Genomic DNA, 71,301 nt, shown 5'->3' with positions numbered 1-71,301 from the left:
ACGTGTACACCACGCAGTTATCAAGCCGCTATAACGCCGCTGAGTCGCCAACGCACGCCGCTGACGACGTAGTTTGAATGCGTTAAAGATATAAGGCGCGTTACTAACACTGATATCAGCGTCGCGTCCGTGGGTACCGCCAAAAGTCCCAGACGAGCTGCTCATCCGGCAGTTCGAACGTTTTGGCCGAGTGCAAAGAGTGGTTCGTGAGGGGTGGCAGAAATCCGGCCTCACGCACATGACCGGCACCACGAGGATCTTCCACGTGATTCCCTCAACCCCGACATCCCTGGAGGCGATCCCCCATCAGGCGACTCTCAACGGTTGCCCCATTCTAATCGAGGTGCCCGGACGGCCGTCGCTCTGCCTCCGTTGCTACCACACCGGACACTATCGGAAAAACTGCTCAACTCCATGGTGCCGCGCGTGCCGCGCTTACGGGCATGACGAGACTACCTGCACGCAGTCGTACGCGTCCAGAGCGAAGCAGAGAACGCCCGCGAGGAATCTCGAGGAGTACATGGACGCCGATGACATGGCGGCGATGATGAGCACCGAGAGACCTGAGGAAGCCGCTCACCCACCAACCCCTCTCCAGGCATCCCCGCATGTGCCTTCGCCTCCAGTCAACACCGACGTTCCGGCGCAAGAAGCAGGCCAGCTACACGAGGCAGAGGGGAAGAGAGAAGAGAAGAGCGAAGACAACGAGACGTCCGGCCTCCGACCCTCAGTCAGCTCCGAGCCCAACGCGCACGCCGAGAGAGGGAACGGAAACGAGCCGCACCGCCCCCCACCCCTCGAAGCCGGGATTACCGCCGACAGGACGGTGGGAACAAAAGGGACAGAGGAGAATGCCAGCAGCGTCGACGACGTTCGCCCCCTTCCCCCCGAGGCGACCGGCAGGCAGAAGGAACCTCAGCGAGGCCGCCCTTACACCAGGAAGCAAGTGGCCCCTTCCCAAACGCCTTGCAAGGAAAAGGAGGAGACGCCAGCGATTCCCGGCGCGAGTAGAGAAATGGTCAGCGACGGGGCCCACTAGGGTGCCTCGATGCGCGCTCATCGAGGCACCCTAGGGCCCACGAGAGCGGCGCGCCCCGTGAACTCAAGGAAACGGTCGCGGAGCGGGGTGGCGAAGCTTCCCTGACCAACGCCAAGCCCGCGGCGGACGGCGAGCAGCGGAGTGAGGATGCGAAACCCGCCGACGTTGAGGGAGAGGAGGCGGCCCTCCTGAACGACCAGCCAGGAGGGACCAGCTGTGACGACGCGGACGACGAGCTCCCGACGAAGGCCGCCGCAGCATCGCGCAAACCCGATAACATCACGGGAGTTGAGACGCAGCGGAAGGCACGCGGGAAACACGGCGGTGCAGTCACCAACAAACCGAGCCAGGGAGATACCGGGTCAACGACCGCTGGGGGAAGCTCGACTAACGGACGGACGGACTTGACGTCCTGACCGGTAAGCGCTTTTCACACCATGGCATCACACCAGAACGCAGTCACGCTTACTACTTTAAATGTGGTAAGTCTAACCTCACAGAAAAGGAAACATTGGCTAGTTGACCTCCTGAATGAAAAAAAAAAAAATAGACGTGGCCTTTTTACAGGAAACCAAAATTGCCTCTCGAGAGGACGCTCAAAATTTTGTACGATTTTTCGGCCACCAGTTTTGGTGTTTTTACACCCTCACACCCACTCGAACAGGTGGTACCGCAATTCTAATCCGGAAACACGAATTCTTAACAGTAATCGACTGCGAGCTGGCAAAGGACGGACGCTTTTGCTCCGTCGACGTCCTGGTGGGAGGGGAGCTTACACGCTTTGTGTGCGTCTATGCGCCTAACGATACGCAGGCGCGGACCGACTTCTTCTCTTCTATTCGGGACATCCTAGTGGTTCCGGGTCGTGTTTTCCTAGCGGGCGACTTTAACTGCGTTGTAAACGCCAGCGACAGAGCAGGTGCTAAGGGTGTAGTGGATGCGTCGGCGCGGATTTTGAAAGCGGTCCTTCGAGAGGGCGACCTGGCCGACGTGGCCCTTCAGCGTGGGTGGTCAGCCACCCGCTTCACTAGATGGCGAGGCACGTCACAGGCCCGCCTTGACCGGGTTTACTTGACAGGGGACGCGTTGCCATTAGTGATCGATTACGCCGTCACTCCTGTCGCGTTCTCGGACCACGGCTTGGTGACATGTACCATCCGAGCTGAGCGTGAAATCAGAAAAAAAGCCGGCAGCCGTTGGCTGATGAACTCCACGGTCCTCGAACACGCGTCCTTCGTCGATTGCGTAAGAGGTGAAATTGAAGCAATGAACACTGCACCCATTGATGGAGCTGCGTGGGAGCGCTTCAAACAGCACGTCAAAGATGCAGCAATCACAATCGGGCGACAGGAGGCGAGAGACAGAAGGGCGAAAGTAAATCGACTGGTGGAGTGCCTGCGCTCCCTCGTAGAAGCGGACGAGGAGAGGCCGGGGGAATTCTCTGAAGACATCCGTAACGTGAAAGACGACATCCGCACTGAGCTCGAAAAACGGTATTGGGGGGCTCTTGTGCGGAGCAGGGAGCAACGAGTGGAGTCCGAGGCACAACCATCGAAGCTTTTCGGCGCCTTCGAACGAGCAAAGACCGCCACTAAAAGGATTCCCGAGGTGAACCACGCCGGTGGTCTTGCTAGTGGGAGCGAGGAGGTGGAGACGGCCTTCAGTGAATACTACGCAAGGCTGTTTTCCCCGCACGCTCATCTTGAGGCTCCTCCACCGGAAGTCACAGGCGCGCTGCCAACGGTTGCAGAGGACGTAAAGGCCACAATAAACGAACCCATATCGGTAGAAGAGGTCAAGCGCGCGATCAAGAAACTCTCAAAGAATAAGTCACCGGGGCCTGACGGCATAATCTCGGAATTCTATCAGGTGTTTCGTGAAGAGATCAGCCCGGTATTGGCGGCGGTCTTTGAAAACATCAAAAGCACAAAACTGCTACCACCCTCCATGCGGAGCAGTAACTTAGTACTCATTCCCAAAAAAACCTACCATAACACGCCACCCAACGTGGAAGACTTCAGGCCTATCAGTCTTCTTTCCACCGACTATAAAATCCTAGCCCGCATCCTGGCCCAACGCCTCGAGACAGCCCTCAGTAGTGTCGTGGGTCCTCACCAGACATGCGGGTTTAAGGGACGCTCCATCAACACCAACCTGCACCGCATGCGGACCATCTGTGAGGTGGCGGAATCAGGCATTCACCCCTTAGCTGTCCTACAACTCGACCTTAAAAAGGTCTTCGACCAGGTTGACCACGCCTTCCTGTTCACGCTCCTCGGTCAATGTGGGGTAGGGGATACAATGGTCGAGTGGATAAAAATCTGCTACACCGCCATCACCACCAGCATCATCATAAACGGGGAGGTGGGGGCGCCCATCGACATCGGAAGGTCAGTCAGGCAGGGCTGCCCTATGTCCCCGATCCTCTTCGCATTGTATATTGAACCACTTTGCAGGATGGCAATAGCGTCCAAGTCAACCAAAGGCTTGGTTCTCGGCGACGAAGAGCTCAAGGTGTTGGCCTATGCGGACGATGCGGCGTTTGTGTGCTCCTCGAGAGAGCAGGCAGGGGAGGTCGTCGCACTGGCTGAGGCATTTTGTCGATTCTCGGGGGCCCAACTCAATCTTTTGAAGTCAGAGGGTGCATGGCTAGGGGAATGGCCCACCAAACCACAACAACTCTACGGAGTTCGATGGAGGGAGGCCATCACCCGCTACCTCGGGGTAAACCTAGAAAACCGCACAGCACCGCCCCCAGGTGGCAGACGAAACTGGCAGCTGCTGGAAGGAACTTGGAACCCTGGAGAGCTCGACATATTGCCCTCTTCTCTAGGGCACATGTCTGCAACGCCGTGGTATACCCAGCCATCTTGTACGGCGGCCCGAGTCTCGACCATTGACGCAGGCTCAGTGGCCAAGTTACATCGGTTGTTCGCTGTTTTTGTCTGGCGATCCACGTATGAGCCCATGCGCCGCACCAACGTTTTCTGGAGCGCTGAAGCCGGGGGGCTTGGGCTCGTTAATGTAGAGCTTAAACTAACCGTGCAACGATTTTTGTACTTCCGAGATCACCGAGATGGCTTCCTCCAGGCGGCAGTGCAAAATGTAGGCGCTTTGCACCTCGCCCCTTGGCTCGCAACAACAGCGGAGCTCCTAAGTGGTGCCCGTGCAACAGGTTTTTACAGAGAAGTGGCGGGGGCGGTGGCCTTCTTACAGGAGCGATTCTCGTGGGAATACCTCTGCTCAGTGAAACCAAGGAAGCTGTATTGGGACCTCGTAGAGCAGACCCTCCCACCGCCCATGTACCGCCTGCCACCCCTTGGTCGGCCGAAAAGTGACGTCCTGCGGCGAGTACGGAAGCTCCCTATCCCGACCGGCTCGAAGGACTTTTTCTTCCGCTTTCACACGTGTATACTGCCTACCAAAGCAAGACAGGAGGAACGCGGGTTTTTTTTTTCCGGGAGGGGCCAACTGTCTGCTGTGCGGAGGGAGGGAAACGGCCGAGCACGTATTCATGGACTGTAACACGGCGTTCTACTTCTGGGATGAGCTGCAGTGCTGCTTCAACACGCGCTGGAGAATCACTTGGACAAATCTGAAGTCCCTAGACGCGACCTCGGAACGCCCGCTCCTTCGCGACTGTGTCCACGTAATAGGGCTCCACTCGCTATGGAGGGCGAGAGTCGACGCCGTCGAATGTACTGAACGCCCCCGACCGGCGTGGCGACACTTCGTCCAAAAGGCACAATGGGCAATTGCCGCCCTCGACGGGGATGAGGCAGACTCCGAGCTACGCGACGCACTGGATCGGGGAACGCGAGCACTCATGGATTTCAAGTCACAACAGCAGAGGAGATGGGACGCAATTTGAGGGCTAGCCCCGGGTAACGCTGGTGCCCAGTTATACCAAGAAATGGCTTTACCCAAGAGCTCTATTTTCTCCCTTCCCTCTATCCCGTTCACTTCAAACTTTGTGCAATGACACAGTAGCCCTGTTGGCAATCTCTCTTGCTTAAGTTTCACAAACGCTCTGTGACTTCGCGGGCAATACTCCCCGATTGGCTTACAGTTACTTGGCAAAGCATTCTGACCCTCTCCTCGCATGATAGCCGATCGCCTCATTTGTATGTTTAAGTGAAGCCATGTTCTGATGTGCTCGGAAACCACTGTAATCACTGCATACGGCTCTGCATATATTTGTAAATAAAGTTATTGTTACAAAAAAAAAAAAAAGTCGCGTCCGTGGCTTGGTCGGTAGAGCGTCGCGCTGCGGCCGCAAAGTCCTCGGATCGAAACCTGATGCCGGATGCTGTTTTTTTTATAGTGTAGTGGCCTGGCTGGCGCGCCGAGAGAGGTGTTGCGAGCTGGAGAGTAGTAAAGGGGCTTTAGGAGAGTAGGCGAGTGGGGAGAGGAGGCGCTATGCGAGCGCCCTCACGCGTCGGAAATCCGGCGCCGTTGCTATGCACGGTAGCTAGCTCCGTTGCTAGGCTGCGGACGGAGGACGGCGGTGGAAGCAGGAGTAGGCCCGACTAAGAAGTGCTTCGCACTTAAAAACTGCGTGGTATTCTGTACACGGGCGCATTCTGTTCATAGGCATTTTCCGGCTCGGCTAGGTACTCCTCCTCATGGTACGCTAGAGGTAAACAGCTTCGCTGCAAGCACTGATTTAAATTCGACTGCTAATTGAACATGGGTCCTCTTGTACGCCGCAGAATTCCTTCATTCACGAATGGGCTAACGGCCTCACCTTTTTTTTTTTTTTTGAAGCTGGTGGTGATGGTGATGCATTTATTTTAGGGGCGAAGCACCTTAACGCCGAGGCTTGTCCGGCGTCCGTGCTCACGACACAGCACCGTGTAAATCGAACATCTGTGAACAAAATGTCCATGGACAAAAGGTTAACAAGAACAAAATAAAAGGTTCACAAAAAGTTACATAGAGAGAGAGAGAGAGAGAGAGAGAGGTTGAGCAGTTTCGCGTGGCTCTGGAGAGCCGTGCTGCGCATGCGCGAGGAGCATATTGTTGTGGAGCAGGGAAAATGCTTATTCACAATCACAATATGATTGGATTCTATTGGATTGGCTTGAATTAGATTTGATTGAAATGGATCGGATTGGATTAAATTGAATTGTATCGGATTGTATTGGATTGGAATTGTATATACTGTGCACACGCGTTGTCACTCATTTACAGGCGCGAGCGGGCAATGTCACGGGTTATCTACGGTAAGAACGATTCCCAGTGATTCGCCCACTCGTCATGATTCCCTTCGGGAAAATGCGTTAATTTTTTTTTTTTTGGGGGGGGGGGGGGGGGGGGGTTCGGGCACCATGTGTGCACATTTTTGGGTCAGGAAACAAACGATAGAAGGAACGTGCGGAGAAAGGGAAAATAGAAAAGGAAAGATCGGAGAGTGTGTGCGGGGGGGGGGGGGGGGGGGGGAGGGTAGGAAAGTTATCAAGGCTTGACGATGGCTTGAAGGTTTTGAACGCAGAGAATAATTCACCATTCACCCAACTTGGGCTGCCTTCTCTTCGCAGTATCCAGTGCGCAAAAGTTGGCGGAGGAAGGATGTTGGTCTTGTCACATGCCTCGTGTTTGTATACCCTGCGAAATTAGGGTACCCCCCGCATGACTTGTAATAAATCACAAGTCATGCGGGGGTCATAAATCACGCCGCTTCGTGGACAGCCTGAGTCATCCAGTGTATATCGAAGCGTCACTAAAGAAGTGTTCCAAGCTCGAAAGAAAAAAATAGCAGTTGCTTATCTCGGCCATGCCAGGATATACGTAGCGTGAGCTAAGGTTCAGCTGGTTATTCCTAGGTTTCCTGATGGTCTAGGATTAGCTGATTATCATGCTTACTGCTGCTAAAACGATTTCCAATCCAATTCAATCCAATCCAGTCCAGTCGTGGCGGTGGCGGCTCCGGCGCACCAGCTGTGCGCCATGAGACGTCACTGCTCCTCGCACATACGCAGCACGGCTCTCCAGGAGCCACGCGAAACTGCTCAACTTCGGCCAGTGTAGCTCACTCTACAAAACTTTAACGTCGTTTTCCGGGCTAAATTCGAGATTAGCGCCAGCTGCCCCTCAGTTATTCTTGATTGTTGTTGGTTTGTACTGTTGCGCAGCTGCAGGACCAGGGGGCAACACGAACCATGGTAGACGCTGAAGTGGCGTCAGCAACCTCTGCACGACCACAGCTATGCGTCACCGTTTGTATAATCTTTGTAGGCTGGTGAGCACGTTGTGTGCCACTGTCCACAACTTCACCCGGCGCAGCCCCTCGGTTGAAAGCTACTGCAGCGGTCGTGGCCACGGCAAAGTCACCAGTGCATGGAGGATTAGCGATATCATGACCGCAAACCGTGAACAAGTGCCTGCATGGTGCCAAGGATGACGATGTCCTTGGTGGTATCTGGCCCCACAATGCTGCCCTCAGAGCAACGACGAAGCGCGGCCGAAGGAGCTCGGAGCCGTAACGGACGAGTGCGTGGGGGGAGGGGTACGGCATCTGCGATGGGTCTGGTAACGTCTAGTGGTCTAGGTATACGTCACGACGGGTATCGGCTGGTCTTTTCTGCTTACGTGCTGGGGACAAGAGGGGGCACACAGTCAAGAAGCCACCAGACTTCTGCGAGATGCCTCGAATGAGGTTAAGCATCTGGCCTGCTTTTGTAGCGTGAGCTACACTTGCCGAGGTTGAGCAGTTTCGCGTGACTCCTGGAGAGCCGTGCTGCGCATGCGCGAGGAGATGTGACGTCACACGGCGCACCGAACGTTGCTCCCTGCTCGGCGTCTCTCACACACCCCACGCGCCTAGCATCTTCGCCGACCCCCGTTCCGAACGTGGCGGCCCGGTCCACTTGATGATCATGCGAGGGGTGGACGGGTGTGCAACCGATGGCCCGTGTGTTGCAGCAACACCGGCGTGCGCCTGTGGAACCAGCTTATAGCTCTGGGGCGATTGGTGACGCTGCGCCAGAGCCGCTTGATAAATATGCATGTGTCACATAATGCGTATACCGTGTGTGTGTCATTGAAGCAGCACTAAGCATGATAATCAAGCTAATCCTGACAACAAGGAAAGATAAGAAATACCAGCTGAAACATAGCCCCCGCTACGTATATCCTGGCATAGCCGAGCTAAGACACTGCTAACTTTTGTCGGGCAGATCGAAGCCACATGGCAGCTGACCCCGAGACAGAAATTTCCAACCCTAGCACGCGAATAGATGTGGCAGTGCGTACGGTTGGCCGGAGAGTTGGAGTATGAGGGGAGACAGCCAGTTTGCGACGGACCCGAGCACTGGCCACAGACAAAACGGCTGTTCTTTTCACTGACAGTGTCAGTCCAGCGTATTGACACCATTTCTGCGTGTCTGCCAAGGCAAACGCTGAAGGCACACGCTTTACACCTTATCTGCCACACGCGCCCCACGAAACTTGCTGTCGCACTCCTTCCATGCTATTTCCAAGGTGATGCGCTGTCTCTTCGGACGTGTGTCGGGCAAAGCAGTTGCTTTCAATCAGCTTATTTGAGGGCGCTGGTTTATGAAGCGAGTGAGTGGGAGCGCCGTTGCGTGGTATTTTTCATATTTCGCGCGGTTTTTTTATGTCGGAATTGGTGCGTATGTCATTAGTTCGTCGCTGAAAATGCCGCAGTTAAATGCCTTCGTGGGTACCTACAGGTACCTCATTGGCAGTTTAATGATGAGAACAGTCCTTCTCGAGTTAGATGATTACAATGAATTAATTTATTATCATTACCAAAAATATTACCGGCCGTTACTTTACCGCACTGGAAACATTATGCACTAGATTTTCTTCGAGTAACGCCATTTCTCTGTTTTTTAAATGCATAGCATTTTTTAGCTTCGCCTCTTCCTGCGTCGGACGGCGTCCACAGCTCCGCGTCCGCAGCAGGTGCGCCTCTCCTCCTTCCCTCCTCTCTTTTTCAACAGCAGCTGACGCGCGCATGCGTCGTAGTCAGCCCGCTCGCTCCGTCGCGGTCTCGGCGTAACAAGTGCGTGATAGCAGCGCGGTGGGGCGTGGAAGGACGCGCGTTGCTTTCGCATGCGCGCTCTCCCCCCCCGTACTGCTCTCCCTCTACTGCGCGCGCTGCAAATATAAAGCGGCTAGCGGTCGCTCGTGCTTCAGTCACTGCGTTGCTCCTTCCTTCCTTGGGTGACGCTCGCTCCACCATAACGCTACTTTACTCTCCTCTCTCTACCCCAAACCAACACCAACGCAACTACGACCCAACTACCCACCCTAACGCGACTTTACGCGGCGTTAACGAATCCCAATGCACTGCATTTACTCGTGTTCCCCTCGCGGGAAGGCGCGGGAATTTTTTTTTTTTTAATCTTGGTGCATGATAGCTGGGACACTCTGTATAAGCCAATATGCCTCGAAATCTGATGTGCTCTCAGATTTGCTCGTGGCAGAACTCTGAATTATTACTTCACCAACTGACAGGGAGAGGCCGCAAAGGCGCCCTTGAAGTTACAAAAATGGAGCTCTACGTGGACGGCAAGGTTATTCCGACCATGCCGAGCATCTGAGCCCTGGGCTTACGCATTCAGGACAATGGACGCAACATGGAAACGGCAAAGTCGCACGTAAAGAACATGCACCAGGCGACCATATTTATTTCTCGAATCGCTAAATGGCACCGTGAAATAAAGGAGGCCAACTTAATTAGGCTGGCCCAGGCCTTCGTCCTGAACCGAATGGTCTTCGGTGCAGTTTTTCCGCATGCTTAAAACAGACGAAAGACCGAGATTAACAGCAATATTAATAGAGCTCATCAGCGCGCTCTGGACCGGGATAATTAGAGAATAATGGGAGAGGCCTTTGCCCTGCAGTGGGCGTAGATAGGCTCGTGATGACAGTGAACTGCCACGGTCGGGCTAGAGGGGCGTCGTGCGCGAGTTTGTACGGCCTTTGCGAGGGCACTAGTCCCTGCCTGCAGCCGCTGCGAGGAGCCGGCGCTGCGGTCCCACCCTGCTGATGCGCGCGTCTTCCACTCCGCGGGCAAGCTATGCGCCGCTGCTGCTCATGTTTTGTTTTTTATTTTTCGCTACAATCCTTGCTGCTGGCGTATGCAGAAAATGTGGTTAGGGGGGCGGGGTAGGAAGAAACAGGCGAAGACACCAGCTCCATGCCCATCAGCGAATAATGACTTCCTAGCTTCCGATGATTATTTTTGTATCGCACGCTGCGCACCAGCCATACGTGGCTTCGATATTCGATATACAGGGTGTTGCAACGATAACTGGAACACTTTAAAAAATTTTCCTGAGCGATCCGCCGCTCTGTTCACGCTCAAACTTCACACAAAGGTCGCATTTCGTGGTCTATTTTGTTTGACACCGGGAACAACAACGGTACTTACCTGTTTATTCTGAAAATAAATAAAAACGATTTTCGCCTATGGGAAAATGGCGGCGATTTGGACGTGCGAGCCCGAAAACCGGGTTTTCTGATCGTCTGTTAGCTCATTTCTAGGTGCATTTTCTGATCGTCTGCTGCACCATTTGGCTCCGTACGTGAATCCCAAACGTGCGTTTCACTCTGCAGGTGGTTCCGTCGTTCCAACATCAACTTGCGCTGGCTCGCACGTTCAAATCAGCGGCCATTTTCCCATAGGCGAAAATCGTTTTCATTTATTTTCAGAATAAACAGGTAAGTACCGTTGTTGTTCCCGGTGTCAAACAAAATAGACCACGAAATGCGACCTTTGTGTGAAGTTTGAGCGCGAACAGAGCGGCGGATCGCTCAGGAAAAATTTTTAAAGTGTTCCAGTTATCGTTGCAACACCCTGTATGTTTGCAATTTCTCTAAAAAAATAATAAAGAAAGTAAAATGAGACAGCGCGCGGAAACATGCCGATAAATTACTAGCTTTGGCTTTTCCTGTTGTCTTGTTTTATCTCATAAACTTATCTGGTCCTTCAGGTCCCCCTTCTCCCCGAATGAAAACCTGAGTACTCCGCTGTTGTGGGTGCCCGCCACCAAGTGCAAAAATTGATCGCAGAAGAATCTTGCTAGTTTTGCTCTCAGCGCGTAACTGAGTCGCCTGTGCTAGTTTCAATGTTTCAGGTTCGTAGGCAGGTTGGAGCACGGATCAAGATTTATTGAAGAGACGCAACAGGGCTTCCTCCGGCAGCGCGATGAAGTCACGGCGCCGGGCACGGCACCGACGCGTCCTCTGTCGCGAGGCGCCAAAGGGAAAAGTAGTACAGTGGAACCCCGATGATACACCCCCCTGTCTTACGACGACCCGGTTCTTACGACGGGACTCAGCGGTCCCGGCGAGCTCCCCATAGAGACAATTCATTAAAAACCCCGAAAATACGACGCTCGGGTGCACGTGGTCCACTTCTTACGACACATTCTGGCGTGGATAAACCGGCGTTTTTCTCATCTTTTACACCACTTCGCCGCCTCGGCCAGACCTTTCTTTATTCTTAACCTTCGTTTGACGCTGCCTGATGTGCGAAGGTCCGCAGGCAAGCAGACGCAACCAAGCAGGCGGGTACTGGTCGGCGGGAGTCAACCAACGCGCCAACCACGAGAAGTCAAAGTCCAGACAAGTGGCCCGGAGGACCGATAATTTGAAGCTATCACCGAGCCGACGAACGTAAAAACACATGCGACGCAACCCAACAATCGCTTTCTTCGCCTGGTCGATTCAAGTACTCTCTTTCGCGACGCGCTCTCGTCCCCTCTCTCTGCTCCGCTTATCAGTCTCTTCCAAGTTCCAAAGCCACTTTGTCGCTCCGCTCCTGTCTCGTACTCCACCGTCTGGTACTATTGTTTGTTTCGCTTGGTCTTAGTGGTTCCAACTCTCGCCTTTTCCCCTCTCAATTTGCTCTTCCACGTTGGCCTTACCTCGCGCGCGCGAGCTGCGGGTCTGGCGGGTTATAAATAGCGTCGGAAGGCACGGGTTTCGCGTAGGGCACGGTGCATGGCTGGCGGTCTAGCGTAGACGCCGTGGAAGGGAGGAGCGGGCACCAAATAGACGTTTTGAAAGTTTCCAATTTCAGTTTCATTTCAGTTAGGGGTTCGCAAATTGCGCGAGAATGCACTAAATATAGTACTTTAAATAAGTTCTTAGCCCACCTGTCACGTGAGGCCGTCTATTAGGGCGACCTTTACACGTACCCCTCCCCCCCCGGTCATACGACGCTTCCGCGGGTCCCTTGAAAGTCCTATTTCGGGGTGGTTCCACTGTAGTAGTAGTAGAAAATTTATTTTGAGCTCGAAATTTCAGTGTCTTCAGACGCCGGACGTGGCGGTTCCCTTGTCTCGGGACCCGTATGCGGCCAGCAACTCCTGGCCCCTGGCCGCCAGTGCAAGCTGGGTCGGCAGGGCGGGGCTGGACCGCAAGGTCTCCCATCGCTCGTGGAGTGGGGTTGGGGGGGAAGGGGGGGTGGGAGGTATGGGTGTCTTGAGTTTAGTGCACTCTGCGATAATGTGTACAAGGGTCCCAACGTTCTCTGCGCAGAATAGGCATTTGTCCTCCTCTCGTTCTGGATAGAATTTGTGTAGTAGCCTGACGGAGTGCGCAAGCGACCCCGCCTGAATTCGCCTGATTATCGTTTGCTGGTCCCTGGTCAGGGTGCGATGCGGCTCAGGGAGGGTACACCGCTCTTATCTGTACTCGTGTGTAATCTCTTTATATGTGAGCATCGGGGTTGGGGTGCCGGTGTCCTGCCCTGCCCGGAGGGTCATTGCTCGGGTGTGGTAGTCGGCGATAACGTTGCCGGCCACCTTTGTGTAGGCAGGCACCCACGTGAGCTCTATGGCGATCGCCCCGGTGCCCTACTCTTGGACATAATTGCGGTTGCCTCTGAGGAGATCACCCCTTTCGTGAAGCCGCCGTACGCTCTTTTCGAGTCGGTAACCACTACCTCGACGCCCGGTTGGACGAGCGCCAGGGCCATGGCCACCTCCTCAGCCGTCGTTGGGTCCTTGGTCTTCACCGCAGCGCTGGTGAGGGCCAAGCTCCCATCGGGGCGAGGAGGCTCTAGCGGCGTCGTCCTCTTTGGTGGGGCGAGGGCGATCCTCGTGCGCCTCCCTCCTCTCCCTACGAGGCGGCGGGGGAGGCGCGCAGGAGACTCACGCGGAGACCGCCATCCTCCCTGTTCTGTTCCGCCCTTGGGACGCGCAGCGATCGCACCTTTCGGCCACTTTTGGCCGTTTCTTGCGTTGGCCGTTGTTTCCCACTTCCGTGGGTCACGGCACCCGCCGTGTCGATTTGCGCATGCCTTGATTTGCGTCAGTGCGTTTATCTAGGATGTGCGCGAGTCTCTGCGGGCATATTCCACTCCTTGGTGGTGCCCCCGCGTCCACGCTGTGACGGCTTGCGCCGTCAAGATCAGCGGACGAGCGCCGATGCCGCCCGGTCGAGTCCAGTGGCTTGAAATGTGTAGCGGCCACAGGGATCCCCTTCCCCTAGGTCAGCGAGCGTTGCGGCCAGCCAACGCCGGCGGGCGCTAACTGCTGCCCAACTACGTACGGGCTGGGCACACGCTGCCGGGTGTATGCCCCAGGTGCTAGATGCGTCAACAGTGTAGCGTTTGTATCGTGGTTGTCCGCGTAATAAACCCCTGTACTATGAAAGATATCGCTTCCCTGTGAAGTTGCTGAAAACGTACACACGCGGCGAGAGTCGTGGCTCGCTCCCGAACCCGTTGTGGGCAGGAACTCTCGGCAGTGCAGTTCGGTGCTGCGCGAGAGCAGTGCACATGAGAATAACGACGGCGCGTTATTCTATTCTATTCTATTCCTTGATGGCAAGGATTAAGGATAGGATGCCCACACTGCACCAGTCGTTCTTCGTCGGTGACCACTACCGCCACGCGGTTGCTTCCTTTCGTAAGTGAGGCATCCACGTAGAGCACTCCGGTGTCTTGACGTAATCGCTGGGACATCGCCTTGGCACGAGCTTGTCTCCTTCCGATCATCCTTACCCGGGACCATGTTCCGGGGTAGGGGCTTAGTGTTTATAGACCTCTCCCACTCTGTTGGTATGGGGGTTTTTATCGGTGCTTGTTCCTTGCGCCAGCCTACCTTGTCCAGCACCGCGCGGCCGTGGGTTGTTTGGCTCAGGCGGAGATGCTGTTGGATAGATGGGCCTCGATGAGCTCGTCAACCGTGTTGTGCATGCCCATGGTCTGTAAGCGCTGGGTCGACGAGTACATTGGTATGCCTTAGGCTTGTTTGGTGGCCTTTCGGATGATGGTGTCGAGTGTAAGCTTCTGGGTCTTATTGAGGTTACGATAGGGAGCAGAGTATGTGATTATGGATATAATGAACGCTTGCACCAGCCGGAGGGCGTCTTCTTTCAGGCCCCTATTCCTGGTGGATACTCTTGGAAGCATTGCTAGGATCTTCTCCGCGCTGTTCTTTATCTTATCGACGGCAGCGTGTGCCTTTCCCTTGTGTTGTAGAACTAGCCCGAGGACACGACATTGGTCCGTCGGTTTGATTTCGGCGTCTTCGATTTAAATGGAGATGTCTGGTGGGGGCGTCTTGCGGGGTTTGCCGGGTTGGACCACGAGGAGCTCCGACTTTTGCGGCGCGCAGCTAAGTCCGCAGGTCTTTGCGTACTCGTGTACACTCAGCGCTGCCGCCTGGAGGGTCTCCTCTATCCAGCCGTCGGAGCCCGCTCGCTCCGTCCATATTGTAATGTCGTCCGCGTAAAAAGCGTGCCCGATCCCTTCGATTTGGTCTAAGAGGCGTGGCAGGGGTAAGAGAGCCAGAATAAAGAGAAGTGGTGACAGGACTGCCCCTTGAGGAGTGCCATGTTCACCTACCTCAATAGGTTCCGACTTCTCATTGCCCACCGAGATTTGTGCCGTTAGGGAGGCCAGGAAGTTCTTGATATGTATCCGAATGTGCGGGCGCCACACTTCGTTCGAATCCTCCTAGACCAGGACGAATTTTTCTTCAACTACGAATTTTCTGAGGAAGCTGTATAGCTTTCCTTTGTAGCCGTATGGCTGCATTCAGGTAGATGTCAAACTTTCATTCGCAGAAATTTACTCCACCTTGGGGATTCCCCCTAAATCTGGTCGATTAACACCTGTCCATTACTTCGAGTTGTTGATAGGGTTGCCACCTGACCGGTTTTGGACCGGCCCGACCGGTTTTCGGGCCGGTTGCCGGTCTGTACCTAAAACCGGCCGACATTGGCCGGTTTCTTTCTGGGTTCGCGAGGGGAGGAAGATGTGAGTACAATGACGCTGACTCGGATTTTTGCCCAATTAAGTCCACTGAAAATTATGGTTCGTCCTCAAGCAACAACCCAACAAACTTGCGCAAATTGGACGTCTGCTCTCAACCCGGTCAGCCATTAGCAATGCAGTTAAGAATAAAAGCAATTGATTACACAATCGCCTACACTGCACCGCCAGTGAATGTAGAGGTTTTTAGCCTTTTCTTCGCGTTGTGTTTCTTTTTAACTTGCACCAGAGTCCTGACATGTTTCTTTTTACTTTTTCCATGGGTTCCGGCCCAATGCGTAGCAAAATTCTGCGTACGTCATTTTTCGCCAACCTACTCCAGTTCAAAGCATGTGCTTAATGGGTCCTAAATACACGTGGTGTCCTGAAAACACGATTTCGCGCAGCAAACAAGCGAAGATTACACCGAAGCATGCAATAAACGGGGGTATACAATAAAACGGAATGAGTGATTAATAAATGGAGCAGCATAAGCGAAAAATGACAAGATAAAACACTCAGGCATTCAGTCTTTCAGTCAATCTTTCAAACAGTAGCGAAAAATGGCCAGATAAAACACTCAGGCATTCAGTCTTTCAGTCAATCTTTCAAACAGTCAATGTTTCAGGTTATGAGCTATCGCCCTTCTTTGAGGGAAATTGGTCGGTAATTCAGGCAAATGCGCATGGTGCTTTCTTCTCGTACAGCTACTGCTCTTTTTTGCTTTGGCGCCTTCTGGCTACGTAGCAAGGATTCAATTTTGTCTGCAGTCGCTTGATTTTCTTGCTGAAGGCGGCTGAGAAAACGGCTGAAACCGGGGTGCAGCGTGACCACACCTTTGAGGAAGCAGCTGCGCGAGCTCTGCACCAATATATATAAACGTTGCTCTGCACGGCATTGTTTCCCCTTGGCTAACGTGCAGCTATATATATACCACCAAACACGTGCAAAGTTGCCAGCCATACGATATCGGCGAAACATCCCCTCACCGCATACAAATACAACTTCTCGTAACAAGCATATGCGCATGTCGGTACAACGGGCATGCATGCGAGGACGGTTTCCACGTCGCTGGCAGCAAGCCTGTGCAAACGCTGCCACGGAATAAATATTCGATGAGACGTCTTCGATAAAACGGCGTTCGATGAGACACTACTCGATGAAACGGCATTCGATGAAACGGCGTTCGATGAAGCGCCCGGCACCAAAGCCACGTGTCAGCAGTGTCAGGTCGGCAATATGCGAAAAAACAAAGGGAAGATTTGATTTCTAATCTAGTCATTTATATTGGACATTTAAATTGCACAACCAAACCATAATGAATAAAGTTCAATCAGTATTTATTTATAAGAACATTGAAAAAGGTTCCTTCAGTATTATGCTATCATCATCACCTCCCAGAAAACGAAAACAGCGTTCAAAATGGCGGCGATGGCAGCTCCCACATCGCTGGTTGCGAAGAAAAGAAAGCACTTTCTCGGCGTTCCAGCGCCCTTGGGTTATGTTGCTGGTGTCGGAAGAGGGTACGGACGTGTGCTTTCCCATGCAGTATTTGTGTGGCGCGAAATGATCAAATACGTTATGTATTTCCAACGCACTTCGCATGTGCCCCACCGACCATCGTCGTATCGCCTTTATTTTGCAGAGCTACCGGCTTCACCACACGATCGGATATCGGTCCTGCCAGGGACGCAAGCGATGTTCCGTAAGTGTTCAAAGCGGCTTTCGTACTTCTATTCGTTATAAATACGTATCGTTGAACGTACCCCAGTACATTCTGCTGCGGCTTGCGCGCGTCGTAGTGTTTGTTTTACGCTACCTGATGTTTGCTTTGTCGGCCGCTAACCGGCGGTGTGTTCAGTGTTCAAAGGTGGAGTTACGTCGCGTAAATCATGTTTTTCTGATGTTTTTCTCACACGATGCTTTTCGAGTGTGCAAGAACCGTGGACAGCACTTAGTGTTGTCGTCTCCTTCCACTCTTTTTTGACGTATGCAGTGACGATCGGCATGCACCACCCACCAAGCGAAAGAATAAGAAAGAGGAAGAAGAGGATGATGATGAAGATCTCAACGACTCTAATTACGATGAGGTGAGAAGTTGGTCGTGCCATTGACAGTGAAATGACTGCCTATTCTTACAACTTAAGCTAGGTGATTGGACGTTTTGAAATAGGTCCTGAATGCATTTTACAAGTGGCTGAAATGAGCAGAAGCGCAGATGTCAGGCAAAATTGACACGAAAAGTGAGCAGCGGCAGCCAGCGAAACCGCCATGCTGCGCTACAATGTTCCGTAAATGTTGCACAAATGACCAAGTCGGTGGTACCAGTGGCCAAGGCTGTGTCATGGTTTAGAAATTAGCTATAATGAGCAGTTGCGATCTTAAAGATGGTGTCATAGTACATATACACTTATGGCTGATTGTGGCATTGCTAAATCAGCACTAGTTATGCCCTGTCTTCTACTACTTGATTGTTCATGTGGAAAAACCTCTGTAGATTTCTGTAAATCTCGGCAGAGAGGGGACTGTAGATATCTTCTGACCTGTGAGACATGTATTGATATTAGATGTTGTGTTTGGAAGAGATGATGGTTGAGACCATTGAGGGAAACTCCCTATAGGAACAGCCCAGTGGTTATGCAGAAAGTTTCCCCAAATTGGTGGCAGCCAACAGGTTCCGACCCTAACCGTGAGCCTGTCTGTGGTTGTAGTTTGCTGGCTACGGGGGCAGCCTGTTCAGCAAGGACCCGTATGACAAGGACGACGAAGAGGCCGATGCCATTTACGAGGCCATTGACCGGAGGATGGATGAGAAGCGAAAGGAGTACAGGTCAGTCAGCGGCCGTGTTGCGCAATGATGGGGGGGAGGGATGTTGATGAATGAATTTAAGGCTGGTGAAACTTGGCTAGTTTGCTTGTCAATGCTCCCTTATGGTTTGTACCAAAAACTGAAATGGATAGTTTCACATGGAATGTATCAGTTGCCTATATTTCAACGTGCCCCAAAGGAAAGTAATCTTGTCTCTGGAGCAAGGTTTACAATCCATGCACATGCATAATTGGTTCCCCTAGTTCGATTTCTTCTACCTCACAATAAAATTAGCGCAGAACAGATAACACAAAAGAGACTGAGGCGAGTGGTGCTAAGTCCTGTCCCTTGTTCCTCTTGTGTTGTCTGTTCTGCTCTAACTTTTATTGCAAATACTGTGAACCAACTAGCTCAGCAGCAACTCTTTTTCAGCCATCTTCTAGTTCAGTTCCCATTCGAATATCACATGCTGTATTTCTGTAAGTCCTTACTGCAGTGTGTTTCAGATTTTCTTAAGGTTTTGCCAGACTAAAACCTAACTGTGCCCTTTTATCCCTTGAACTCTAAGCTGAATCTTTTCCTTGCTGACTCTACTTGTGTCTTGATCGTACACTTTTATTGGGTGTATTTTTAAGAAGTGTACCTGGTTGTGTGCATTTTGTTTAAACACAGCTAATCTAGCAAACAAAAAAAAATACAAATGCATGCTGCGTTCTGTCGTGCGGGCCTCTAATTAGTTCTGCAAGGTAGTCATTGATGTGTTAGTTCTCACAGTACCTGCAGACGTATCGATTTTTAATGATGGGACATTGACAGGAAATTAGCTGATGTGGTCATCGAAGGGTGTGAATGTACTAGATATAGCCATTTTTAGTGCATGCTGAGAGAGGGGTTGAATGACCTTTGCCCTTTTTGTTCCCAGAGAGATGAAACTGAGGCGAGAACTGGAGCGCTACCGTCAGGAGAGGCCCAAGATCCAGCAGCAGTTCTCTGATCTCAAGGTGGGTCGCGGCTGCACAAACGTTTAGTGAAGCAGCATTATTGGCAAGGTTTTACATCACTGAAGGTGTCAGATGCATGGGTGTTGGCTCTCGTGCAAAGGCCTTCCGGTCCATAGATGTATGTCTAGCACTGGTCATTAAAAAAAGTGAAATTCTGTATGTGGTTTAATGCAAATCACAGATGTCTGTGAAAAGTCACTTACACTCATGTAGGCTCAATGTCCCTGTCATACCCGTGTTCCTTCAAATGTTTTCCCCCGTTTATGACATGTTCCTGTTTTTTAGTATGTCATTGCCACCTTGGAATTTCTTTAAGACCTGTTGGTGTCACTGCTGTGTATTGTACATGACTTGCATATTTTTAGTGCAGAGCACTTTAGGTGCTCGCCTTGTCGTCATAGCTCACTCGCTGGACTCAAGTAGAGCCATATGGTGTTCTGTCGTCGCGGCGTAACCCAGAGGCTTTGAAAGCCAAGCGGTTTATATAGTCATAGCCATTCGAAACCCGTTGTTTAGCACAAAGAAAACTGCAGGTATATTTGAGGCAAAATATACACGATTAACCATCAGCGCCCGTGTTCATTTAGTTAGGAACGGTCGTTGGGTTGGTCTTTACGATAGTAAGTGAAAAAAAGTGGCAGTGCAACGCTGGCACGTGCGTGAGGAAAAGCAAGCACAAAAAGAACAGAACTCTCGCTGGTGCTGTTTCTGGCAGGGGGCGCGCAAGCACTGCGAAGGCGGGAAATTTGAATTCTTTTGGGTGGTAGCAGTGAGCGGATAACGGCGCTACTGCCCATTATGGCGAATCACTGCTGTGCTCTTCCGACAGCTTTTCATTGAGTGGAACGGCTTTAATTTTTACTCGTGTTTAGCCTTTCATCTGTTTTAATGCTATGTATGCTGGCGTTGCCATGACAAGTGGTTCTACTACTGACGGCTTTTTGCCAAGGGTAGTTTTTCTTTTTACTGAGAAGTTTGTTGAGTCGACCTGAGTGCTTACTTGAGCTTCATCATTTTATTAAGTGGAGTTTCGAGTAACATGTGGTTGATCCGAGCCAAAACAGGAAAGAACAATCTGGTATGGAGTTTTATATTGTTGAACCGGGGCTGTTGCAAAAGAATCTCTGCTTTTGTGAGCAATCAAACAAGGTAGTCGTGTAGGAGCACAAAGGTTAACTTTGGTTGTTCGAGTAAAAAGAATGCTTGGGAGTTGAGCTTTTCCATGTTTCAAAACTTCATTCGAAAAGCTCTATGGAATACTCTTACACCATTTTGAGCACCAGTGTACAGTGATTTCCTTTTGGCTGGTAAGGCTTTTGATGGGTGCCGCAGAATGTTCACTGAATCGTATGAGGTGTGGTGGGCGTGTGTGTGGCACTTTGGTATAGATAGATTGCTTTGTTGAAGAAAAATTAGTTGTGGGTCAGTGCTTAATGTTTTGATTTGTGTTACGTGTCCTGTATAGGTCTTGTGCTTTTTTTTTTATTGTTGCCATTGCTCTTAGTCACTAACTAGCTTGACTCTCAGAGCTTGTGCATGCTGCTTGTTTTCTCAGCGTATACCAATTTCTTTTTTTGTTTGAGGACTTTCCGCATTTAGTTGTAGAGCCAGTGTAATGTCTGTTGTTTGGGCCTCTTGTGGCACTTTTAGTGGCACGCCAGCTTTCCTCCTTTTCACGTTATCCTCATCCATCATTTCCAGAGAGACCTGTCACAAGTGACTGTGGATGACTGGAAGACCATTCCAGAGGTTGGCGATGCCCGAAATAAGCGTCAGCGAAACCCGCGCCCTGAAAAGTGAGTGCTCTGTTCTCTTCCCTCGGTACTCTCTTAGTGTTAGCTAGTCTCTTGCAAGTCACTCTTGACATAGTGGTAGCTACTCATCCAGTTCTATGTCAGCATGTGCACATTGTGTTTAACTGAATGGTTTGATCAAGATTGGAGAGTGCAGGGGTGGCATAGTGTTTGGCTGACTCTTCTCGTCTTCTCTGCGCGATTCCCCAAGGTTCACGCCTATGCCCGACTCCATTCTGTCCAAGGCGGGCATCAGCTCTGAGGCTGTGACCACACTGGACCCTCGACAGCAGGTACGAGATTTGTTTCGTCTCTCTTTTCTTCTTCAGTTTTGGGGCTGGAAGCTTTGCTTAGAATACTTGTAGGGAAAGGAAAGACATTTTCACTTTTGTATTCATAAAGTAAGATTGCACTTAGGCTGCATGGTTTTATCCATCAAACCCCCGTCCCTGGTACATGGCGGCAGTATACAATATACAGGGGTGAGACAGCTGCGCATATTGCGCAGTTTTGATACGAATTTGTTTTCCTGCGCCAGGCTGCTCCAAAAGCTTGAAATTTTCGAAAACTGCGCCAAAATGCTCCAAAACGGTCTGAGAGCCAAGGATTTTAATGCTCCGGTCAGTTTCAGTAGGGGAAATGCTTACTGGCGGCATACTTTTCCACCATCTTTAAGGTGATGCTGTTTGTAAAGGTTTAATTGATTGATAATTCAGAAAAATGCCCACATAAAATTGTCCCCGAGAGAGTTTATAGTTTTTTCGAAAGTTCCAATGTCGGGTTGCGCATGTTATATTGTGTGAGTTTTTAAAGTTTTCCTTTCGAAAAACATGGGAAAGTCCTCTAGAAAAAATACTTGTGCACTGAGGAGGCAAACTACTTGTGTAAGGTGATGAAAGAACGGCAATTTTAGGAGCGCCATATCTCCGGAACGATATTACTGGGCGCCGCCATCTTGGTGTGGTGAAGATTGGAAAACGACCGCCGGGCGAAGCAGTTGCTCGTGGTTCAGGCAGAGTGCTCTTCACTGACTTCTACCATGGTTTTGGTTATTGGGGTGGCTGGGTTCACATTTAGTCGTTTGATCTGTTGCGGGGAGTTGCGTGACTAGAAAGACGGGAGTTCATCACAAACAAAGTGGTACCCGCGAATTCACCGTGTTTTGGCATTGGGTGTGAGGCGCGGTGCGTGCTTGAAGTGAAATTTCGGACTCATTGCGGTGTTATAAAACGCTGAGTTATTGCTGCCTTTGATAGCGAACTTGCGAGCGGCTGTAATGAAACAATCGACACTGCAGAAGTGGCGGCGCAGGCAACATCGCTGCAAAATGTCCACGCAGTGTCCGATAGCGGGGCGGGCGATATGCACCTTAGTAATAATAGTTCATATATCTGAAGTGAAATTTAATGCCGAAACGGAGGTGGCTAAACATACCAACGTTACTCAAATTACTATCGTAGTGAACGTGCACCTTGCGACGACTATCTCACCTCGTTTTGCGCAGCTTTTACCGTGGCGATGTCTATACTTGTGCGTAAAGCCGAGTCTGGGATTACAAAAATAATTTCGGCATTCAGATGATAATAAAAGTGCCTTTCGATTGCTTAGATTTTCAATTCGATATTTTTCAATGGACCTCCACTCTAAGAATTTCTAAGGCTAAGAATTTAAAAGTGGTTTGTAAAAAGGTAGTGAAGTTCGTACCTTGTGATACTCTCGTAGAAAAAACATCATTGAAAGGCTTTCAGTGTTGTGTACGTTAAAAACCGATTAAAAAGTGCACTTTTCGTTCCCGAGTTGCCGAAAATTTGATTCTTTAGTCTCCCAAGGTGACAAAATAAATGTCATTGATCTGCTCCAAATCAAGGTTCTGCTGCTCCAAAATCAAGATTTTGCTGCTCCAAAAACTGCTCCCAAATCTGGTTCAGCTGTCTCACCCCTGAATATAACTTGAATGCAAAGTGGGGTTAATTTGTCCTATCTGTCTCCTTTGTCATCCTCTTTTTGGGCAGGTTGAGAAGCGTGTTCATTTACAAACAGCTGTGGCAGTTATGTTTTTCAAACGACAAGGGTGCCGCCTCGTCTCCCTTGTTTACTACCTGCAGGCATATGGTGGAGGCCTGACAACACCGTTCCCAGGCACAGCCACCCCAGGTTGGGCCACCCCGTCGGCCGACCTTGACCTGCGCAAAATCGGCCAGGCCCGGAACACCCTCATGGACATCAAGCTCAACCAGGTACGGTGGACGTCTTGGGAGCGTGGATGCCTTGCCCAATGAGGCCATGAAGCCTAGACTGTGCTCTAGTCAAGGGCCTGAAGCTTTGCCATGGACTAACGCGTATTTTGGGCATGCAGTGTGTGTAGAAGTCAATTGCTGCTGCGCATGGTGTGCTGACTCTGTGATGTTTTGTCCCTACATTTGTAAATCCATTGTATCATCTTCTAAAGAATTTGTAGTGGCTCTTGCAAGCCTTGCATTGCAAGTGTTTGTCAGGATTGGCTGTGCAGGATATTTCCAATGCTATTAGTGCTTGGTTGCCATTTACACTAAGCTTGTGCGCTGACTAATTCAGGTTGCAGAACAAGCACTGAAGTTCCTAACAGTCAGTATGCTAGAAAAAAACAACAACAAATAAATAAAAAACTAAAAAATGAGCACAATAAAAGCAAGCTGCGTTCAGCCGTTTGTAATAGGCTGAAGGGCATCTACAACAAATTCACTTTAATAAAGAAACTTACTAGTTTAATGTGAAAAATGATAAGCCCTGGTACAGTTTGTATTCTGACTATGCATGCATTTTGTTTTAAAAATGTGTGTTTACTTTAGTGCTTGCGCTTATTACCGCACAGTGGTAGCACACTTTGCCGCTGCAAGTTTCAGCGTCGTGCTAATTGAAGGCTGCGAATGGTTGTTTTTTTGAAGGCTGTGTGTGTTTGTTTTTTTAACAACAATAAAATCAAATCAAAATGAAATGTTCATTCCTTTGTTTCCATTCCTTGTGTGGCAGGTGTCGGACTCTGTGAGTGGCCAGACTGTGGTGGATCCCAAGGGGTACCTTACGGATCTCCAGTCCATGATTCCCAGCCACGGAGCTGACATCAGGTGCGTGCATCGCCTCCTTTTATTCTCTTTCCCACTGTCCTGCTCTCCCTGGCTTCTTCTTTTTTGTTGTTGCTGTTGGTTAGCATTGCACAATCCAGAAATTTTTGGGTGCATTGTTGGGTGCATCCTAAAATGCTCCCAGTAACTAGTGTCTGTTTTTCAAACTTCGGAGGCCTGTTTTAATTATGCTAACACTTATCATTTTGTGATAATATGTATGGCATTCATAATTCTAGGAAAGAATTACCGTATATACTCATGTAAGGGGGGCACTTTTTTTCCTAGAATATTGCGTGGGTGCGGCCCTTCCACAAATCCGGCTGATGGTGGCCTGCTGCTGCTTTGTACTGGTTCCGTGACTGTAGCAAAGCATAAGAGAGAGTCTGGAACTCAAATGGCATGACAGAAGCGTTTTATTCTCACTCTATTTTGCTTTGTTCGCTCGCGGAAGAGCTCACCTTGTCGGCGTCCTGCCAGATACGATCGTCTTCGGTACCATCCACTGAGTTCAAAATGCCTGTCACCTTGCAGCTTTTCGTAACAGTAAAAAATGACACCGCGTGCCACACACTCAAAATCCAGTCGCAGACTTCTTGCAGCGATGGCCTCTTCGCTTGCCCCGATGGGGTCTTCTCATGATCGCCTGCAGCCATCCATTGTGAGTAGCAGCGGTGGAAATCTGCCTTGAATGGCCGGTTAACGCTGATGTCAAGCGGCTGCAGCATGCTTTCCACTGGGAATCATATAAGTCCGTTCGGGTGGCTGTGAGCCGATCTTTGATGCCATCGGTCAAGTGATCTCAGAAGCTGTCGAGGACTAGGAGGGCTTTCCGTCGTAGCAGGCCGCCTGGCCTGTTTGCCCAGACAGTCTTCACCTAGTCAACAAGAAGCTCATCGGACATGCACCCTTTCTCCTGCACATGCACAATAATTCCCTGAGGGAACACAACGTACGGCAGCAGCTTCCTGCCATCCGCCATAATGCACAGCATCACAGTGCATCTCTGTCGTTATGCGCCGGTCGTGCTCACGGACATGCTTCTTTCACCTCTATAGTCAATTGTGGTGTTTTCTGGAGCATCGAACCACAGGGGGGTTTGGTCCGCATTCCCAATTTGGGACAAATCGTAGTCATGCTTGCGCCTGAGAGCGTTCATGAAGCGGTGACAGGAGCTGGCTCTCGTACTCCTTTGGAAGCCTTTGGCATATTGTCGTTCGATGGCCCACCCCTGACTTGCTTTGAATTCCGTCAGCGGAATTTCCATGTGGCGGGCAACAACAGCGGGCACTTTCACGCGCATCATTTCGTACAATACAGTGTAGCTGCCCCCCTGCGCGCCAACCACCTAGGAAACTAGTTCATCTTCCAGTTTTGAGAACTTGACTTCTTCCCACGGAATGCCTTATGGTTTTTGTTGGTTGCGGCGAGGTCTTCCTTTTGCAGCATCCAGTACTGTGCACGCTTTCCGTCCACATTAAAATTTCATCCCACCGCCCGCTAGCCGCGCTCCTCAGCGAATTCAACCTCTTGTGGCTTGAACGCTGTAGTGGAGGACCTCAGATGCTGTCCCATTGTTGCTAATCTATGCTCGCCCAAACAGGGCTTTCTTCTGGAGAGGCGAAATGCCAGTGAATCTTGCTGAGGGTAGGTACCGTGTACAGAGCGAAGATGATGCGAGAAACAAAGAAATGATGGTGCCGGCCTAAGCGACATCGGCGCTGGAAAACCAGATAGCGCCATCTAGCGGCTACAATTAAAACTTTGATTCCTGGCGGGACTTTTGAATTTTTTTCCAAAATTTTCCCCTCCAAACTGGGGGTGTGGCCCTTACACAAGGGCAGCTCTTACATGAGTATACAGGTTGTATTAGTTGAAAATTTTAGCTATCAATTCCTTCACTTGGCAACACTGGAAACTGTCACGGGCATGGCCGATGTGCCGCGGCCATGGCGCGGCTTGTGCCACTGTGCCCACATGCCGAAGAAAAAAAAAACACCAGCATGTGTCGTCTGCTCCGTTCCAACGGTGGTGTCAACAGAGATGTTCTTGATCGCACTCACACTGGAGTCGAGGCATTACTTTGCCTTCGGTGGTGTAGAGCGTGGAACGTCCAACACACATCATGTGCTTAGCACGGGCAGGTACCGCCATCCCACGGAGCCCGACGTAACCACTAACGGCACACTCACATGGTTCCCTGCATGCGTGCCTTGCCAGTGAATACAAGCTATACAGTAACTAGACAGAAAAGAAGAAGAAGAGATAACTTTATTAACAGAAAGTGCCCCCTAGTCCAGGGCTCCGGGTATAGAGCTGAGGGCCAAATCTGCCCGTTTCGTCAGCTCTCGCTGGCCTTGAGCACTTGAGTGGGCCAGGCACTCCTGCCACTTGGTGAAGGGGGCGTGAGTGCAACACTCTCGGTTCAAGTGCAAAGTGTGTGATGCATGTCCGGGTATTCCCCGCAACGTGGGCATTGTGGGGTACCCTCCATTTTTAGGAATTTGTGTACCATGTAAGGAGTCTGTATTTGTCTAAGTATAGCTGAGTGCTGCCATGTTAGTGTACTCTGAGGGGCCGGAAACTGCTGTCTGGAAAGGCGTGTCTCCCAAAGAGCTTCTTTTGCATCAGTATATAGCGGCTGCGTGAGAAGGGCATTGTCCTCGCATGACCATCCACTGGTGCCTGGGTGTTGAGTTCGACTGTCTCATGTAGTGTCACACTAGTGTCATGTACAGACACAACACACTAGTCTGTGCCTCATTTTGTCTTTTCTGTCGTGCAGTTAATTGTTCAATATAGTCAATCCCTTTTTTGGCAACCAGTTTGCCCAACTTTTTGCTGTATGTATGGCAGCTATGTCTTCCAAGCAACCCCGACATGTTCCTAGATGATGTCATTTGCGTTTTATTTTGCTGATGTTCTGTATGTGGACTGCACAGAGTGCACTGCAAACGTTATGTTCTCGCTGTAGAGACAATGTTTAGGAAAAAAAAAAAGCAGTGAACAAAACGTGGCATTGGTAGCATACCTTTTATCCTGGATGCTGTACAAGGTGTTTGAGGCTGCTTCCGAAACTGGCCAGACATCACTCTCTTCCTAGCTTCTTTTGTTCAAGGTTATTTCTGTGTCTGTGGTGTACTTGCAAGGTTTTAATAAGTGTCTGTTTGGGTGTGCACAAGGTGGAGAAAAAGCATGCATTTGCTCGCTTCTTTCATTGGCAGTGCAGAACAGTGGGTTGTCAAAGTCCTGTTGTACCCTTACAGCTTCTTTCCATTCCCCATGTTTCCTATCTCCCTAATGCCTGCTGTGGTGGCTCATTGACCGAAGTGTTTGAGCCCATGACGACAGGGTTCAGTTTCTCTGCTGTGCTAGCTGCTTTTTCTTTCAAAAGAGGCGGTGTATCGCACTTGCTCATCACTGGGGTCTAAATGAACCCATAGCCATCTCCTGCCAGCGTGTCTCTTGGACTGGCTGTTCTCCTGGGGTGTGCCGACCCCCAGAGACTTGAATGTGCTCCTTTCCTTCGTTCTTTTCATGCAGTGACATCAAGAAGGCTAGGCTGCTGCTCAAATCTGTTCGAGAGACCAACCCCAACCATCCACCAGGTGAGCGTGCTGCCCGGGGTGACCGAATGTCACTAAAACAGGATTCTATTCTGATAAAGTAGTTGGTAAAGAAACGCACCATCTTCTAACTTTTGGTTGAGTGTTGTGGTAGCATGCTATCAGTATGCTGCCTGCTTCCTTGAAACCACTGCTTTTAAATGCAGAGCACTTAGGGGCTCGCGTTGTTGTTGTAGCTCGCTCACTAGACCCTAGTGAACCACATGGCGTTCTGTTGTCGCGGCGTAACCCAGAGGCTTCGAAAGCCAAGCGGTTTGTATATTCATAAGTGTTGGAAACTGATGAACTGCTGGCGCTTGTCCTTCATCTCCCCGTTGTTTAGCGCAAAGAAAACTGCAGGTACATTTGAGGCAAAATATACGTAATTATCCGGCAGCGCCCATGTTCAGTTAGTAAGGAACGCTCGTTGGGTTGGTTTTTATGATAGTAAGCGAAAAAAGTGGCAGTGCAATGCCAGTATGTGAGGGAAGAAAAGCAAGCACAAAAAGAACAGAACTACTTCTGCGGCAGTTTCAGGCGGGGGTGCACGTGAGCTCTGTGAAGGCGGGAAATTTGAAATGCGTTGGGTGGTAGCAGTGAGCGGATAATGGTGCTACAGCCCATTATGGCGAATCAATGCTCTGCACTTCCGACAGCTTTCACATTGAGTGGAACAGCTTTAATTTTAATGCTGTTAATTTCACTGACTGATCTATAAATTGAAGTTCGAAACTTGGCCATGTATTTGTTATCCTATTTTTGTTTTGTTTTCATTTTTTCCTCATTTTGTTATCTGTAAAAATGGGAAGCACTAAGAGTGTAGTGAGAATGCAAAAACATTATTAGTTAGCTTATTGGTATTTTTTTGTTCTGACAATTTTGTAAAAAAAAAAGATGTAAAAGAAGACTTCTTTGGTACAAAGAAAACTCAATAACCAGAAACATGTCAGGAGGGTTCTACTGTAACTAACGATGGAGCCACGGTGATGTTTATTGTGCATTGGTAATAAACAGACGAAGAGGCGGTGTTTTTTTTTTCTGGTGCAGTTTAAAGCAACAGTTTTGTGAACCAGCACATTTCATTTCTTTGGAAATGCACCAGGAAAATTGTGGAGAATCACTGACCAAAGCACCAAGCTCTGAAATTAACCAGCCCTTCAAATTGAAGTTGAGCGTGGAGATCGAAATGTTAGGTTTTTCTGTGCTTTTGTTTTATGGGAACCGCTCTGCCTGCACCATTGGGTGGGTACACCCAAGAGAAAAAGTTTACGGACCATGAAAGCAGCAATTTTGGGTTATTTCTCTGCCAAACGGCAGCACGGGGTACTATGTGTGGTATTTTTCATTACTTACACGACATCTTGCATGCACTTGGCAGTTTTTCAAGTTAGTACCGGAAGACAAATAACCTAAAATTGACACTTTCCTGGTCTGTAAGATTTTGTTCGCGGTTGTACATACAACAGCATGTTCCTAACATTCTCGGATACTGGCTGCTGTTAGTCAGCAGAACTCCTACAAAAAAAGTCAGATGAAAGAAACCTCCATTTTGAGCGAATTGATTTTTCCAGCTGCATGATTTTTGTGTTGGTGAAAGTGTCGCTCTCTCCCCCTCCTTCCGACCATAGCCTGGATTGCCTCGGCTCGTCTTGAAGAGGTGACAGGCAAAATCCAGACTGCGAGGAACCTCATCATGAAGGGCGGCGAGATGTGCCCCATCTCGGAGGACATCTGGCTGGAAGCCGCCAGGCTTCAGGTGAAGGGGCCAATCTTGTGTTCCATTTCCCTGCCTTTCCTTTTGTTTTGGGAGTTCCCTGCTGTATTTCTGTCGTAATCGTGAGCTCTGTGGCATCATCAAACCAATTTCTACAAAATCCATGTTATGGCAGCGGCGCCAGTGTTAAATGATATCACACTCAAATTGTGTCACTATTGTAGTGGTGCACTGTGTGCTTGCATTGCTGAACAAAGTTCCAGGAGGGTGAAATCGACAGCAGCCCTGGTGGTTTGCATGGGAGCAGAAAGCTTTCTTCTATAGTTCGCAACTCAGTTATTCTTGCAACACATTATTGTGCCACCGTTACCCTTAACTGGGCTAAGTACCTTGCGAAAGGTTCCTGGGGTGGAAATTCACTTGTTGTTTATGAACAGAGGCTATTTTCAAGCTGTAAATTACCTGTGCCCACCTGAACATGATTGCGACATGCGAGTAGCTCTGACTTTGAGAACACTGCAGTCTAACCTGTATAGGCACACTTCTGTGTCAGCAAAACCAGTCTTGTGGGGGGAATGTTCCAGCTGCTTTTCACTGCTGTGGTTGCCTGCTAAAACTGTGGCACTTGCGACATTTGTGAGTGGGCTTTAGGTATCCGACAGTCACAAGTGAGCCTTCAGGAGGCTTGAACTGCCTCGTCTAGTCGTCAGTTGTGTGCAGTGCTGGACCTTTTCTCTGGTAGCTCCGGCATGCCTCTTTATTGCAGTGCTACCACTTGTAAACTTCGTGATAATTGTGTTAGGCAGGTTGGCTGGCCAGCAGAACAACCCAGTACATCAAGGGACTGGCTGCAACACAAGGCAAGAACTTTGGGGTGGTGGGACTGATGCTGCCAGTGGAGGTCATTTCTGGTTGTTTTTCTTTTCTCTGTTTTTTTTTTGTTTTGTTTTGTTTGAAAAAATGGGTCAGTAACAGAACCTGGTCTCGCAAACATGGTTGTCTACAAAGTTGCTTCCATCATTGCGCAGCTGTTTTGCTCAGTATGGTGCCAAGGATTGCACGAACTTCATTTTTTCTGCCTTTCTTTTTCACCTTTTTATCAGCATACCTACTGACTTTTATTTGTTTTAAAGGGACCCTGCAACACTTACCATCGACTATTCGGAATGTATTTTGGGGTAAAGTCTATTGTCCCAGCAATCCGCTCCCTCAAGAATTACGAAAATCCGTTCACTATCACCAAAACTACGCACGATGAAAAATCGGGCATAATTGTTCCCTCTCAACTCTACCGCAGACAATGTGACGAAAGCTGCGCGCTCTCCCCTGGAGAGAAAGGGGCGGCACACAGCGTTTTTTTCAGCGGCCTTTGATATATCACAGGCCAGGGAGTTTTCTCCTTTTCTCGGTAACGTGGAGGGGTCTATTTCCGGTCTGGTGCCACACAAAAGCAGGCATAGCTGCCTGCTCGCAAGCACACGCTCAAAGCTGGTAGGGCGTTTTTGAAGGAGTAAGCGTTTGTTGTCAAGTGGTCTCGTTGAAAGGGAAGTATTGAGTCCACCATTCCAACTCCGCACGCACTCAAAACACAAAAGAAACACCAAAATTATGCCTACAGGTTCAGGCGTAGAGGAAATTGGTACACAGCGCCAACGGCGGCGGATCGTCACAGGAAATGCGAGAAATTAGCAGCGAAGTTGACCAGCGACAGCCAATAGGACAGCCATGGCCCAAATGACGTCGTTTAGGTCATGCCATGGGTGCATAATGAGGGGAATTGAAGAGAGCGTGGTTGGTTTTTACGTGTCTTTCACAGTGATTCGTGTGCTTACCACTTCACGTGCATGTGTAATATTTGGCTTAAGCATTCCTGGCAGTGTAATCTAAATGTCGTGCAGGTTTACTTGCACTGCAAAGAGTGTTGCAGGGTCCCTTTAAAGTGTGAGCACCATGCACACATTGCCAAAATTTGGCTAGCTATGTGATATCTTTAAGCAAGCTCAATTTGCTTTGGTAATAGTTGAAATTTGTTAATTACCTGTAAACTCCTTAGAGATAAGCCACCTAGAACTGGCAGCATATTTAGTAAAAGTAGAAAGAGGGGTTATCTTTTGTGGTGATCAGCCAGTAAAGGTGCACTAAAAAATATGAATAAATTATATCAAATGCTGGAGTGAGTTATATTTTGGAGGTGGGGAATTTCTGAGGATTTTATGGTGAATTGTAAGATCCGTGACTGTGGCCCTGCTGCCTGCTTGTGTCCAGTTTCCCGGCGGTTTTGCTTCTTTCGTTTGACATTCGTGCTCTTTTTGAAGTTGTAGTGGGACTTGTTGGGGATTGTGCAGCCCACGGAGCTGGCCAAGGCGGTGATAGCGCAGGCCGTGCGCCAGATCCCCAACTCGGTGCGGCTGTGGATCAAGGCAGCCGACCTGGAGAGCGAACTCAAGGCCAAGAAGAGGGTGTTCCGCAAGGTGCTTCCTTTGCCCCTTTCCTTATCCTTTATCGGGAGTTCTCTGCCTTAGTCGCCAGTTCGACCTTGTCGATTCAGGTCATGCAGGGTTTGAGAAACGTGGCCAGAATGCCTGAAAATCAAACCACTATACCTTGAGTAGCAGTGTGCAGGCCCATTTTGCTTATAGGAGCCGTGCAGACAAAGTACAAGTTCGTTGTATTTGAAAGATTTTGTGTTTTTGTGGTGCCCTCAGTGCTTGTCCAGAAGCAAATAACGCTTTATATACTGACAAATTAGGTTAAAATTATGATTCTCCCACCAAATCGCGTGTTTTCGTGATGTCAGCAATGACATCATATGTGTTGGGGAGCCTTGTTTACCGTTAGTCAACCTAGATGGCGCCACCATACCGCGGCAGGCCGTTTTCTGCCTTTTCTTTGTTTTTGATCTTATTTGTACCTGGCTTGTATTTCTCAACGTAGAAAATAATCGTTTCGGGAATCATGGTGTTCGCTCGACAAATATGGTCCCTAAGACACTGTCGCTTATGCTAATCGACCAGTGTTGTCTGAGACAACCCCAAAGCAGTGCACTGCTGTGCAGCTAAAACAGCACAGTGCGCACAGTACCAACAGCAGTACGCATCGCTGCTTCTTTGTTTACGTGTACTTTCATATCTTCCACTGTTTACCCCACCATTCTTTCTGCTATAAAAAGAAGGTGCCCTAAATTTATGCGCAAATAGCTCCTTCGGCAAGCTTATAAGCCCTGTCAAATTTGCGTTTGCTTTTGCCGGCCTCAGCCAATCGCAGAGCTGGCAGATATGGCATCATAGGTTCTGTTGCGGGAAATGAGCTAGTGGGTCGCCATTCCCTTTTTTCCTGATTCTAACGAGGCAATCTTTCGAATTAACCAAGCTTGTGTTTTGTCTGCATGGCCCCTTTAAAGGATAAATTGACTGTTGAACCTATGGTTCAGTGTAAATGTTCTCCTGTGCTTTAAATGTTGTAAAGAGGACATTGCTTGGCACAAGATATGCAAAAAAGTATTTTTAATGACTGTGCAGTGCCATTGTCTCTGTAAATAGAATATAATTTCAAATGGGGCGTTTCACGTGCCAAAGCCAACCCAGGGCTGTTGAATGTGCTGTAGTGGATGGAGGACTCCAGATCAGTTTCGACCACCTGGGGATCTTTGCCGCGCACCAAAATGATGTCACGAAGCCAGAGACGATGCAGTTGTCTTCAAGGAAAACAAGTTCATTGGAGTGAACTTGTGCTCCCTTAACAACTCAAAGAATACACAGGCGGCAAAACAGCAATCAACAAAGTGACGTGCGAAAGCGAGCGTCGACGATTTGAATGTGGCGTCTGCTCTGCAGGCTTTTATCTTTCGGTGCTAATGTTTCTTGAACCGTCGATTTACATCCAGAACATTGTAGATCAAAGAAGATTATTCTACGCAAGTGACGTTAGAGCGACACGCTCTCCTATCAGAATGAGATAACCATTGCGGCATAAAAATAAAGACTATAACCCGCGCTTTGCTTGGGACACAGATAACACAGCTGGGCGCGGCCTGGCAGTAAAAACATAAACAATGGTTCGCAGCAATATCAACAGATGGGCATTTTTGTTTTTTGCTTTCAGATTCAAATTCAGTTTATTTTGCTTTTTTTTTACATAGGCAAAAAATGCAGGGAGAAGGGACACAAAGCTGATTCTATGTCAGCTTGACTAAGTCCCATCCCTATTTTCAATACACGGAATGAGGGCAATGTGCAGCTGTTAGCAACATTGGGCACATGAAAAGAAATGGTGAGAAAAAAATGGGGAAAAATGGTCTAAGCAACCAACAAAAGTGAACATGAACCACTTAAAACCAACTGCCACAGCCATTATCGAACCCATGTCGATGGAATAGAAGAAATCTTCTTTTTGTGGTGGTGTTAGTGGTAAAAATGGAAGCACAAGCATGACGTTGTAAAAGAGTTATGCCTATTGTCTGCTTCCATCTGTCCAGAGTTCAAGTTTGTCCTTTTTTTTTAACACTGCCATCATTTTTAAAGCCTTGTAGGCGCAGTTGATTTGGTGCTGAATCTCATTGTGCCCGATTACTCGTTCTGCTTTCACACGTGAAGCGGTTGTGCGTGCAGGTGATTGTGGAAACTGAAGAAACAGTGTGGGAATTGAAATAGCCACTTGTGAACTGGCTAGTTCAATTCAAAATCAGGGAACAAAAGCTCTGTACAGTTTTACTGGGTGCGATTCCGTGAGTAGATTCGGTAAACACTGAACATCGGGTTTAGCTTCCACCTGCGGGTGCAGTCAAGAGCAAGTGCCGTGCTAGTGTGTAAAGAGGCGAAAGAACACGAAGTGCAGCCTTGTGGTGGTCCCACCTGAAGAAGCGAGTTGTGAGCCCCCCTCTTGTATCAATACTGCAGGCCCTGGAGAGCATCCCCAACTCGGTGCGTCTGTGGAAGGCCGCGGTGGAGCTGGAGGATCCCGAGGACGCCCGCATCCTGCTCAGCCGAGCCGTCGAGTGCTGCCCAACCTCCGTCGAGCTGTGGCTCGCCCTGGCCCGCCTGGAGAGCTATGACAATGCCCGAAAGGTGAGTGCGAAACGGGGCAGGAATCGGCAGTTTCGGGGGTGCGTCCCTTTTGATTGCAGTACTCTTCTCGTTTAGATCTCTCTCCCCCTCTCTTCTCTGTCCTTCTAGCTCCTCTCTCTCTCTCCCCCCCCCTCTCTCTATCTATACCCCATCTCTCCCCTTTCTCTTCTCTCTCTCCTCTCTCTCTTTGCTCAAATTTCTCGTCACACTAATCTTAGTGGCTGGGTGCATCAACACGAATGGCAAGGGCTAGTTGCTTGATACGAGCTGGTAGTTCACTCGACTTTCAACATTCTTGAGGTTGTGCCAGTCCATCGGTCATGGCGCTTGGGACAGGCACGTGCATTTTTTTTCACCTCACCCCATGCTTGCGAGCATCCTTGTCACAGATACTTTGTACTCATTTGTAAAGGTTTGCGAAAAGTGATGTTTGCTCTTGCAGCGAAGAGAGGTGAATGATGATTTCGTTTGCATGGCTTCAAGTTGAGGCAGATATGTAGTGATAAATAAGAAAAATGGAATTTAAGAATCCTCAAGCGTGCTTAAGTAAATGGCTTGCAGAAAAATAAAGCACTGCTTAAGAGGGTATGAGCAAGTTTCCTATTTGATATGTATGAGAAAACATGCAACAGGCTATCCTGCTTTATCGATGATAGAGTCGAACCCTGCAGTAACGAATGCGCTGGGGAAAGCCAAAAAATTCGCTTTTGCGGGAATTTGGTTGCTGCGAGGATGAAATTTAAGTTGACAAGAAAATTACCCACAAACCAAGGATTTATTTTTGAAAGTCGATTATATTACTTTGCGGGTCTTCATCATCATCATCATCATCATCATTATCACCAGCCTATCTACGCCCACTGCAGGGCAAAGGCCTCTCCCAGTATTCCCCAATTACCTCGGTCCTGTGCCAACTGTGACCAATTTATCCCCGCAAACTTCTTGATCTCATCTGCCCATCTAACTTTCTGCCGCCCCCTGCAGCGCTTGCCTTCTCTAGGGATCCACTCTGTTAACCTTAATGACCAGTGGTTATCTTGCCTTCGCATCACATGCCCTACCCACATCCATTTCTTCTTCTTAATTTCTACTAATATGTCTTTAACACCAGTTTGCTCCCTGACCCACTCCGCTCTCTTCTTGTCAGTTAATGTTACACCTATCATTTTCCGCTCAATTGCACGCTGAGTCGTTCTCAATTTAAGGTGAACCCTCTTAGTGAGCCTCCCAGTTTCTGCCCCGTAGGTGAGTACCGGTAAGATGCAGCTGTCATACACTTTCTTCTTCAGCGACAATGGTAGGTTGCTATTCATTATCTGAGAATGTCTGCCATATGCACCCCACGTCACTCTGATCCTTCTAATTATCTCTGCCTCATGGTTGGGATCTGGGGTCACAACTTGGCCTAAGTAGATATATTCGCTTACCACTTCCACTGCCTCGCCACCTATCTCAAACCGCTGTGCTGTCCCGAGGTTATTGATCATTACTTTAGTTTTCTGCATATTAATTTTCAGGCCCACGGTTCTACTCTGTTCGCCCAGTGCGGAAAGCATGCTTTGCAATTCGTCCCCGGAGTTACTTAGCAAGGCAACGTCATCAGCAAATCTGAGGTTACTGAGGTATTCTCCATTAACCCTTACTCCCACCTGTTCCCAATCCAATGTTCTGAATACTTCTTGTAAGCATGCTGTGAATAACATTGGAGAGATTGTGTCTCCTTGTCTGACACCCTTCCTTATAGGTATTTTACTGCTCTCCCTGTGGAGGATGATGGTAGCTGTAGACCCATTGTAGATATCCTCTAGTATTCTTACATAATGCTCATCTACCCCCTGGTTCCGTAATGCCTGAATGACTGCTAGGGTTTCGACCGAGTCAAATGCCTTCTCATAATCTATGAAGGCTATACATATAGGGGTTCAGTATACTCAGCGCACTTCTCTATCACCTTACCTTGCAGTAACTTCACAGCTCAGCTCTCACACTGCAAGGAGCGCTTCACTGCTAGTTGTGCGTGCCTAAGAATGACCAAACCGTGTCGAACGCATCCAAAACATCCCGCAGGTTCGCCTTGTGACCACGTTTTGCTCCCTGGTCCTCGGCACCAAGTACGTCGGAGCATGCAAGCGAAGTCCAGCTTCTTCTGTTGACAAACTTTACGAGACAGCGGCACCTCGTTGTTCCAGTGCTGTTCACAAAACCAAATGATCACCGCTTTGTTGATGTCCAAAAAGGTCACAGCCGTCACTGTTTTGTTTTATGCACCTGCGCCATTAAAAAGCGGCATCCTTGCTTTTCAAAAGGCAGTTCCAAACTCATCGGCGCTATCCTCCCTTCCTTCCACTTGGGCCACTGACTTGGGCAATGATGGCTGCCTTATCTTGTAGCGATAAAAGCTTCCGCTTTGATTGAGAGCAAACGTGCTGATTGCCGCATGCACAATGAATGCATGCGTGCTGTTCAGCGGTAGCTGGCTATAAAAGCCGTAGCCCAAGCCGAAGCAAAGACAGGCTGTGAGTCACCATGTGTCGTCCTGTGATGGTGTCGCTGCGAGGCTGCCTTCACGCCTGCCTGTTGCACTGCCTCTTATGTAAAGAAATATGGTAGCAGCCATTTGAGCGTGCTGAGGCAGAAGTTTACACACTTTGAGCCCGAAAAAAAAAAAGGCATTTGAGCACTTTTTGAACAGTCAGGGGTGCTACAGCTGCGCCAATTGCGCCATTTTGATACAATTTCATATTTTTGAGCCACGCTGCGCCAAAACCCAGTAATTTGTCGAAATTGATTGATGATTGATTGTACGGTTTAACGCGCCGACGCAACGCAGGCGATGAGGCGCGCCGTAGTGGAGGGCTCCGGATTAATTTTGACCACCTGGGGATCTTTAACGTGCGCCGAAATCTCGTACACACGGGCGTTTTTGCTTTTCGCCTCCATCAGAAAAGCGGCCGCCGCGGCCGGGAATCGAACCCGCGACCTCGTGCTTAGTAGCGCAACGCCTTAGCCACTGAGCCACCGCGGCGGGTAATTTGTCGAAATTGCGCCACGCTGCGCCAAAATGCTCAACTAGTAGCAAAATTTCTTCATTGCGCCAATTTTAGTGGGAAATAAATGTTGCGTTGGCAACTTGCGCAGACAATGTGCAGGCGGGTTTGTGTTGGACGCCCGAGAAGTTTTCGCTGCTTTTTCTCCCCTGGCTGCAACGCTGCTTGATGTACACCCGCCCAATTTTTTTCCGATATCACGGGAGCGTCGACCGTTCGGTCGATCAGCGCCACGGGATGGAGTGATACGGCAAACTCGGCGAGAGTAGCCGCATGCGCACTAAGCAAAGGCCGCTGCTGCCGTCATGTGCTAGGCTGTTCTAAGAGTAGAGAGGGCTACCCCCGATTTTTGTTATTCGCTTATCACACTGCCTTCCATACTTGAAATTTTAGGTGCGGAGCGCCTTAGGGCCTCACAATGTCCGTCCGCGTCCGTGCGCATAGCATTTACAATCGCAAAAAATCACACAGGCACCGGCAGGATTCGAGCCTGTGTCTGGTTGACCAGACAGAGTTAGTGTCAGTCGCCTTACCCATTGGGCTACGACCATGAGTTAGTAACCGAGAGTGAAACAGCTTGCTCCCTCGCCGGCAACGGTGCGGAGTACCTTAGGACCGCCCAATGTCCATTCGCGTCCATCTGCCCGCACACCCCCATCAAGTGAAAATCAAGCGAAACTCGATTTGAGCCGTGAGTTGCAGTTTCATTTAGGGAACAATCAACGTGCAACTCACGGCTCAAATCGAATGATGGTCAGGGCACAAATTCGATGTCACTCGGGCCGCAACCTGGATGTCATTTCGAGTCCCCGTACTCTGCACCCTCGCCATCATCCACGGAGTGGAGATGCTGCCATTTTTTCTTCAAGACCAGGCACGTTGCGCCAACTGAAAACAGTTATCAGCGTTGCCGAACGCAAGTTTGTTCAGCGCAAGGTTCATTCGGCAACGCTAATTACTGTTTTCTGTTGGAGCCACGAAACTGGTCTTGAAAAAAGATTTCGCGTATGGCTAGGCAGTGTGATAAGCGAATTACTTGTGCTATACAGTGTAGACCATTTATAACATAACCGCTTATAGTGGGGGACCGGATATAACGCGGGGTTTTGTGACCACCGGTTTGCCTCCCATAGAACTCGATGCATAAGCATACCGCTTAAGATGCGGTTGGCCGAAGCACAATACCGTTTATAGTGCGGTTTTTCGGCGGGTCTGCACATCGACCGGAGCAGCTGGGGCATCGTTTTAGGGTAGCAAAAGAAAAAAAAGAAATTCTGAAATCGGCCATCTGACGCAGCGCGCACCCCTTGCTCCCCTCTAACTTCGACACAGAAGCAAAAAATAGGCACCCTTTAGTTCGCGCGTACGTGATAACCCACAGCTGTCCTTGCTTGATGCACCTCGGAAGATAGCGACCGGCTCCCCGTCCGCGCGTGGCAAGTTTTTTCTATTAATCGTGTACCGCATGGCCCGTTTTCGCACACGAATTTTGCACATCGTCGTTGCGCGTGCGTTTTTTTCATGCTCGCGTCTACGATTCCGCGCTCGCGGTGGCTTCTTCGCGTGGCAGTGGGAGGAGCCTGACGACTTGCACCAATGGAAAGACGCGCACCTAATGGCGGGAGATTCGAAGCGCTCCGAGCCGGCTAGCCGCGCCAGAGGTGTTTAGGCTTAAGTCCCTCGATCAGATGAAGGGACTTTAGTTTAGGCTTACCACAGCGATATTTTTTGATGGGCGCTTTCACAAGCAGCGTGGATGGCAGTTTATATTTCGCTTGCGCCTCGTGATGCATTTCAGCGAGCGGTTAGAAGTGGTCGCTGGAGCTGCCTGCACCGCTTCATGGCCAGTGCCGACGCCATGTCGCCGCCTCTTACCGCGCCGCACACATTACGTCAATTGTATCCGCGCCGGCGTGGTCGCCGCGCCTGCGGCGTGCGCTGCACGTTTTCGCGAGAAATCGCTCCATGCGGTTCACGCTTTAGAATGTTGTGCAGATAAGCCACCGCTCTTCCCGAACAAGCGAGCCGCGCGAAGATTTCCACCACCAGTACGTTGCGCTGATAAGCAGCCGCCTTCGGCATCGTGAACACAAGGTGGGGTAAAAAAAAAAATCCCGCTGGCCTTTCTTATCATGTCCTGCAGCATCTTCATAGACGCAAAAAACGCAGCCATGGTCTTTCAAAACACAAACACAACGGAAGTTAAAGCCGCACTCGCCGTTTGTAAGACCGCGCTTTTGCAATGTGTGAGACCCGGCAGCAGCGGCTGATGTTAAAATACGAAATAAAGACCCTTCCTTCGTTTTTAGGCACTGTGCGTTTGAGTGATAAAAAAATTTAGGATGACTTGAGTGGTAGGTGGCGATTTGGTTGAATTCGCGCACGTTTTGGTTATAGTGCGGATTTTTGCGGCTCCCGCGACATACGTTATAAGCGGTCTACACTGTACAAGTAATTTTTTTTTTTGTTAAACTGCTCCAACTTAAAAATTTAGTGCTCCAAAATGAAGGCATTTTTTTGCGTAACCTGCTCCAAATTTGTGTTTTTCTGCTCCAAAAGCCAGATTTTACTGCTCCAAAAATTGCTCCAATTTCTATTTTGGCTGTTGCACCCCTGAACAGTGTTAGCCTCAAATGAATAGATAAAATGCCAACCGGACTTGCAGTGAATTTTATTAATGCGGGATTGCTTCCAAAAACATTCCGTTCCCGCGAGATATGAAATACTTGGGCTTCTATGAATGTTCACTGGGGATCCAAACATAATTTGTTGCCGCGGGAATTTCATACTCGCGGGTTTTCATTATCGCGGGGTTTGACTGTATTTTATCTTGTATGAGGCAATTTTAATTGTGCATGGTGACCTCACCTATGAGTATTTCAATATTAGTGTAATGAGGTTGTAACTATGTATGATAAAAAGCTGTGGTCAATGTAATTTCCTCTTAAAGGAAAATAAAAACAGACCTGAATGGCAGTTTTATGAACGTTCATGTCACTTCTAAGGAAAATTGGTGTGTGTGCCAACAGAAGGAATAAAAAATTATTCGAAAGGAATAATCAGCACAAATGCAATAAAACACAAAAAAGAGAGGATGACCATAAGCCCTCAACGGGCTAGATCCACTGTCCGAGTAGATTTTAACTTCTCACAACGGTATATTTTGTGCGTGTTTTTAGCGGGCATTTCTCGTTTTCAACAAGGCGTACTTTTGTGAAACAAAGTTCATCGAAACAGCAACCTATCTGCGTTTTTGAACATTGAAATACTTCAAAAATATTTGAAGTTTTTCTATGATGCTATTGGAATCGAATCCGAAATGAGGATCATGTTCTTAGCTTCAATATTCGAAAGTTTCAAATATTTTCACACCCTTCTTCAAGTGTTTGCATCTGCCTTTTGCTTAGCAAACTGCAGTTCCCCAAATTACTACATAGTAATTTTTTTTATATCCATCTCAGGTGGCTTTTGCAGAGTTGTCTTTGTCGCACCAGTGCTGCATCCCAGTGTCGCACCAGTGTCACACCAGGGCTACATCTTCCATCCCAGGTGCTGAACAAGGCTCGAGAGAACATTCCCACAGACAGGCAGATCTGGATCACTGCCGCCAAGCTGGAAGAGGCGAACGGGAACAACCACATGGTGGAGAAGATCATAGACCGAGGTCTGTTCTTCTTTTGCGTGCACTCTCTGCGTTCCACATAATTAGTGGCAGCACGCCGGGGATGTGCGAAAGAGTTGCTATTATTGTCGATCAGGGCAACTCATTCAAGGCGGTCACTGCCCCCCTTTTGTGATAGCCCATCTTACTGAACATGCCATACACCACTTGCTGATTTGAATGAGTTGAAGCATCAGTTACTCATTCTAAAGATGTGGGTGTTTTAGGTTACAGGTATCTCACAGTTCTGCAATGCTTACGTAAACTAAAGTACAGTGTAGACAGCATATAACCCGTATCAGCAAGCTGCGAAAGTCTGCACTGTAAGCAATGCTACATTGCAGCCAACACACACACAAACCAGAGCCACATGTGCAATTGAACTTTCCAGCCTTATTATTTATTCATCATGACTCTAATTCACACCATTTATAACCACCAGTGCGGTGCTTATTACAAGTCCTCTTTCACGTCAGCTACCACTGCATGATTTTCCCAAATGATGGACACATTTTGGTATTATTTTTTTTGCTTTGAGGAAGCGCTCTTGTCGTTTCGTGGCGTTTGGAAAGGGCACGTCATGGCAGTTGAAGCCTGCCTGATGCTGCCACTACACCATGCATGAAAGTCAAGTGGACAAGCATGTGTTTCCTCCTCAATTCCCATTTGAGCATTACATGTACATCAGTATAACAAGACAGAAGCGTGTGTTTCCTAACCGTCCCCAGCAGTTTAAAGGCCAACTGCACTCAAAATTTCGAACTCTTGAAAACACTATTTCGTATAGTTTGCTGAAAAAGAAAGCAAGACGCAAATTACAACACCTGAAATACGCATGTAGACGCCGCAAGTGGTCAGCAATACTCGGCGATTTCGAAACCAAAATCGAGGAGAGTGCGGCCTTTGAAGTGACGTTGCAGCCGTCCAGTGAGCGACCAAAGGGTCAGCAGCTCGTCAGCAAGCCTGCGCACAATCTCTACACGCGCATGGGGCAGCGAATGGGTGAAGCATGCGCAGCAGAGCTCGACCGGTTCTCCGGCTGCATGGCTGGCCAGAGGAAAAAGCCCGTCGGCTGGAATGTCAGAGGCACGTCATGGCTGTCCGCCGGCAGGTGCAGTGGGGTTTGCGGTGGAGCTTTTTTAAACACTTATGACTGATTAGCAAGGCGTTTTACGGGGCTACCACTCAGGTCCCAGCTGATTTGGTGGTACTTACTACGCATTAAAAGTAAATCTGGTCGAGGTGAAATTTGAGTGCAGTTGGCCTTTAATAAGCTATTGCAAGTACTAGCATAAGGGGAAGGAGGAGGAGGGGAGAGTGAGAGGGACGTCCGCACGTGCAGCCCTTGCCTCGCTGCGAGCCAACGGGGTGGAGATCAACCGGGAGCAGTGGCTGAAGGACGCGGTGGAGTGTGAGAAGTGCCAGTCCATCCTCACCTGCCAGGCCATCATTCGCACCGTGGTGGGCATCGGCATCGAGGACGAGGACCGCAAGCATGCCTGGATGGAGGACGCCGAGGCGGTGAGCACTCCTTCGATCGATCCAACGGAGAGACAGAGGGCTAGGTTAGCTTAGGTTAGGTTAGGTTAGCTAGCTTGGTGCTGCGTGCTAGAGGAAGGGAAAAAGTTGAAGAGGACTGGAAAAATGGTGGAAGCGAGATTTCATTGGAGGCAACTAGTATTTTTGAATGCAGGTTTGGTTCACTCGAAAGATCGCATCTTAAGGATAACACTGACACCAACTTTTAATGCAAGCTTCTCTCAAATAAGCTTTATAATGAGCAAAACAGAGACTGGGCATGCGACTCACTCGCGACTTTTCTACACTGAACTCGTGATGCATTATGGGCGGTTTGTTGCTATTGACTGAGGCCAGCAAAATGTAGCGGAAACAAGAATTATGAGCTTGTAGAGCTAGCTATTTTCTCTTAAATGTAGTGCACATCCTTTTTATTGTAGCCAGAATGGTGTAGTAAACAATGGGAGTTACGAACGCCGGCCGACGTTGCACAGCTGTAGGGCGTGTTGGGTTTGTCTGACACTACACGGACCAACTGGCATAAGAGACTCTATACTACTTAGGTGACCCTGCCTATTGAGTCATACCCAATGTTCCACAACACGATTACTATCAACTGTACAAGCCAGGTACAAGTCCGATCAGAAAAAGAACCGTAAGCAGACAGCGGTCCTTGAGCGATACCACTGTGCCATGTATGAAGGCAGACGGTAACCAGGCTAGTGATAACCATGTTTTTGTTGTTAACGGAAGCCTTAGTCAACATACTCTCTCTTACTAACCTGCCCTGGACACGTCATCGCCGGCGTCACAAAGAACTCAATTTAGCAGGAGAATTGAAATTTTGGCTTAAATTGTGTATTTCTTGCTGAATAAAGCATTGTTTCCTGCCGGACAAATCCTAAGGGTACAATAAAACACAAAATCTGTCGAATAGAATGAACTTGTATTTTGTCTTCAGGACCTTTTTAAGCGCATCCTCTTTCAAAACATACGCGTGTGTCAACATCCGGGTCCATCGGTTCAGCGGAGTGATGCACTACATGGGTTGTTGCTGTTTGTTACATGTACCTGAGTATAAGTTGTCAAGAAGTTTTGAATTTCAAGATTTCCTCTGTATAAATTGAGAAAAACTCCACATCGTCCACCATATTCTGTTGGGTTTGAAAAGGGTTGGAAGTAAGGCCTAAACAATACCCGTGCCTTGTCCCCAAATGGGCAGTGTCTAATGAGGAGGCCTCTTAATTGCCTCTCCCCCAGATGGCAGCACAGGGTGCGGTGGAGTGCGCACGGGCCATCTACGCGCACGCCCTCTCGGTGTTCCCCAGCAAGAAGAGCATCTGGCTCAGGGCGGCCTACTTCGAGAAGAGCAGCGGCACCAGGTGAGGGGGCAGTAAAGACCCACACTCTCCCACTCATGCTTCTGCAATCCCCTACTACATCCATAGAGTTTGATACAATAATAACTACAGGGGAAACTGGCGCTAGTGTCAACGCGAACACCGAGACGGCACTTACGCTTCGATGGGAATGATGGGTAGTTCTGGAACCGGATTGCGTAGGTTCGAAACAGGCTGTGCAAATTGTGTTTTTTGACAAAAAAACTCTTATTGCCCGGTTCACTGTTTACAAATTGCATGGTGAACAAGAAAGTTAGTGACCAAAAACTGGTTTTGTGTGAAATAAAACGGCGCGTTTAAATAAAAAGCAGACGCGGAGTCGAGGAGGTTTCTGGAGTAGGTGTGCCATGTGCCACCAACTAGAGCAGGACGCAGACTTCTTTAAAAACTATGTGTGAAAGTTTCGGCACTTGTAGTTCTTAATACTAAAAAAAGTTTTGTGCTCCTAAAAAAAAAAAAAAAGAAACTGATTACCTTTGCAGAAGTTATTCTAGCCTGAATTAGTGACATTCAACAAGCTGCATTGCTATCAGCCGCCGGTACTGCTGGTTCACGCCGTAGGAGCCGGTGTTTGCACGAAAAGTGTGGCTGTTCCAAGCAGTTTGCAGCTGTCGTCGGTTTCAAAAATACATTGCTCTTCCGAAGGAGGAGCACCGCAACTCCTAATTCACAGGCCACTTTGCTGCATACAGTGCCATCATTTCTGTTCCCATATATTAATTTCGTGCTCACTGTGCCGGCAATGAATTCATAACCTGCACGATTCTCATCTATACATACCTGCCAACTCTTGCGAATTTTTTGTAAAATGTACGAATTTAGACCCGTCTTACGATTTTATGCATCGGGGCGGAAATTGTACGAATTTTTGAAAAAAATGGAAATATTTATTTAAACGACACTGTGGTACCTGCGCCGCCACGAGAAAGCAATACAAAGTGTTGTTGTCACCATCTGCGAAGCTGCGATTTCTGTTATCTTCTCGGGGTTGGCTATGCATCCATATCCAGAACTCACTGCTACCTCGGCAAGCCTGCTTCTAGCATGTTGTTCATGGGCCGGTTACGAGTTCCGTGTTCATGGCGCACTTTGTATGACTGCTGCGTCCTGTGCAGTAAGACCCGTGGTACGACCACGGTAGTTGCTTTGCTGTGCAATGGCGGGCTCGAAGCCGCGAAAGCACTACCAAGGGTTCTCAAAATCGTACATATCCGAATTTGCTGCCCTTCCCAATGGAGTTGCTGCTCATTACTCTTCAACACTGACGGTTTTCACGTACGGTTCTGAAAACGTGAGAACGCGTGTCAGAAAACGTGAATCCTTTTAGACTTAAAAATTAGTGTGCTGTCCGCCACTTTCCCCAGTCCGCAGATATTCCGAATTTCTATGTCACCAGGTTGGCAGGTATGTCTATAGTTACAAAACATTTCTACCCAGGGCGGTGCCAGTGCGTGTGCGGCATTCATTTCAAAGAGAAACATACTTTTGAACGCTTCTTCCAACATAGACGAATACATTCATGCAAGTCCAAAACGAAAATGAAACTGGCGGCACGATTCAATCCGCAGTAACTTCCACAAGCATCGAGTGCCAATCCGAATCCAGAACTGCCCGTCACGCCCCTAGCGGCGGACGATCGCAGCACCAGATTCCTCTCTTATTGTTATTGCATGAAACTCCACTACACCCTCCTTACCTCCCTCCAAGTGTGTAGCCAATGAGTGCTTCATGTGCAACGTCTTGAAAGAAAACTGTGGTCAGCCCCAAAGAGTTGTGTAGAAAATGGTGAAATAACCAATGCTTGAGTGGGCTTAGGAAGTGAGCATTGTTGGTAAGGGACGAAACTTGCCTTAAGGACACGCCGGCCCCAATTAAGAAAGAAGGAATGTAGTTAAGCCAGCCATGTAATGGGGAGGACTCACAGACAGAATGGCCGATCAGCATGACAGAGTGGGTATTGAGGAACGGAGCTAGAAGGAGTGAAAGACAGATAATACGGTGGAAGGAAGAGATAAGGAAATTTGGGGGCTGAGAATTGGTTCGGATAGGAGAGGTTGGGAGTCTATGGGCAGAAGCCTTTTCCTGCAGTTGATAGATATGCTGCTGCTGATGGTAATATGATGGTGACCCTACTGGTTTGGCCAATTAAGGCTGAAAGTTGGGCTAGTTGGTGTCGACTTAGAACCATTTTACCAGCGAAAAATGGACAGGGACCTAGATTGGTCTATCAACTAGAGGCTGTTCACCTTGGAGACCTGCTGCAGATGTGGGTACGGTACCGCACGAAAATCACACTCCCTCGCTCGGATTTTCAAGGGCCGACAGGAGCGCTCCGGACAGCGCAAGAGCCGCACTGCTCTACGGAGCCACCGTCCCGATCTCGGGGTGAACCCATTCCGGAGACTCGATCTCCTTACAGAGAAAAGAAAACGGTTCCCGGACTCCCATCAGCGTCTCCGAGCTGGTTTGCGTTGCTGCACTGGGTCCTGAAGGACCGATCTCCGTAGCCGGGTTCGGGACTGTTAACCCGATTCCCTTTTGGTTCCAGCAAGTGTCCCGTCTTCTTCTTTCTAGGTCCCTGTCTGTTTTTCGCTGGTAAAATGGTGGTTTGGCCAAGTTTTTTTGGGGAAAGAAAGAAATGTTTCTTCACTGTGGGCTGTGCCTTACACTGGCAAACAACAGAGCGTGTGCTGATCGATCTGTATGGGCCTGAACTGTTTTTTGGTTTGGTGTTCACACCCTGTAAAGGCCAGTGTGATGCATCTTCACCAGCTGGTTCTTAATGAAGGTACGGTGACTGACCCTGACTGTTTCTTAAAGTGAAGGCTCTGTGCCTGTGTGCCTCCTGTGAACACTGTCTTTGTCTTCTGTCTATTGGTGCGGCAAGTTGGCAAGGAAGTTAGATTTAAACAAACAACCAGTGTCGTCGTCAAGGGACTAGTCAGGCAGCTAAAACTAACAAAAGGCGTGCTATCGCAGTGCACGGTGGCATGTAATCAATAAATGCAGCCAAAAAGAAACAAAAATAGCTTGGTTAGAACAGAATATTGGATGTAATGAGCAAATATTTACTTCATGCTTCTTTGTCATGGAACTGTAGAACTTGTAAACTGTACCTACAAGGAAGGCAAGCATACCATCCACAAGACTGTCACACAGTAGGGGCAGTTTAGCACAGGTTGGTGGAGGAAACTGATACGACAGTTGTGGGGCATGTGTGAATGTGGAAACACCCAGCGAAGCATTTGAAAGTCATTTCTCCTCCCCCTGTCTGCTGCAATGGCACTTTGAAGCTGAGCTGTGATGTGTGTGAGGGTTATGGCACAGGCTGAGGCATTTAAATATTTTATGGTCTTTTTAACTTGCCTCACAATATCCATGTCTAGCCTAGGCAAATGTTCAAGTAGGTTAGACAACCAGGAGCTCTTTAATTAAAGGGGCCATGCAGACAAAGCACAAGTTTGGTCCATTCGAAAGATGGCCTCGTTAGAATCATACTGACACCACTTTTAATGCACGCTTCGCTGACATAAGCTACAGAATTAGGAAAAAAAAAGGGAATGGCCATGCGACCCACTAGCTCATTTTCCGCAACAGAATCCGTGATATCATAAGCCCTGCTGTGTGATTGACTGAGGCCTGCAAGAGCAAATGCAGATTTGGCAGGGCTTATAAGCTTGCCGAAGGAGCTATTTGTGCTTAAATTAGGGCACATTCTTTTTGTAGCAGTAAGAATTGTGGGGTGAACAATTAAAGTTACGAAAGAACACGTAAACACCGAAGCAGTGAGTGCGGCACTTTGCGGCGGACACTGCCGGCACTTTGCAGCTGACACTGTTGGCAATTTGCAGCTGCCATTTGCAGCTGTCGGATGCGTCGTACTTGCCTGACACAACACTGACCAACTGTCGTAAGCGGCACGGTCACTTGGATGACAATGTTTGTCGAGTCACAGCTTACGTTTTAGGAAAATAAAGATACGGCAGAGGTATAAAAGTCTGACCAGAAGCAAAGTGCAAACATAGGCACTTCAGCGCTATGGCCGCGCCATCTATGAAAGTGGGCGATAAACAAGATAACCAAACGGCTGTCTGTGAGATGGTAGCAGCCCTTGTCAGCAGGCTGTCTCTGGATGCGTCACTGTCGACATCAGGAAAACACACAATTTAGCGAAAGAATAGAAATTTTGGCCTAAAATGCTTCATAAGTTTTCAGTAAATAAACTATCATTTGCTGCTGGACAAGCGCTGAGGTTACTATAAAGCACTAAATCTTTCGAATAAAACAAACTTTGTTTCTGTCTGCATGACCCCTTTACAGCATGGCAGGCACATTGTGTGTGTGTGTGTGTGTGTGTGTGTTAAAAAGCCCTGACGGTGATGCCGTGTGCTGGAAAGTATTGCTGTTTCTTCATCATTCGAAATTCCTGCTTTTTCCCAGGGAGACCCTGGAGGCCCTTCTGCAGCGAGCCGTGGCCCACTGCCCCAAGGCGGAGGTGCTCTGGCTTATGGGCGCCAAGTCTAAGTGGCATGCTGTGAGTATAGGAGGAGCTGCAGCAGTGTTTTTTTGCTTCTCGACCGCTATTTTAAGTGCACCATCTAGGCCACATTTGCTCTTCCATTCCTTTCCGCTCATGCTCCAATGAAGTCGCCTTGGGTGGCGAGTTTCAGTGCGCACAAATCTTAATTTTAATCTCGAAATCCACGAGTGGAATGCACAAGAATGCTTCCCACACACATGGCTGACATCTACGAAAATCGATTGCTGGGCAACAGTGTTCCAGATTTGAGTGATTTGTGTTTTTTATGTTCATTTTAATTGTTTTTGCTAGCTTGCTCTTGCCGGCATGCATATCCTTGTGCATTCACTGTCCCCCAAAAGAAAAACAAAAAGGGCATGAGCTGTTTTTGAGCCTGGTTACTTGTCCAGAGAAGGGTGGGTGGGATGCTGGGCCACCTATCACTGGTGTGAGCAGGAGTGGTGGAGGCTGTACACATACGCTGTATTTACTCAAATCTTGGCCAACCCCAAATGCAAGCCAACCAAAGTGGCTGAGATTTGCGCCAGAAGGAGCAGAGTAAAACTGGTTGACTTGCACCATAACCAGTTATCATAGTATAGCAAGATGTGAACAGTGAACTGTTACTTCTTTCTTGTCTCTGCCTTAATATGTGTGTAATAATGGTTTCTTCAATTTGCTGGTTTAAAAGAGAGGTAGCTGCCTGTAATTACCCCATGTGCATAAGTAACAGTTTACGAAAGCAAAAAAAAAAAAAAAGAGCAGCTGGCAGAACAGTAGTCCCGCATATCTTCGCAGTGCAAAGCAGACAGAACGAAGGGAAAAGAAGAAAAATCCTGGGCCATCTTTACTAACATTAAACCAGGGAAGGGGCGAAGCATGCAGTGTATAAGTGTATTCTTGGCACCTTTGCGTTTTTGCCAACAGAGACGAAACCGTTGGGGTTAGAGGTATACAGATTTTCTGTAAAAGTCTCGTGTCTTTAAAGCACGAAGCGATCAAGCGCGAGGTGTAAATGAGTGTCCCGGTGTTCCAGTACCGTGGCTACATAGACGACGATTACGACAACAGGAGACGCCAACAGCCCAGGCCCATAAGGGGCTTCGCCCCTAAAAAACAGGATGAGCGCTTGTTGCATGTTTTCTTCTCCCTTGGTCCTGTCTGTTTTGCACTGGGAAGATGAACATTTACCAATTCACTTGTTTTTCAACATCACTGCAGTGGCCCTGCAGTCTACCCTGTTGCCGGGCTGGAGACAAATTCAGTTACCAGGGGGGGAAAGGGGGGGGAAAACAAATAAAATAAAAATCAGAATTGTATCATTGAAGGCGACATTTTAGAATACCTAGACTGCCAAATTGACTAAAATTGGCATTCCTTCCTTCCACAGAATGACATCCCGGCTGCGCGGAGCATCCTGTCGCTGGCCTTCCAGGCAAACCCAAACAGCGAGGAGATCTGGCTGGCCGCCGTCAAGTTGGAGAGTGAGAACAACGAATACGAGCGTGCCCGCCGACTGCTGGCCAAAGCACGCTCCAGTGCACCCACTGCCAGGGTCAGTCTTCTAACTACCCAAAAAGATGAACTTTGTTGTTTGGGGTCTCCACGTCATCTATCTGCTGTGCTCTCATGATATTGTGTGTAGCTTTATTTTTGTCCTTCGATTTTCAAACATGACTCCGCAAAAACTTCCACTTAAGTATGTACAAACTTCTGAGGGCGTATTGTTGAAATATTTGTCCCACAATTTTAAGCACTTCTGGTGTAAGATGTGCCGCATAGCCAGCGGCGGCGATCCCTGTCTTCACATTTTTGCTGTTTCCTACCTTATTTTAGAAAATCTCCGTATAAGAGTGGTACATTCGTGTTCTGGGTGAGCTAATCTATCGATCTAGTGCAACTTGTATTTTGTCTTCAGTGTCCAGTTAAGTGTGTCAGAATGCGCATCTCGGCTGGGCCATGCGAGTGAATAACGCACATCCCCAACAACAACCAAACATTTATTAGCAGTACTCCTGTTGAGGAAAACTTGTACCATTGAACCAACGTTATAGCAAACGCTAATAAATCGAATTATTGGCTATAGCGAACTAAATACAAATTTTGGTTGGTCACGCTTCATTTCAGTGACACTTGTTCTTCTATAACGATAGTGAAACTGGTAGGCTAAGAAGCTACTTGGAAAACCCCCCTGTTGTGCGAAACTGTGGAAGTAGAAAAGGCCCCTTTGTTCGTGGACACTGTAGAAAACCTTATCCTGCTCAGTGCTGTGAGTAGCCACCAGGCAAAAATAACATCCTTCCTTGAAAAAATAGGAATGCAGGCCTGTTTTGTCAAATGAACTTTGTTCTGTTGTAGTTTCCCCTTTTATCTTCTGGCTCGTTGAGCTTAAAATGCCACACGGAGAAAGACAAGAGGTACTTTGTCTATAGTAAGTTTGAAGATTAAAATGATGCGTTTTTGTACCGAGGATTTTTGCGGGAGCCAGATTACCGATTGGTTTGAACCGATTTTTAGCTCTACTGTTACAACGAATATTGGATATAATGAACTAAATTGCTGTCCCAATACTACTTCATTATAATAAGGTTCGATTGTATTATTTCGTGCGCATGTGCTCTTGTCACCGCATTGCAGAGCGCCGCTTTGCGTCTCGACAAGCGATTGGAGGAATTGTTTTTCTCATCCCCGGATGCACTGTACTGTTACACGCTCACTTTCACCTCGATCACTCGGTGATGCCACCGCCAATCTTTCCCCGTCGTCTGCAGGTGATGATGAAGTCTGTGCGGCTGGAGTGGGCGCTGGGGGACCTGAACAAGGCACTGCAGCTGCTGGACGAAGGCCTGCGGCTGTACGCTGACTTTGCCAAGCTGTGGATGATGAAGGGGCAGATCGAGCAGAGCCTTGACCAGACTGACCAGGCACGCACCACCTACAACCTGGGGGTGAGTGGGCAGCCAGCTGCTGCTGCTTCTTGTACCTCCACTCCGTTATTGGTGGAGTCCCCTTATCACAATCGTCGTCATCGTCATCACCAAAAAAGTGATGGTGTGACTGCCAGCCACGTGTATTCCTTTCTTCATTGGCAAGGCTTTCTCGCATGAGTTTCCCGTTAGCAGCCGACGCGGTAGACGCATATGCATTGTTCTTATGTTGTGACAATGTGTGCCATCAATTTAGGTGTACTGAGTGTCGGTGTGCCCCAAGGCCCCGAACTGAGCCCCCCCTTGTTCCTCGCTGCGCAGCTGAAAAAGTGCCCGACGTCGGTGCCCCTGTGGCTGCTGCTGTCGCGGCTGGAGGAGTCGGCCGGCGCGCTTACCAAGGCCCGCTCAGTGCTGGAGAAGGCCCGCCTCCGCAACCCCTGCTGCCCCGAGCTCTGGCTTGAGGCTGTGCGCATCGAGGTGCGCGCGGGATTCCGCGAGATCGCCCTCACCCTCATGGCCAAAGGTAACAGCGGGGCGTTGGAAAAAAGCCCGGGAACACTGCTGGCTGTTGAAAACTGCGACCAAGCAGTTCAGTTTTTGAGGGTTCCGATTGAAAAATAGATGTTTGGAAGATTTGCATTGGTATGCAAAGCATTATCTCATTACAGGGAGGGAAAAAGTTTCATGTGTAATGTTATGTGAGCTTCTGGTTGTCACAAGGCAAAGGCGTTGTGTTGCTTAGCCCAAGGATGGGCATTTGATCCTAGCCACGGTAGCTGATTTTTAGATGGAGGCAATGAGCGAAAATGCCAGTGCGTCGACATTTTGGCACACGTTAAAGGTCCCCAGGTGGTCAGGCGTAGCCTTGGCACGTCAAACCTCATAATCTCTCTGACTGTGGCCTGACTGTGTAGCGAACACTCTCTTGCGAGGGGCATTGGATTGGATTCGATTGGGTTGGCTTGGCTTGGATTGGATTTGGATTGGACGGGATTAAAGTGGATTGTGTTGGATTGTGTTGCGTCATAGCCGCGCCACGTTGCGTCATAGCCGCAGTCGTTCCAGCACTGGCGTTCCGATTTCGGGCACGTGCATAGACTTGATCTTCGCTGCAAATTGCACGGTGGTCCCGTTACTTCACCATCCACTACCCGTACACTTCAGCGACCACAAGGCCGTCATTGTTAACGTTACGCCGCGTGTTAAGGGGGGACGCGGCTTTCAACTTCGGAAAAATGACCAAAACATCGTTTTTTTGAAACCCACATATTCGGCTTCTATGTTTCCTATTCTGTGCGTCTGCAAAGTTTTTACGCTGAAAAGCGTCGCAAAGTGGCATAAAAAAATACTTTTGTCAGGCGCGGTGACAAACTATCAGCGCAAAAGGGCGAAAAAACGGCAATTTTCGGAGCGCTCTATCTCCGCAACAGTGCCACCGGGCGCGGCCATTTTGATATGGTTAGATCGGCCGAGCGATCGTCTTTCCGGTTCCGCTCGTCTCTTTTATCTTCGTTCATTCACAAACGCACAAACGGCAGAAAAGAAACGACGCACAAACGAAGCTAGAAATAGATGCTGAAGCGCTATTGGTCCTCCGGTCGGGGCGCAGAACATCGACCCTCCTGATTGGATGTCGCGGGCGCAACGCAAGATGGCGGCCGCCTGAGCTGTGTAGCGAGCGGATTGAGTTCATTTTCGCCGCTTCGCTCAGCCGAGTTTCTGTTCAATCTGTGGTATTCAACACGGACGTTATCGCGATGGGAATGCCAGAGATAACGAGCCAGATTACGGGAAGTTGTGTGGCTCGAAAGGCGGCGGTCATCGAACGCTTCGTGGTGCGCGTGACTCTACCGTCGCCAGACCCCGGAGGGTGACGCGGTGTGCGCGCTTGCGATAGCGGTTCGTGAAGTGAACTTTTAGTCGGATTTGCGATGTTTACACGCTTAGTTATTGCTGTGTTTTGACTGTGGGCTCGCTAGCCTTGAGAAAGAAACGGTCAACGCGTCAAACGCTGCGGCGCGCACGGCATAGCCGACGCGCATTGGAGCATCACATGACTGGGCAACCGGTTACGATTGAACGCCAGTAGTTGTAATTAACGCCTGCGACGTTAGATTTAATCTTAAAAGCGACTTGACCAGCCATATCAGGTATAATCAAAGTTCGATATGTCGCGGTAAGCGTGCGCTGCGATGCGCGCGAGCCATATCGCCTTTCTTGCGCAACGTTTCCCGTGCACTTGTAATTCTCATGCAAACAGGTTTGAGTTAGTAATATAGGAATAAAAATATGCTGTCTGCGTTAAAAATGTACGTTACTGTGGCAGCATTTAACAGTGATTTTTTTAGGGAAATTATTGATACCATTGCTTAGGGTAGAGTGTACTTACACTCTACTCAGGGCATACTGGCTGTGCTGCGAGAAATATTGGATGCCTTGAATGTCAAAAGTAGTAAAAAAATATGCTGTTGCATTGAAGTTGGGAGTTATGCAGAATACTCTACCAAGCTTCAAAGTAGCTCATTTTCATCCTTGTGGTATGCAAACTTTTGTCAATGAACACCTGCACGTATGAGTACTAAGTTGCTGTGCCAGGCAAGATAAAACATTAAAAAAAGCCAAAAATGTTAAAATTAAGTAAAAAAAATGCTTAACTTGTTGCCATGGTGACAACACTGCAAAAGGAGGTTGTCCAGTGCGATACAGCCAACCAACTAACCTACTTTGCATTGAAAGCCCATTGAAACCCATCTCCCCTCCGTTTGGTTTGCAAAGGGGGGTATGTACTCTTCACGGAGGAGCTGAAAATGATGTTTTCTGGAAGTAGAAAGGCTGTAAAAGGCACTCCAATTTCAAGGCAAGGCCTTCCAGAAGCCCTATGTTCAAAAGGACATGAAAGGCTACAACTGTGACGAATTTTGATATGTGAAACCTATGTTGCAACTTCGGAAGCCGTTTTCTCAAAACAGTTTTTTTTGCCACCTGTGTCGCTTGTCCCAGGGATTTCTTCGTGACCGCTGGGTCTATTTTGATTCCGTTTCTTGCATTACATTCCTTGATGAACTGTTCAGGTCGTGACACTTTTGGTTTTCCAGATTTGTTTTTTGTGATTTTTTTATTCAAATAATCGTTCACAGTTGACATGTCTGTTGCACATAAACCTCTAAAAAAATGAAAACTAAAAAACATTGTGTTGTAAAAAAAAAATTCTAAAACTGTCACGACCTCGTCCATTCATTTGGGAATGCAAAGCACTTCGAACAAGTTTTCTATCGTGTTTTATAAGCCGCTCAAGCTCGGTACAAGCGGAACAGAAAGAAAATTTCATACATAAAAAAGTTTTCAAAATATTACGTTGAAATTTTTATGGTGATATAACAGAAGCATTTCCAGTTGCTGTGCCAATTTTCATCAAAATCCACAAAGAAATAAAAAAGTTGATTTTGAAAGCCACGTCCCCCCTTAAATAAAGAATACATCATACGCGTTCCTCACACGTTTCACGCAATTAGAGAATCAACCCAACGGAAACACCAAGTGAACTCCCAAGATGTGTCGCATCTCCACAGGGTTCCCCTCGCGGGAAGGTGGGGTAATTTTTGTTGTTGTTCCGCGTTGTTTTTGCACCGTGTTGTGTGGTGCAAAACTTCACTCACTTGCCCACCTAGCTATCTTTCTCTGGCTAGGAAGCTGACTTAATGGATGGCAGATGTTATTGGATTTATGCGGTGACGCTGTGCTTTCCCTGCATTTGGCAGCCATGCAGGACTGCCCGACAAGTGGCATCCTGTGGGCGGAGGCCATCTTCATGGAGCCCCGACCGCAGCGCAAGACCAAGAGCGTGGACGCGCTCAAGCGCTGCGAGCACGACCCCCACGTCCTACTGGCCGTCAGCAAGTGAGACCCCATTACACAGCCCTGGCTTGGATTGGGGTGGCCCAATTTCGTAATTTTGCTGAAGAGTCCCCTACAGTGAAAGATCAGAGGTCATCGGTATACGTATCGGAAAGTAGCCCATGACGTACCCCCCTCAATGCCCTACTATCTGTTGACAGGAAGTTGAATGAGCATACGGTGCATCGAGATGTCTAGCAGCACTTTTTTCATCTCATCATGTTTGAAAAAGTTGGCTGCGCAGCATATCAGGTAGCATGCCAGGCAGTGTGTCAGGTTACACGTGGGCTATTGGCTGAGCCTGTGTTCACAGACTTCAAAAAAGCACACATTCATATCTCACCAAAAAAAACCAGTCCCATTTCTAGTGGCTACTCCTATTCCTGCTCGGTCTTCCTGTTGAGCTTTTCAGTGCTCTATGTTCTATGTAGAAGAAGTTTTCTTTTGTGTCCGTGTGTAAGTGCGCTGCCATCAAGATGTTCCAAGTGCAGTGCCAACTAGCCCAGTTCTCACTCCTTCTAGTTTTCTTTTGTTGGGAAGTGGTTCATGCCTGTAAGAGGTTGATAAGAAGCATTCCGCTCACACTGTTGAGACTCCCCAAATGTTTATGAAGGGGGCTTTACTCGGAGAAAAAGAGCTGCAGTCTGTGGCCTGAGATGTTTTAGCTGATGGACTCCCGTTTGCAGTGTAACATCTGACACCCTGCCACTGCGCACCACACGCTCTTCTGTGCAGGCTCTTCTGGACCGAGCGCAAGACCAACAAGGTTCGGGAGTGGCTCAACCGCACAGTGAAGATCAACCAGGACCTGGGCGACGCGTGGGCGTACTTCTACAAGTTCGAGCTGCTCCACGGGAGCGAGGTAGGCGCTCTCTTTCAGCGAGACCTTGGTAGACCCCCTGTTTAGGTTCAGTGCTTGGCTGACAAGGCTGTGCTAGTAATGGACCTCTCCCGAGGTACGTCACGCAGCGGCCGTGACGTCACGGAAAGCGCACGTGCTGGGTGTGGCCGGGAGGGTGGTTGGCAAAACATTCGGACCGGCGAGCGGGGCGTATGCAGTGGGGCTGCATTAGACGCGCGCAAAAGTGGAATGTTTGTTTACGTGTTGGCTTTTCTGATGCCGGTGGGCTGCTGTGCTCTCGGCTACGCAAATCTTGCGAGCAATATCAGCGGCATCAGACTTTTCGGAGTCCCAAATTCGGCGTGTATTGTGGATGCGCGCAATGTGCCGAAGAGGCTGGCAGCCAAAGCAGCGACATGGTCTGCTCTTACTCGTAGCAACATTTCCCATTCTCAAACTTCTGCTGCCCGTGTGTACGAGATTTCGGCGCACGTTAAAGATCCCCAGGTGGTCAAATTAATCCGGAGCCCTCCACTACGGCGCGCCTTATCGCCTGCGTTGCGTCAGTGCGTTAAAACCCTATAATCAATCAATCAATCAATGAATCGAACTTCTGCTTGTTCTCCAAAGCGCAGTCATACCGTCTACATTGGCAGTCCGCGCTGATTCGTGCCATGAAATGATGCTGTTTATCAACCATCTGCAATCATGCAGCACCAGCAGAAATCTCGTCAAGTGAAATAGTGCCGGGGGTAGGGGGCACACGGAAATTTTCTTGCTGCGAAATATTGTCATGTTTTGAGGAGGTAGAGCACTGTATTAAAAACACGAATGACTAACCTGCTTAGGCGACACGAAATAAATGTTTCGACGAGGGATCGCGATAGCCGCCTGCCGCCAGATCGACAACGACAAGTTTGGTCTTATGGGGGGATCTGTTCAAGACGAACGAAATTCATTGCTTGTAAGTGCAATAAATTTTTACCTTGACCAATTATATTCTGCCTCGAGGATGCGGCAAAGCAGAGATGCTTGCCGTGCTCACATGTAGCATCGTGCCTTCGGCGCGAGATGGGCCGCTCACGCGACTCGAAAAAACTCGAGAAATATGTTTGCCCTAAGCGAACAGACTCGGTGAATGTATTTTTTTGTTGTGGTCTCCCGACGCTTTCGTATTCAGCGGGCGTACAAATACACTAACTTTAACTATCGTGAAATAATCACTACCGAAAATTATTTCCGTGCACTGTCGCAAGCTATGCGCACTAACCATATGTGGCTGCTATGTTACTCACACAATGAAGATGAACCGTTTCGCGATTTCACTGGGGAAAAAAGTAACAAAACAATCGGTCAATCACGTAGAGAACGACATCATCACAATATTTTTATTGGAATAATTTTTGGCTGTTGCTCTTCATATGTTTGTTTCGTTGCTGCTTATTTTACTTTTTAATCCTTTCATGCTTTAGCTTTCCTTTTTCCCCTCGACATGAAATCGTGTGTACGCCACTGTCTCCGGGCGACGTAAAGAGACCAAGAACAGGGAGCGTTTACGTACGCTGCCTGAGGCACCGCGCTTAGCTTAAGCAGACCTCGAAATCAACAATGAATTAGCTTTCCTTGGCATGTGTCCGAACACAAAGAATCTTAAAAAAATATATTCTTGGAATGCGTCGCAACAGCACCAACATTCAGAATGACTCGTTTAGGCTGTCGCGCACAGATTATCCGAAAGCGTCGCCCTTCAGTTGACCGTACGCTAAACGAAACTGTTGCGGAGGTTGTAGATGCGGACAGCTACATGGAGGTGCGACGGGCACACCTAGGATAGCTAGACTCCCACCTGCAATGTGGGCGGCCAATGACCGCCCGAACCAACGGCGCATCGTTCCTTTCGGGTGCCGCGCGGCCAGGCCGGGCCGTCGGAGCAGGCGCGTTCTGCCAACTGCCACCGCACTTCGCCGCCGCGAGCAGGCGCCACCCGTTGCGCACGTGCGTTTCGTGACGTCACGTTGTTTACATACAGGGAGAGGTCCATTGGATTGCAGCCTGGCCTCAGGAGCTTTCAGTGTCTCCTTTCATGGAGATTGTATGGTATTTATTCGAATCTAGGCCGGCCCCGATTCTAAGCCGACCCTCGAAAGTCCGAAGCCACGAAAAAAAAAAAGCTTACCTCAAATGTAGGCCCAACAAAAAGGCGAGGTCAGAGTTCACAAAAAGAAAACACGTTTATTGAACATGAAGATGCGGTGCTCATTCTGAGTCATTATCACTGCTAGCCTCTGAATGCCATCCTCGTTGCGGCGCACGCAAATGTCCTCTCCCGTTGCGTCCTTTAACGACGGACATTTTTTTCATCCACGCCGAAGTCCCGCCCGGCTTGAACGTTTTACAACTTCGCGGCTCAAACAACTTTTATCTTAAAATTTAAAAGCGGCACTATAATGGCACCGCTTGTTTGGTGCCATTGCGCTGTCAAACCCAAACGCCACACCGCACGCAGGCCACTATCCGCACAGTTCAAAATGGCGGCATCGCCCCCAGCTATGGCCCCTTAAGTGGCTACTGGTTCGTCTAGTACCGTATAATGCGGAATATAGGTCGAGATTTTTTACAGAAAAATTTGCCGAAAAGTCACCCCTCGACCTATATTGCGGTCACTGGCAGTTGTCATCTGGCGACCGGGCAGCCTATCAAGCCCATCCAAACCCCAAAGGCACCATCGCCACCACCATCAATCGGACGCGACGCCATCTTTGTTTTGTCGCTTCTCTCGCTGTCGGCGAATGTGTGCGTGCTATTTTCTTCTGGCTCAAAATGAGTTTAGGCACTTGGTGCCAGTTTACAGCAGCATATTAAAGAAAAGTTGGGGGTTTTCCAAGGCCAATGACGTGTCCGCCTTGCGCCAGTTCGGTATCACCAAAAGAAGTGTTGCTAGCGGCGTTAGCTGAAGGGGCAGCTCTCGGTATGCAACGCTCGGAAGGCCTCGTTTCATGGGCGCTGCTCTGTGCACCTGTGCTGCTGTACAAAGGGGCAAATTTTGTCCGCTAGCGTCGTGCGATGTCTCTACGAATGGATACCCCAAGATGTTTGCTGACCGCCTGCACAGACTGGCTGTCGCTCCGGTCTGCACACGAGTGTCCCATGCTTTGCGCTCGCTTCACGATGACATGGTCTTGCGAGTGTTTAAGAAGTGCTGCATAAGCAATTCCCTGGACTGCACCGAGGACGACCTGCTGTGTGGGTGACAGCGAGCCAGAAGCAGTTGTCCGACGATACTTCAGACAGTTTTAAATGAGTAATCTGAGACGAAACAAGTTATAGCCTCAATAAAACAATGGTTGGTACCTAATTTTTTTTTTTTTTGCATTTTTCGGCTACAAGGTAAGGGGTCGACTTATATTCCGCCTCGACCTATATTCCGCATTATACGGTAATGGCTAAAATACTTTCTTTTCTGGGTGGCGCTAGCTGCGCGCCACTTCCTTCAATTTCACTTGGAAATTGGCGCGTGTTTCAAGTTCCTCGAATCCAAGCCGACCCTGGAGTTTGATATATCAATATTTCAAAAAAAAACTATCGGCTTAGATTCGAATAAATACGGTAAGTGGCCCAGCTGGGGCAAAGCTGGATGGAGGGAGGGAGGTAGAGTGTAGGGCATTCAAACCTTGTTATGACAAACACAAGAGTAGAGGTTTGCGGCTGTTTGCGTTCAATTACTTTACTTCACAAAGTGCTGGGAAAGAGGCCAGCCCTGTTATTCTGAGTCCTTCCTCCACTCGAGCCTGCAGTGGAGGAGATCCTTAATTAAAATTGATCTCAAGCACTGCTGAATCCTCCCCTCAGCTGGATGGAGGGACCGAATGGAGTAAAGGAGGTGCTCAGAACACGGCCCTATGAAATGCGGAGCGTAATCAAGCAATGAACGTTTTAGTAATCCCACACATGAATCTCGCGTTCACTTTCCTTTTGTTTTTCTACTTCAACGAAGAGCTGATCGTACGGCGGACGCATTTTTGGAAGTATACAGGGTAGGCAACAAGCGATGAAATGTGTCGTTGGAAGAGTGTGGTATGTGATAAGGCCCTCTGATTTCAGTTTCTGGTTTATTCTGCAGGCTCCCTGTGCCATATGACGATATTTCGAAGAAGCATTTAGTCGCAGACGCGGATTATATTCTAAGCCCGTCTCCGCGCTGCTCGCAGAGGATATATGTAGCAGATGAAGGTCTGCGGGAGCACACCTCAGTAACAAGACGACTCTGTCGTGTGCTGATCCCCGAGTATAATTATGCATTGTCCATCGTACTTTTGTTGAATATGTTGAAATGGTGGTGATCAATATCTGAGGTATAATATTGGCAAACGTAACTGGTGTGCTGTCAGGTATGAGTGCTCCGCTGATTATGTAAGCGCACAAAACCGATTTAAATCGTAGTGTATAGCCATAGCATGAACATCTGAGGAACCGGTGGTTACGGAGACACGGCTAGTAAATTCAGGTCAGTGTAAATACAATCGGCTCCATCATACGCCGGTTCCGCGACGCTGGCCTGTGACACACACCTGGCGCTTATACAGACCGAAAATACCACACTAAGATCGCGTCGGAAACATTTACACTTTCGTAAACACACCCCATTTGCGAACAGAGTGACTGCTCCACACAAACATGAATTTCAAACGCCCACAAACGGTAAATCTCAGTCGTGAACGTGCCGCAAAAGCAGCGGCGACACTGGGGAGCGGGGCGCGGGCTCCCGCGCCTGCTTTCCAAACGGGCCGCTAGGGGGATTTCAGTGGCGCCCCTACAGGCCGCGCTCGAGGCGTATATGGAGATATTTCCGAAGAAGTTTCAACCATAACCGTTCAGTATACCATATTTTGAATCAGTTTCAATCTTTGCACACACAAGAAAGCTCAGAATGGATGCCCTTTCGACGTCAGAGCGCCTCGCCACAAACTGCTAACATCAGGGCCCCCATGACGTAGCCAGAGCGCTGGCTGCTGTTGGGGCGTGCTGCTCAGCCTTGTGCACAGTTTTGGGGCTGATGCCATGCTTACCCAGTGCGTGAGACTACGGCCAGTCTGGACGTGCGTCAAGAGTGCTGTTTTGTTATGGTGGCCGCCTCAATGTTTGTTTCACGGAACCGAACTGACATGAATAAACAACGCTGTAAACAGTTATTTATGCGGCAATCAACCAGTTAATGTGCCGTTCTATGATTAGTGGGCTGGTAGTGCCGGCACGCATAGTAGCGAAGGAAAAAAAATACATAACACAAAAATTTCGTGTCAGTACTGCTTGAAAGTGTACCATGGCAGCAGCGGCGGCTGTGTGCATCTGTTAGTGAGGTTGGTCGACACATTTCCTGGTAGATGAGGAGCTAGGCTCGAGCTGAACACCTTGAGGCAGTGGTGGGGGCTTGAGATATTTCACTATCATGATAATTACTGTTGCAGTGACCGGAAGCCAAACTCGCAGCCTCTTCCTCAGCAGTGAAATGTATCCCTCCCCCACTGCCCTTAAGATACCACGGCAGATGGGCAAAAGAGAAAGCAGCTGTGGCTAATGTGCCTGTGTCTGTCTTCCACAGGAGCAGCAAGAGGAGGTGAAGCGGCGCTGCGTCATGGCGGAACCGAGGCATGGACCGAACTGGTGCCGGGTGTCCAAGGACATCGTCAACTGGCGCAAGAAGACCGAGGACATTCTGGTCCTGGTGGCAAATGCCCTGCCCATCCCAACGTAGTGGGAAGGAGCCCGCAAGTGTGCGCCTTTTTGGGCACACTCACTGTCTCAGTTTTGGAGTCGTTGTCTGCTGCTCTTGGAGTTGTAAATAAACAAACATTCATGACATGGAGAATTGAGATAGAAGTGCCCGCAATGTTCCTTGGACATTCAACCGCAAGACAATCTTCCTAAACACGACTAGGCAAATACAAGTCTAAGTGCAATGTACCGTATTTATTCGAATATAGGTCGACCTTTTTTTTCCGAAAATGTGCTTAAAAATTGAGGGTCGACCTATAATCGTGACCGAAGAACCTCGACCTATAGTCGTGATCAAAAATGGCGACCGCACCGAGCGATCCGTTTCTCCGTCGCTACCGGCGCTCCTCAATTTGAGGCGGCAGCGCGGAGCATCTAGAACAAAGACAGGCAAGAAAATAAAGGAAAAAATAACAAAACAATCAGCGTAAGAAAACCACCCACAGTCACTGCCGGCTATCGCGCATTACTTGCGGTTCGGGCCATGGAGCGAGCTTACGTACTGGCTAGAGAGCCAGATTGGCTTGGCTTGGTGACTTCGGAGCCGCGGTAGCGGCTAGCGCGAGGTGGGGGTAAAGGTGACTTTCGCCACCTAGCGTAGCCGCCTCGTGAACGGAACGGCGTTGCCTGCTTCGCTCGCTGTCTCTACTATCTCCCGTTCTCCGTTTCATGCGCTTTCTTTGAGTTTGCTTCGTTGTGATTTCCGCACACAACGTTTTTCTCGTGCGCATTTCGCGATGTCACGTCGGACTTTAAGCGCCGGGTGATCCTGTTTGCTGAGAACTTGAACAACTGCGCCGCTCAGCGAGAGTTAGTCGTTAATGAAAAGCTGATCAGGGGATGGCGGAAACAGCGGGACGAACTTTTTGCTTGTAGGGGACTGCGTCGTGCGTTTCGTGGTGGGAGGCACGATGCTCTCGAGAAAGAACTCCGGCTGCACGTGGAAGAGGAGCATGCGAAAGGACACCGAGTGTCCTGCGAAGATATTCAGACCAAAGCTCAACAGTTAGCGCTGCGAGGCAGGATTGGCCGTTCAGCCTTCAAAGCCAGTCGGGGGTGGGGGTGGGTAATGAACTGCGGCGCATGCGGCGCAAGTTCCGACGACGACGCAGTGTGTGGCTCCGACCAGTGAGGTGACCGCGTTGTAAATAAATGGGAGTTTTAAAAAGTTTCCTAAAGTTTTTTTCTTAAAAGTATGGGTCGACCTATAATCGAATATATTATTTTTTTTTTTCGGCGACTTCAATTTTTAGAAGGTCGACCTATATTCGTGCTCGACCTATTTTCGAATAAATACGGTACTAAAAGTCGCATACACGTCTAGCTGCATTACAGAGTATAGGTACCGGGCAGCTGGACGGGTGGTGCCACCACTCGGCGCTCCCCTCGTTAGTGGAATGAGCCGGTACATTGGACTACATAGCCTCCCGGTGTTTTTGTTGCGTTTGCGTCGGTGCTTTGAATGTTTTAGTGGTGTTGTGAGCGGATATGTGCGATGAAACGAAGTCTAGACATATGTTTTGGGTTCTTAGATGCAGTAACGGGTACGTAAACCTGTCGGGCGCTTCTAAAGTTGGGTATCGGCTAAAATGACATGATGCTTTTTGCAGCAATCTACGCTTCGCTCCACCTGTTCTGAGTACGAATGAAACTACTATTATCAGCATTAATTTCTTCTTAAATGCACTAGCGGCAACGTAAATGTATTTGACGCTTCTAAGTTTGGGAATGGGCTACATTGACATGAGCGCTTTTTGCAGCGCTCTGCGCATGGCTCCGCGCGATCTGAGTATAGAATGAAAGTGTTAATATTAGTATTCATTTCTTCTTTGGTTTCAATGACTACGGTTTCCACGCCAACCTTAACGCTGAGATACCTCGATACGTCTGCATGGAAGAGAAAGGCACCTGCGTACGAGATCTATTGCCGTGTGGCCGTGGAAACGTCGTGGCAGTTTACACTTCCTTTCTGCAACCGTGAGCTTTGTGCCTTCGCTTTTGGTGAGTGACACAGTTACAGCATGGGAGCCTGAGAGCCGAAGTGGAACTCCCTCGTTTGTAGTGGTCATTTTATCAAGAGCCAAAGTTATTCAACCACCCAACAGCCCAAGCTACAAACCATCCCTCCTCCGCTTCCCGTTTCACCACCTGCGTGGTAAAACGGGATAAAAAATGCGTCACTGTTAAAAAATGTGGCAGTGTTAACGTCAGCCTGTCTTTTTAAATGCTTAAGTGAGTACCTGAAAAAATTGTGTAATGCCTTGAGAAGACACGAAAAACGCACGATTAGTTGCCTCAAATAATGGTGCATCAGCCTGAGTCCTCCAGCACAGACACATTTCTGAAACGCTGGAAGGAGTTAGGATTTGGAGATTGGTGCATGGAAGTTCAAAGTCAAACAGCAAAATCATCCAGCCCTCCGTCTAACGATTACGATGGTTGAACGCGAAGCTTTCTTCGTGCGAAATCGAATGGGTAATGGCCACAGTCAAAGACGCTGCGATCAAAAGAGCAAACTGTGTGCTGGTCAAATTCAAAGCTCAACTAGTCAAAGTTTAAATCCAGAAGTTAATCAAGGAAACCCACACGAAGAAGCTTTGCTATAAAACATCGTCGTTAGACAGAGGAGTGCATGCTTTTTGAAGCGCAGGTGGCAGCTTGTGAACTGCCCGCAGCATTCAGTTGTTAAACTGAGTACAGGTTTTCGGCACCCTCCTGTCTCGCGTCCTACAGCCACGCAGGAATTTGTCTTTGGAAAACGATTAACCAGCTAGCCAGCAACCATTGCCATTCTTGTAAGGCAATGCTTTTCTACGACAAGCAATAGCGTTCTATTATCATGCGTTATTTATTCTGTAAACGATTCCCGATGACTGTAGTAAGAGCATTTCTGTGAAATTAAACGCGTTTCTGCCGTAGTTAATGAAGTTACGGAACTGTCGCTAATCAGAATTTCTGTTTTGATGTAAATCTTAGAAGGCACCCCCAACTTCATCTTTCGCTTGTGCACGACGCTGTTTCGTCATCAACTGCCAAAGACCAGCGCCGCAGCATTCCTGGATCGGTTGTACACACCGGCTTTGTGGGAGAATTTAGCTGCAATATACTCCTCGATATGCCAAACTGCATGCAAGCATGAAAAAATTGCGCAAAGGAACGGACTTTCAGTTCCAGCTTGACCTCCAGCTTGGCGCATTGAGTGTCGTCTGCTATTTGTAATTACTGAGTATGGGCGCAAATAACACGCATGGCATACCTCGTAAAGCTCGCCTCCACGCTCAAGATTTACTGATCTGAAAAAAGTCCTGGTTATGTACGCTTTGGAAGCCGCACCGCAGCAGAACGACAGAAAGTCACGCACGACTACGCTGCATTGACCGCCACCGGCATTCCACTGACGAGCGGATCGCCACGGGCGGCGCTGTTCGCTGAAGCGACGGTGGTGCCACACAACGGCCGCCCGGTCCCTATACGATAGCAGTGAGGGAGAACAACAAACAACAATTGCTGCCCAATTCTAATTGTCAGCAAGAGACACCGAAACTGTACTTCAAAGTTATCAGCATCCTTGAACATGTCATACATTCTGACAGTAATTGTTGATGGTCCTGAATCTTGTGGTCTACAATCAATGGCTGGTCCAAAAACGGGAGGTTTACATGTACGTTTTACATGACATAACCTTATTTCCTTAAAGGGCTACTGACACCAATTTTTGGTGTTAATATTAATATTATTACATAGTCCGCTTCCTTTACTAAACAAAATACCCTGACTGAAATATGAGGGGCCTGTGACACGTAGAACATTCTTCAATTTGATCTGATTGATCGCGCCAACGGAACAGCTAGCACGCAGAGCGGTGCACCGCAAATGGACATCAGCGTGACATCAGTCCTTGAGAGGGAAAAGAAGTGACGTAGCCGTCTGCCACCAACGCTCGTCAGAAACTCGTGAGGTCACTTCACGTGTGCAGCCCGGCTAGCAGCGACTGGGCGCTGGCGCGTTCACGAAGTGATACACGTAGCCAGAGCTACAGGCATAACCGCTGCCCAGAAAGACATTCTTGCCAAAAATTAAGTCCCACACGTGGGAAAGGAGCCAATAATAATGCCCAGAACCACAAAAGAAGCCGCCAGCAAGTCTTTTGTTGAAAGCGGGCACCAAATTTCCGCCGCAATGCTAGGCCTAACGCCTTCAGGCAGCTCATCCACTCAGCTCCGCCAACGGGGCAGTAAAAACAACGCCTACTCCGGCCTTTCCGGTATTTTCACATCCGCACAAAACTATGAGGCCATTCCGTGATTCTGTCACGCGCGCCCTCCGGGCTGAAAGCGCGGGAAACCAAAACAGACGATTTTCAGGCCGTTCAATGTAATTAATTATCGCGCTCAAGTATTTAAAGTGCTGTTTCAGGTTCCGCTGGTTATTAAGCTTTGATAAAATCAATAAAAAAAACAATTTTGGTGTCAGTACTGCTTGAAAGACCACTCGAGGGGGTATTACATAAGGGGTGGGTTTGATCGAAAAATGTTGCTATGGTGTTGCTGCTGATGAGTTTTTAAGGCTAGCTGAATAAAGTTGTGCACTCAGTGCCATAGAATACCTCTATTGCTACAAGCTCAAGCTAAGGGATATGCACAGCATGCCCCATTTCAAAACACATCATTAAACAGCTATCACCCTAAGTTTTCGTCTTCATCTTCATGAGAAGCTGATGTAGTGTGCACCATCCACTGATGAATTTGCAAGATGGTGTACAGATTTCGTCCTGCACTCAGAAATGGCTAAGCCATGTGATGAAGCATGCCAGTTTGTAAGACAAAAAGCATTGCTTGAAACCCTCATTTAGCAAGCCCACCACATCTTTAGCTGTCCGTTAACTGATAAGTGTGAAATGATTTCTTGCCCTCCATCCCTAGATTGGCTACAGTGACCACAGGTCACAATCACCGATTCATAACCATGTAGCTCGTCTAAATCAAACACTGCCCAGACAAAGAAACCTTTTAGAATAAGAGACCCTCTTTCCTTCACTTCCACAAAGGCAGCTGGCTTTCGTCTTTAATTGCCACACAGCTGCAGCAAACCCTCTTTCCTTGTCGGTTGTCACATTCGGTAAGGCGTCCCAGCCAGGGGTTTCCCCAGGCATCGAATCAAGGGGGGGTGTCTCAATGGCTCTGGGGGGGGGGGGGGGGGGTCATAAACTAGAAAAGCTGTTTTTTTATCCCACTAGTTAAATAATAGACGGCTGTTAACCAAACACTCATCCCCGTGACGAACTGATATGTTATTTATTTGCAGTTCTTATAATTAAACTTGCACACGTCTTACTTGACGCAGCGTGAAAGCAGCGCTAATCATCCAGGGTCCATAAAAACAAAAGCAATTGAAGACCGGGCCATGGTACTAGGCCAAATAAAGACGCTGAAAAAAATCTTCGAATATCGAAAGCGTGAAATTTTATTTATACATTTACAGAAACACAAAGCGTTTTTATTGCGAATGAAAGAACCAAGCAATAAATTCCAAAATAAAAATTGGAGAAGTACGCATTTTTGAAGACTAGAACTTCATAACGCCGCACCTTATTTACAACCGTCTAGGCTTCTTGCTGTCGCACTGCACCGCTTTTGCGATGAAATGATTAAAAACATGTCGGTCAACGTCAATAGCATCTCGCGCATCGGGTACCTCCGGACCTTCGATAGTTATGCTCATCAGCTCATTCACATGGTTGGGAAGAAGACGGCTTCTTTCTGATGACAAAACCCTGTTGAGGGCCGAAAACGAGCGCTCAACAGTCGCTGTTGTGATCGGCAGCAGCAGGAGATGTGCAGAATACGTCTCGCAGGCTGGGGAACAGCAAGCTCGGGGGGCGCACTTTTGTTTATTTTGCCCGAGGCTACTGCCAAGAATAGCAGACGGGCAGCCCGCGCATGTGCAGATCGATACTGAAAGAGGTCCATACAAGGACTGACAAGAGTGAAATTTGGGGATTCAAGGGGGGGTGTCCAGAAAAACTAGGGGGGGTCTACACACCCCCTAGGGGGGGTGTAGGGAAATCACTGGTCCCAGCACCGAGCTCCGTCGCCTCCGTCATGCATATGGTAGCGTGGTGGTGAGCGGCCAGTAAATGCTGCTGCCTTGGAGATGACGACCAGAATCCGGAGGCAAACTTAATAAGGGGTTTACAGCATAGCGAGAGATGAGCCGAAGGAGTACAGTGAAATCTCGATATAACGAACTTCAGGGGACGGCGGAAAATCGCTCGTTATTCTGAAACGTCGTTGTATCGAAAATCGCAAAATTTAAGACAACAAATAACATTTCAATGCCTAAAACAACCTACCTGTAGAGCTGTGCATCCTTGAAGTCATTCTTCAGAAAAAAAAAAAATGCACAAGTGATCATGAAACAATGCGCGTTTATTTAAAGTAGTTGGCAATAAATTTCTCCTGGTGCGTGCAGTGCAAGCTTCCTAGCACGAAGGACTGCAACTCTTCCATATTCCTGTGGACTGACTCCTTGGCCGAGCGGTTTTCTCCGGAAATGCGCCATTTTAGTACGCTGCCCAGACGCAGTCGTCACGTGCTGGTCGCAGTCTTAGTGCTGCCCCGGCACCCTCAGCCGCATCGTCGTTCATGCCGTCCTCACTTGAGCCTTCTTCATCCTGAACGCTCATGCTTTGAAGATTGTCCTCTGTGTTCAGCTCCGCTGATGTCCGTGAAGATCCAGCAAGCAACCCGAGCAGCGGCGGAACGTAGAAAAACTCGAGGTGGGGCGCGAATAGCGCGGCCGCGGCTTTCTGGACTGAAGAGGTCACCAATGCTTCTTTTTTTTTTTTTTTTTCTCTTCTTCTCACCTTATTTTTTCTCTCTCTCGCATCGGCTCCCGCATTCCGCGGAGCAAGTTGCAAGACGTCCTCTTCTGCGCAGCGCTTCGCCGTGTCGTCTGCTAGCGCACGGCTCCGGTTGCCGCAGGAAATCTAAGAATCTCCGGCCTTGAAAATATGAGATCGTTGTACTGAGGCGTTGTTAACATGGCACGGAACTGAATAAAACGATCGTTATTTTGAAAAGTTCGCTATTCTGAAGTACGTAGTAGTGAAATAATTTTACATTAAAACTATAAGCACTCGGCGTGGGATTTCTTAAATGCTCGTTATTCTGAAACGTTCGTTAATGTGGTGTTCGTTGTACCGAGATTTGACTGTATAGGAACAATGCCCTCCCGGGTGAGGTTGCAGTACAGTACTCGAGCGGAGGGACAGCATAAGCTCCATTCGATTCAGAAGGGGTGCACGGCAACGTTGCAGAGAAAGTTCTGTGGTGCCGGTGCAGTGCAGCAGCGTGGTTCCGCGGTGCCGTGCATCACGGCTGCACCGTCAGCAGCGCCCCTGCGTGTTCACAATCGAGCGAGGTGCAGGCATAGTCGTCTGCTAATCATCATCGCCTGTCGTCCTCTACAACTGGATGTTTACGGCCATCTGGGTTGCGTCGTACGCATCAGCGGCGACGCTAAGTTCGTCCCGCGTATCTTCGAGCTCGACGGACATTTTCACGCGGTCGCCGCAAGTGCCGGTAGCCGCCTGCCAACCCGCAACGCCCCAACGCTCACGGCACCGAATCGCTGCACCTCCTCCGTAGCAGGTGCAGCGATTCTCTGCACCGCGGCGGCACCGCTGCCGCACCATGAGCAATCGAGCGACGCGGTGCAGGGAACCACTCGTGCAGCGGTGAATCGAGCGCTTTGGTGCAGCGCATCCTGCACCGTTGCAGGCGTTGCAGGGAATCGCGTCTGAATCGAATGGAGCTATAGATTCGCTGCTCCGAAACGAATGATCGTATGCGCTTGGGGCCTCGTTTCTACACCCAAAGCACAAACGGTCAAACAAGTTCTCCCCCCGCTTTTTGCACACGGCGCGAACATAGTACAGACGGTACAGACACGCACAATGCCCTTTCCAGAGTTGGTGAGGGGTCGGTAGTAGCGGCGCACGCTGAGCTAGACTGAAAGGGGACAGAGGAGTAGGGCGTCCGTCCTTCAGACAAGTCTCAACTCGCCGCTTCTGTCGCCGCCGAAGTTTGAATCGCTCCGACAGCTATGCGCCCTTGCGCCGGCTGTTTTGCGGCATGTTGTGATCTGTTGGCTGTCGCTGCAACCTTGGGTCACTGATGGAACCCGCCGCGGTGGCTCAGTGGCTAAGGCGTTGCGCTGCTGAGCACGAGGTCGCGGGTTCGATTCCCGGCCGCGGCGGCCGCTTTTCTGATGGAGGCGAAAAGCAAAAACGCCCGTGTGTACGAGATTTCGGCGCACGATAAAGATCCCCAGGTGGTCAAAATTAATCCGGAGCCCTCCACTACGGCGCGCCTCATCGCCTGAGTTGCGTCGGCGCGTTAAACCCCCAGAATCAGAATCATCACTGATGGAGAGGCGCCCACACGGAAGGTGCACGTAGTGATAGGCTCTGCCACAAAGCACGAGAGCGCTGCACGAAGCATGCAACACAGCATCGCACTGAATCGTAACACTGCCCATGGTTACTCCTTTCACCGTATCATCATTGGGTATGCTGACAACCCAGCCTTCCTTCCCACCTCTTCCTTCCCCTCCCTGAGCTGTTGGTAAACCTGGCGACCAGCGATGACCCAGATGCCCAGCAAGTACTGGTCTCCAGGGCAGAGGTCTACAGGGCCAACTCGTCACTTTGGTTGCCTGACTGAGGAACCACATTCACTTGTTTGCGACTAAAAGTCCATAACTACTATTACTACAACTCCTTTCAGAGTCCTTTTGTTACCTTCTACCCGTCATTGTAGCTAGATCCCTGGATACCTGCAGCTACTGGCACATCTTACCCACCCCAAAAATACCCCACTCCTTCCCCTTCCGGTCAACATCCTGTCCTCTATTCAATAATAATAATAATAATAATAATAATAATAATCTTTATTGCACAGAAGGTGAGTGGAGAGGAGTAAAGAAGTATGAGAGAGAAGGACCGTCCTGGTTGGCATGCTATAGGCGTGGCAGAAAGATGAAAACCCGTACGCAGAGCGCCTGCCAGCCATCCAACCAGGAGGGGGGAGGGGGGACAAAGAATGATCGGTTAGCTATAGGCATCACAGGCATCTTGCAATGGCTCTGCATAGCGCCCTAGACGCCTCACGGTCTGTGGGGAGGGGTGTTCGAACACTTAGAGGAGCAGAGAGATATTGAGTCCAGCACTGCTGCTGGGATGAGAGAGTTGTGGTGGTGGACAGTCCTCGCATGCATGACTTCAGGTTGGCCGGTTCGCTTGTTAACACGAATAGCGGAGGAAGCGACTCCTAGGGAGCTGTCCAGCAGCGGCAGA

General features: G+C 49.0%; 1 protein-coding gene across 1 annotated transcript; it reads left to right on the top strand.

The window, feature by feature from the left end:
• Positions 1-16,680: 16,680 nt before the first annotated feature.
• Prp6 (pre-mRNA processing factor 6) lies at positions 16,681-62,037 on the top strand. The gene is made up of 23 exons (XM_077696118.1): positions 16,681-16,801; positions 16,924-16,983; positions 17,275-17,368; positions 17,990-18,108; positions 19,010-19,088; positions 20,790-20,884; positions 21,093-21,174; positions 22,987-23,118; positions 23,891-23,985; positions 27,526-27,590; positions 29,216-29,343; positions 31,647-31,772; positions 34,197-34,364; positions 40,961-41,075; positions 42,415-42,593; positions 43,851-43,972; positions 48,431-48,524; positions 49,900-50,064; positions 51,281-51,457; positions 51,758-51,959; positions 55,195-55,333; positions 56,066-56,192; positions 61,771-62,037. Exons 1-23 carry the CDS (start codon positions 16,701-16,703, stop codon positions 61,921-61,923), a joined length of 2,817 nt encoding a protein of 938 aa, XP_077552244.1. The 5' UTR covers positions 16,681-16,700; the 3' UTR covers positions 61,924-62,037.
• The last annotated feature ends 9,264 nt before the right edge of the window (positions 62,038-71,301 follow it).

Source organism: Haemaphysalis longicornis, unplaced genomic scaffold, assembly GCF_048455015.1.
Source record: "Haemaphysalis longicornis isolate Haplotype H1 unplaced genomic scaffold, Haemaphysalis longicornis Haplotype H1 scaffold_18, whole genome shotgun sequence".
Taxonomy (NCBI): domain Eukaryota; kingdom Metazoa; phylum Arthropoda; class Arachnida; order Ixodida; family Ixodidae; genus Haemaphysalis; species Haemaphysalis longicornis.
Note: the sequence above shows the minus strand (reverse complement) of the source record. Positions and strands in the feature narration are given on the sequence as shown.

Bases quoted from the DNA above. Each gene is read 5' to 3' on its own strand.
- Prp6 (XM_077696118.1), top strand. From the start codon at position 16,701: ATGGCGGCGATGGCAGCTCCCACATCGCTGGTTGCGAAGAAAAGAAAG. The intron at 29,344-31,646 runs GTGAAGGGGCCA...GGGATTGTGCAG, and splicing joins TGGAAGCCGCCAGGCTTCAG to CCCACGGAGCTGGCCAAGGC. The intron at 43,973-48,430 runs GTGAGGGGGCAG...GCTTTTTCCCAG, and splicing joins GAGAAGAGCAGCGGCACCAG to GGAGACCCTGGAGGCCCTTC.